The sequence below is a fragment of the Lathyrus oleraceus genome, chromosome 3 (assembly GCF_024323335.1).
Source record: "Lathyrus oleraceus cultivar Zhongwan6 chromosome 3, CAAS_Psat_ZW6_1.0, whole genome shotgun sequence".
Classification (NCBI taxonomy): domain Eukaryota; kingdom Viridiplantae; phylum Streptophyta; class Magnoliopsida; order Fabales; family Fabaceae; genus Lathyrus; species Lathyrus oleraceus.
The window spans coordinates 141,364,680-141,436,768 of NC_066581.1; the positions used below are offsets into that span (position 1 = coordinate 141,364,680).

The 72,089-nt window shown below is 35.5% G+C and overlaps 3 protein-coding genes and 1 long non-coding RNA gene across 4 annotated transcripts; 3 read left to right on the plus strand and 1 right to left on the minus strand.

The window, feature by feature from the left end:
* The first annotated feature begins 20,654 nt into the window (after positions 1–20,654).
* Positions 20,655–40,643, plus strand: LOC127125840 (uncharacterized). Its single transcript, XR_007804821.1, has 2 exons — positions 20,655–21,730; positions 40,398–40,643. It is a non-coding gene; the product is annotated as an uncharacterized LOC127125840 (long non-coding RNA).
* Positions 40,644–47,592: 6,949 nt separating this feature from the next.
* LOC127130082 (uncharacterized) lies at positions 47,593–48,165 on the plus strand. Its single transcript, XM_051059155.1, has 2 exons — positions 47,593–47,826; positions 47,989–48,165. The coding sequence occupies exons 1-2, from the start codon at positions 47,593–47,595 to the stop codon at positions 48,163–48,165; spliced, it is 411 nt and encodes a 136-aa protein (XP_050915112.1).
* Positions 48,166–55,553: 7,388 nt separating this feature from the next.
* LOC127125841 (protein IQ-DOMAIN 2) lies at positions 55,554–58,909 on the plus strand. The gene is made up of 6 exons (XM_051054678.1): positions 55,554–55,718; positions 56,299–56,386; positions 56,473–56,775; positions 56,875–57,096; positions 57,215–57,334; positions 57,952–58,909. Exons 2-6 carry the CDS (start codon positions 56,327–56,329, stop codon positions 58,648–58,650), a joined length of 1,404 nt encoding a protein of 467 aa, XP_050910635.1. The 5' UTR covers positions 55,554–55,718; positions 56,299–56,326; the 3' UTR covers positions 58,651–58,909.
* Positions 58,910–63,836: 4,927 nt separating this feature from the next.
* LOC127125843 (uncharacterized) lies at positions 63,837–66,924 on the minus strand. The gene is made up of 6 exons (XM_051054679.1): positions 66,408–66,924; positions 65,700–65,888; positions 65,352–65,591; positions 64,857–65,074; positions 64,494–64,748; positions 63,837–64,368 (listed from the first exon to the last, which is right to left on the minus strand). Exons 1-6 carry the CDS (start codon positions 66,817–66,819, stop codon positions 64,120–64,122), a joined length of 1,563 nt encoding a protein of 520 aa, XP_050910636.1. The 5' UTR covers positions 66,820–66,924; the 3' UTR covers positions 63,837–64,119.
* Between the last annotated feature and the right edge of the window lie 5,165 nt (positions 66,925–72,089).

A 72,089-nucleotide genomic window follows, 5' to 3' on the forward strand; every position in this document is an offset into this window, starting at 1 on the left:
AGCTGGAGCGGTTCCCCAAGGATTCGGTTGATGGCATCCCGATCAAATGCAATTGGACGCCCGGCCACTTTAGATACCCAAGTAAAGGGCTCGTCGTCATCGGGCAGTGCGTTAGCATAAAATTCACGCACTGTAGCTATGTCGTAATGCTCTAAGGGATTAATCAACCGATCCCATTTCTTCGCGTCAATCAACCCGACAAAATTTCTGTTCGTGCCCTGAGGGTTGATGACGAAACGCTTCTCTGGAAGAATTTTCCTCTTCTCCAGAGCGATGTACCTTGCAGCCTGTTTTGGACCGACAAACTTGTCGGTATCGAATTGGATAGGCACAGTCCGGGACGTAGTTGCTCCCTTTCTTTTCTTAGCCGCTCCAGACCTTGACTCCATCTGCAAAATATGAGAGGAAACAACACACACCAAACAAACAGATTAGACATCAAAGCAATATTCAAAAGACTGACATGCTCGCTGCTGCTTCACCTAGCGAAGTGGCAGCGAACGCTCGCCCCAGGTTCGCCTAGCGAGTGCTAGCGAACCTTACGGGTTTTGGGATTTTTCAGCATGTTCAGAGATTCTCCCCCAAAACCCATACTCAAATGGTTCCAACATCAGAACCTAATGATATATCAAGTAAATAATCGTTCTATACTATTGGGGATTACATATTTGCATTCAAAACCTAAAATCCCCAATTCTAAAACCTAAAATCCCAATTTGCAAAACCTAAATTACACATGCAAACCTAATGTTTCCCATACTCCACTCATCCTAATTGCGATTCAAATTGGAAATATAGAGTTCAAACAAAAGAGAATGTAGTAGGGCAAACCTTAGTTACAGTGGTAGGTTGAAAATGTGAAGTGAGTAGGATTTGCAATCGACCGAGTAGGAAGAGAGTGTTAGTGAGAGAGATGCAAATGAGAGATTGTGGAGAGCTCTGTAAAAATTGTTCTCAGCAGGGTTGCAAGACAGCAAAGTTGTGTTAGGGCAAAAATGAGTGCCCTGCTGAGTTTTTAAATAAGTGCTGTCATGCAGCGCTCGCTGCTGCTTCGCCTAGCGAGCAGCTAGCGAATCAGCTCGCTACTGCCTCGCCTAGCGAACAGCTAGCGAGCATGACAGCAAGTGCTTTTTCAAAAGCAGCAATTCATGTTCATACAGCATGGTTTTAGCACAAAGAAACCCAACACAACACAACACAAAAATAGTAAATACTTACAATGTTGGGGTGCCTCCCAACTAGCGCTTGTTTAACGGCGGCTAAGCTCGACGGTGTGATGCTCACTGAGGAGCATCAAGCGGAACTTCACAACTCTCGCGATCCACATGACCGCCGAGATACACTTTCAATCGTTGGCCATTCACTGTCCAACTATCTTTCTTGTCTATGTCTTCAATGACAATAGCCCCGTACTCCTTCACCTCTTTCACCCGAAATGGCCCGGACCATTTTGATTTCAACTTCCCGGGAAACAATTTCAACCGGGAGTTGAACAATAGGACCAATTGTCCGGGCACAAATTCTTTGTTACGGAGCTTCTTGTCGTGATACTTTTTTGCCTTTTCCTTGTACAACCAACTTGAGTGGTATGCGGCATTGCGCATCTCCTCCAACTCAAGTAGTTACACTTTCCTTTTGTCACCGGCCAACTCATTCTCAAAATTTAAAAATTTTAGGGCCCACAAGGCTTTGTGCTCCAATTCAATCGGCAAATGGCAAGTTTTACCAAATACCAATTGAAAGGGAGTTAGGCCAATTGGAGCTTTAAAGGCCGTACGGTAGGCCCATAATGCTTCGTCCACTTTTTGGGACCACTCCTTTTTTGAATTAGACACGGTTTTTTCGAGGATTCTCTTAATCTCTCGATTCGAGACCTCAGCTTGCCCGTTCGCTTGAGGGTGATACGGAGTTGTCACCCTATGCGATACACCGTAATGTTTTAAAATAGTTTCCAAAGGTGCATTACAAAAGTGTGACCCTCCGTCACTTATCAACACTCGGGGGGTTCCGAAACGGGAAAATATGTTTTTCTTCAAAAAATTTATCACCGTTTTGGCATCCGCTCGAGGTGAGGCAATCGCCTCAACCCACTTAGAGACATAATCGACAGCGACAAGCATGTACTCATTCCCATAAGAGGGTGGGAAAGGTCCTACGAAATCTATGCCCCAACAATCAAATACTTCCACTTCTTGGACATTTTGGAGAGGCATTTAATCTCTCTTACCTATCCCACCGCTTCTTTGGCAACTGTCACAACTTTGCGCATGGGTATGTGCGTCTTTGAAAATAGTGGGCCAATAAAATCCCGATTGAAGAATTTTAGTGGCCGTTCTAACCCCATTATAATGTCCTCCGTAAGGCGAGTTGTGACAATGCCAAAGGATGCTCTGGGCTTCATCTCCAGTTACGCATCTCCTTAATAGGTTATCACTACCCAACTTAAACAAGTATGGGTCATCCCAAACATAATACTTCGCATCCGAAAGGAACTTCCTTTTTTGGTTCGAAGTTAGGTCGGCAGGCACAAAACCACTATCCTTGTGGTTCGCAAAGTCTGCAAATCACGGCCTAACTTGAACTTTAAACAGTTTTTCATCAGGAAATTCTTCCCGGATTTCCTTTTCAGATGCGGTAACCTCCACATTCACTAAGCGGGATAAATGATCCGCTACCAAGTTTTCCGATCCCTTCTTGTCTTTGATTTCCACATCGAATTCTTGTAACAAGAGGATCCAACGGATGAGCCTTTGCTTCGAATCCGGTTTGGTTAGCAGATATTTAATCGCCGCGTGGTCGGTATACACAACGACTTTAGACCCTATAAGATAAGACCTAAACTTTTCTAGCGCATACACTATTGCAAGTAATTCTTTTTCCGTTGTGGCATAATTTATTTGAGCCTCGTTAAGAACCTTACTCGCATAATGTATCGCATGAAAAGTTTTGTCTTTTCTTTGGCCAAGTACCGCTCCAACAGCATAGTCACTCGCGTCACACATTAGTTCAAAATTTTCATTCCAATCGGGAGCGACTATTATTGGAGCGGTAACCAATTTTTCTTTTAAAACCTCAAAAGCTTGCAAACAATCTTCGGTGAAGAGAAATACCTGGTCCTTGGCGAGCAAATTGCTCAAAGGCTTAGCCACCTTTGAGAAGTCCTTGATAAAGCGCCGGTAGAACCCGGCGTGCCCCAAAAAGCTACGGATGCCCTTCACATTCACCGGAGGGGGTAATTTTTCAATCACTTCAACCTTAGCTCTATCCACTTCAAGCCCCCTTCTAGAGACTTTGTGGCCTAGCACGATCCCCTCGGTCACCATGAAGTGACACTTCTCCCAATTAAGCACCAAATTGGTCTTCACACATCTTTCCAACACCGTCTTCAAATTTGCCAAGCATAGACTAAACGTCCCACCAAATACCGAGAAGTCATCCATGAAGACTTCCATTGTTTTCTCTATTAGATCGGCAAAAATGGCTTGCACACATCGTTGGAAGGTCGCCGGTGCATTGCACAGCCCAAAGGGCATTTTTTGGTATGCGAACACTCCAAACGGACACGTGAAAGCCGTCTTCTCATGATCAACCGGGTCAACCGCAATTTGGTTGTACCCGGAGTAGCCGTCCAAAAAACAATAGTATTGTTGGCCCGATAGTCTTTCGAGCATTTGATCCATAAATGGGAGTGGAAAATGGTCCTTTCGAGTCGCGGTATTCAACCGTCTATAATCTATACACATTCTCCACCCCGTTGCAACTTTAGTAGGGATCAATTCGTCCTTGTCATTTCGGATTACGATCATTCCACCCTTCTTCGGAACCACGTGCACGGGACTAACCCATGGACTATCCGAGATCGGGTAAATCATTCCCGCATCCAATAGCTTCACCACTTCCTTTCTTACAACCTCCTTCATCGAAGGATTTAAGCGGCGTTATGGTTGAGCCACCGGCTTAAAATCTTCCTCCATCAAAATCTTGTGCATACAATAGGATGGACTAATTCCTTTTAGATCGGAAAGAGTCCAACCCATGGCGTCTTGATTTGTTTTTAGCACAACGATTAGACGGGCTTCTTCTTCGTTTGTCAAAAGGTTGCTTATGATGACCGACTTTGCCTCGGTCTCATCTAGGAACACATATTTCAAAGTAGAGGGTAGCACTTTCAATTCAATTGGCGCTTTTTCGTCAATAACCTCCTTTTTCAAGTTTTCCTCCTCTACTTCCCATGGTTGTAGGTCGTCTAAACTATCAAGTTCCTTTAAGCATTCCTCAAGAGCTAGCTCTTCTTCAACAGTGAAAACCTCCAATGAGTCGTCAAGAGCTAACTCCATAGGAGATATCTCATGAATATGCTTTGAAACCTCCATAATAGCGTCTTCGATCACATCGATGCGGAAGCTATCATTTCTATCTTTTGAATGCTTCATTGCCTCGAATAGATCGAATGTCACTTCCTCATTTTGAACTCTCACCTTCATTAAACCGTCATCAACATCTATCATCATACGCGCGGTCTTCATGAACGGTCGGCCCAAGATGAGCGGAGCATCATCATCTTCCTCCATATCAATAACAATAAAATCAACCGGGAAAAAGAATTTGTCGACCTTCACCAAAACATCTTGGGCTACGCCATGAGGATGGGTCGTCGACTTATCCGCCAATTGCAACGTCATTCGGATGGACTTAATCTCAATGTTGCCAAGTCTCTTGATAATTGACAAAGGTATAAGATTAATACTTGACCCCAAGTCAATAAGTCCCTTCCCGACATACACGTCACCAATTTTAACCGGCAATGTAACTCTTCCCGGATCAACCTCTTTCTTAGGAAGCGTCCTTTGAATAATGGCACTACAGCTCGCATCAAGGACGATGGTCTCCGGTTCCGTATACCTCCGCTTTTTGGTTAGTATGTCCTTCATGAATTTGGCATACTTGGGCATTTGTTCCAAGGCTTCGGCAAACGGAATGTTGATTTGCAACTGTTTAAAAATATCCATGAACCGGGCGTAATGCCGTTCATTCTCCCTTTTGGAAGGAGTATGAGGATAAGGAAGGTTTTGGATAGGAGTAGCGCTCACTACCTCCTTTCCCTTTTCAATTCTAGCACTCTTCCATCTAGGCTTTTTCACTACCTCCCTTATTACCTCATCACTTGTATTTTTCCCCATCTCCACACCTTTTTCTTTTTCAACTTCACCATTATTTTTATTCTTTTCAACTTCTTCTCCCTCACTCCACTCTCCTACTTCACCATCAACATTTTCCTCCAATATTCCCTCCTCAATTTCTTTCTCTTTCTCTCTTTGTTCACTCTCAACTCTTTTTTCATTCTCATTACCCAACTCCCTCCCACTTCTCGTCATGATCGCCTTACAATGTGCATTAGGATTTGTTTGCGTGTTTGCCGAAAAGGAAGGACCGGTTTGTTGTTCCGCGAGTTGCTTAGCAAGTTGCCCAACTTGAGTCTCGAGATTTTTTATGGCCGCGTCATTGCTCTTTTGGTTAGCCATTGACATTTGCATGAATTGCGTCAATGTCTCTTCCAATTTAGAAGTTACGACCGGCGATTGTTGAGGTTGAGGTTGATAAGGATTTTGGGGAGGGTTTTGACGGCTAGAAGAACCACCTCCATAACCTTGGTTATGATAATAGTTGCTTCTAGGTTGGAACCCTTGGTTCCCTTGGAATTGTTGTTGTTGATTTTGAGGGTGTGGTTGATAAGGTTGTTGTTGTTGTTGTTGTTGTCTCGGTTGATAGTCCCGTTGATTGGCCATGTAGTTTACTTCGTCAAAACCGGGAGGTGGACAAAATCCGGTGTCATGTTCACCTTTACAAAGTTCACAACAAGCTATTTGTTTAGCTTTTGACGGTTCTCTTAACTCTTTGATTTGTTGCGTTAAGAGTTCCACTTGTTGTGAGATGAGCTTGTTTTGGGCAAGGATGGCATCGTTCGTCCCTAGCTCAAGCACTCCCGCCTTCTTCAAAGAATTTCCTCGACTTTAACTTTGAAGATCATTCAAAGCCATTCGATTTATAATGTTCGTGGCTTCTTCGGCACTTTTTGACAATAAAGAGCCACCCGAGGTAGCATCCAACAACGTTTTGCAGTTTGGTTGAAGTCCATTTCTGAAGATATGGATTTGAGTCATTTCATCAAATCCATGCCCTTTACATTTCCGAAGCATGGACTTGAATCTTTCCCACGCTTCATTCAAAGATTCACTGGTTCCTTGTGAAAACACCGAGATGGCCGTCTTGGATTCCATGAACCGGTTATGGGAGAAGAATCTTTCGATGAATTTCTCTTCTAACACGTTCCAGTCTGTCATTACGGCTGGTGTTTGATCTAGGTACCAATCCTTTGCTTTACCGAGCAAAGCGTGGGGAAATAATCGTCTGAACAACGGAAGCTCCTGAGCCTGATCCACTCCGGCAGCCAATGCTATCTCATAAAATTTTGTGAGAAAAGCAAATGGGTCTTCATGGTCCATTCCGGTGAATGGACTTCCATATAATAGATTTAGAGTTCCCGTTTTCATCTCAGCTTGCCTTCCGGTGTGGTTGGCAAACTGAGCGGTGTTCCTTGGACTATTGATGCATGGAGTAGAAATAGGTGGTGGTGGTTGTGGCTCCATGTTTGGTATGAATGGTGGTGGATTTGTGGTTGAAGAACTTTCTCCTTGCTCTTGGCGTTGTCTAGCCTGTTGCCTCCTACGTCTCGTTTTGCTATTGAGCCTCCTTGCGGTTCTCTCGATCTCAGGATCAAAAAGAAGTTCGTCCACAGGGATTTGCCCTCGCATAAAACGTAAGCTGCACACTAAACCAAACAAATTACAAGCACAAGTCAAAAATTCACAAGCTAAAACTTAAACAACCATTGCGATGCTCGCAATATCAATTTACAATCCCCGGCAACGGCGCCATTTTGTTAGTTGTAAATTTATGTGTCGGGTTTTTGTTATCGTATCCACAGGGATTGTAAGATATCACCGCCGTTTGATGGTTGTATTAATTCTAGCTCAAGTAACAATAGGGTTTTGATTGGTTGTCACGTTATCTCGCATAAAAAGGTATTAAATTGCGGTAAAAGTTATGTTTTGAATAAATGAGAAATATTGTCAAAGTTAGGGTTCAATGATTACTTTGCATGTATTTGTTCGGTCAACAATCTTATAAACTCCTTTAGATGATAAATCATTTCACAAAGTCCTCCCAATATGTTTCTCTCGAACACACATTGTGAGTTTTCCCATTTTGATCCATTGTTTCTCTCGAACACAATCTATCAAAATGACAACTTTTTGGTTCAACCTTATGGTGAACAAAATCATTCATTACTATCTCTAGCTAACAAACAAGTTTGGATGAAAACCTAGGTCAAGAGTTGGTAAACATCTCTCGATCATAAACCAACACAAAGAGTTTTAAATAGAAACAAAGTTTTCATCATATATTCACCATTAAAGAGTTTACATATGAAGATCCTTACATTTACACCCAAAGCTAGTAATCACCTACATCTAACCTTGACAAATGGATGACTTAGCTACTCATTTTCATGGTAGCTTGGTCGGCAAGTTTCGGAAGAAGGTTGATCAACATCCAAGTCGGATAATCGAGATTGGATGGGAATTCACCTTCTTTTTGTAGAAGATGGTTACAAGATGAAGAGAAATGAAATCTAGGTCAAAAATATCTCTAGAGCAAAAGCTGGAAAAATAAAGTAAAACTAAGGTATGGTGCTCAAAAGTGGCACTTGCTACTTATAGAGTAGTATTGGGCTGTCATGCTCGCTAGGCGAGCAGAAAGGCTCGCCTAGCGAGGGTCTAATTGTGGCACCAAAGGCACCTGCGCCCAGAGAAAACAGGGTCTGTTGAACTGTCATGTTCGCCTAGCGAACAAACCTTCGCCTAGCAAAGGACACGCTCCAACCTTCGCCCCAGCGAGGTTGAGAGGTTTTGCTACTGGAATGCTCGCTGGGGACTCGCTAGAGCTTCGCCTAGCGAGTGAGTGCTGGCTGCGCTTTTCACCAAAACAGAACGAACTCGCTACCACCTTCGCTAGGAGCTCGCCTAGCGAATTTATTGACATTTTACTGGAGCTTTTCGCTAGCAGCTCGCCTAGCGAGCAGGTTGATGAATGCTTGTATTCATTGGTTCCTTTGCCAATTTTCTTGTGTCTTCATTTTCAATTAGTTCATGCCTTTTTCCTGCACAATAACATAAATCAAAGACACCAAGCTTGTTTATCAATGTAATGCATTTCATGTAAAACAATTGTGGTTTTGACAATTTTAGCAAGGAAATAGAGTGAAAGATACCCATAATTGATGGCTCAAATAAGCATTTTTGGGTATCTAACAGTGGTGTGACATAGCCTTAAATGCATTGTTGTTGCTTATTATGTTGTATGTTGATGTTGTTGAGTTGTATAACATGTGTTTGATGCATGATGGCTAGTATTGGAGATATACAGTGACTATGGAGGCGGGTCATTGTGCATGATGTCGTTGTTGCATGTATTATATGTTGCATGCATTCATGTTGTTGGGCAAATGGTCAGTTGTTGGCGAGCCTCAAATCCCATTGTGTGGATTGGGCCGGTAGCTGATTTTGGAGGTGATGGAATCAGGTAAGACGTTATCGGAGATGATGATAACAAATTGGTGTCTTTGATCCTAGGAGGTGAGGATCTAAGCGGTGAACCTGAGAGTTCACGTATTGGTACCACATGCATTGAGTCGAGTTGTTGAGTGTCATTGCATTGTACACTGGTTGCATTTGTTATAATGTTGGATGGTTGATTATATTGTTATTATGTTCGATGGTTGTTATGTTACTATTGTGTATGAATAGTCGTTGTGTGAAGTATGTGGAATTGTGTTATGGAATGGGGGATGTGCATGTGATAATCTGATGCTCACTTATTATCATGCTTTCCTTTATATAATTATGATACATTATCCCTTATGTTTGAATGTTGCCTACACGTGGATAACATGAAGATAATCCGCAGTAGGAGCTCAAATGTGAGTGAAAGATGAAGTCTTCCGTTTTATTTTTGTGTCGGCGTCTGCTCTGATGTGTAACACTAGGGAATTAGAACGATGTGTATTTATTTATGTTTTAACATTTCTTATATGACATATTATGTTGATGTTGGATGTGTTGAGTTAATTGTTTGTTATTGTTGTTCCACTGTGATTTAATAAAAGTTAACCTTCAGACATGTGGTATTACTACTATTTTTATAATTGCAAAGTGTTACATGTCTTTTCGATTGAGCATATTGATTGTAGGTTGTAGTGTAACATCCTAAATTGCATGTTGATTTGTCTTACTCTGATAAACGTTTTAAATTTACGCGGGGGGAAATTTAGGGTGTTACATAATGGTATCAGAGCATGTCGATTTGTCCGGCCAAGTTGTTGAGTCAGTGTGGTGTGATAGTTGAATATTGTCGATGTTGTATCTTTAACCATTATTATTGGTGGTGGTGTGAAATATAAAATGGTTGGAAGAAACGATGTTGCTATTGTTGCTGCTTTGTAGGTTGTTGCTTAGGCTGTGCAAAATCAGCCTAATGTTGGTGGGAACGACAAGTTCTGACATTTTGGGAAGTTCCAAAGGAACAATCCGCCTACTTTCAAGGGTATGTACGATCCTGATGGAGCGATGACTTGGATCACGGAGATTGAGAGGATTTTCATAGTGATGGATGCTCTGAAGCATAGAAGATGTGGTTCAGTACACATATGTTAGCCGAGGAAGAAAATGACTGGTGGATCAACACTCGCCAGGTGTTGGATGTTGTAGCTGAAGTTGTAACTTGGGTTGTGTTCCGCGTGGAATTTATGAGAAAGTACTTTCCTGAGGATGTTCGTGGGAAGAAGGAGATTGAGTTTCTAGATCTGAAGCAGGGTAACTTGTTGGTTACTGAGTATGCTGCGAGATTTGTGGAACTTGCTAAGTTCTACCCTCATTATAGTGAGGTGAATGTTGAGTTCTCGAAGTGTATCAAATTCGATAATGGTTTACATCTTGAGATTAAGCAGGTGATTGGATACCAACAGATTAGGAGGTTTTTATAGTTGGTGAAAAAATGTAGAATTTATGAGGATGATCATAAGGCTCGGTTGACTCACTACAAAGGGCTGAGTGATAGAAGCGGAAAGCATAATCTGAACCATGGAAATCCATATAGTGCTCTAACTGATAAAGGTAAACAGAGAGTTGTTGATGGTAAGAGGTCGAGTGGGGGAGGTGCTTCTACTCCTCTTAAGTGCTATAGGTGCAGTGAGTTGGGTCATCATGTCAGTGAATGCAAGAGTGATGTGAAGAAGCGTTACAAGTGTGGGAAGTCAGGATATCTGGTTGTTGATTACAACGAGAATGTGGTGACTTACTACAACTGTGGTGAACTATGACATATTAACACTCATTCCCCAAAGCCTAAGCGAGCTTTAACTGGAGGGAAGGTGTTATCTCTTATGGGAACTCAGACTTCCAATGATGACATGTTAATCAGAGGTATATGTTATATTAATAATACGCCTTTGATTGTTATTATCGATACTAGCGCTACTCATTCTTTTATTGATGTTGACTGTGTGAAAAGGCTAGGCCTTGTTGTGTCTTATATGAGTGGAGAAATGGTTATCAAAACTCCTGTTAAAGGTTCAGTGACTACAACTTTAATTTGTTTGAATTGTCCTCTGTTTATCTTTGATAAGATTTTAACATTGATCTTATTTGCTTGCCATTGGAGAATCTTGATGTTATCTTAGGGATGAACTGGTTGGAGTTCCATCATGTTTATATAAATTGTTATAACAAGTTGGTGTCGTTCCTTACTCCCGGTGAGGAGGAATAAGTTGGTTTCTTGTCTAGTTAAGAGTTGAAGGAGCTTTTGGAAGAGGAAGCTCAGGTGTTTGCATTGTTCACGATGTTATTTGCTAAAAGTCAGACAGTGATTGATGAATTGCGGGTAGTGCATGATTTTCGAGGGGTGTTTCTAGATGACATTTCAGATGTACCACAAGAGAGAGAGAGAGAGAGAGAGAGAGAGAGAGAGAGAGGTGGAGTTTTCTATTAATCTTGTCTGTGGTACCAGACTTGTTTCTATGGAACTATACAGGATATTGCATCGGAGTTAGAAGAGTTGAAGAAACAATTAGAAGATTTGCTAGAGAAGAGATTATGAGACCAAGTGTGTCACCTTGGGGATCTCCAGAGTTGTTGGTAAAGAAGAAAGACGGTAGCATGAGGTTATGTGTGGATTACCGACAATTGAATAAAGTGATGATTAAGAACAAGTATCCACTTTCGAGAATAGATGACTTGATGGATCAGTTGGTGGGTGCACGCGTGTTTAGAAAAATTGATTTGAGGTCAGGTTACCACCAGATCATAGTAAAGGATGAAGATATGCAGAAGACGGCATTTAGAACTCAATATGGACACTATGAGTAGTTGGTGATGTCGTTCGGTATTTCTAATGCACCTGAAGTATTTATGGAGCACATGAATCATATCTTTCATACTTACTTGGATCGTTTTATTGTGGTATTTATTAATGACATTTTGATCTATTCTAAATCAGAAGAAGAACATGCTGATCATTTGCGAGTTGTATTGCAAGTGTTGAAGGAGAATAAGCTTTATGCTAAGTTGACGAAGTGTGAATTCTGGTTGAAAGAGGTTAGCTTTCTTGGTCATGTTATTTCAGGCGGTGGTATAGTTGTGGATCCATCCAAGGTGGATGCAGTTCTACAAAGGGAGGCTAAGTCGGTGACAAAATTAGAAGCTTTTTGGGCTTAGCTGGTTATTACTGCAGGTTTATTGAAGGCTTTTCCAAGTTGGCACTTCCGTTAACTCAGTTGACCTGCAAAGGTAAACCGTTTATGTGAAATGTTCATTGTGAGAATAGTTTCATAGAGCTAGAGAAAAGGTTGACTACAACTCCGATTTTGCTTTTACATGAACCAAATGAAATATTTATGGTGTATTGTAATGCGTCGTTGATGGGTTTATGTGGTGTTCTAATGAAAGATGGCAAGGTTGTGGATTATGCTTCACGACAATTGAGGATTCATGAGATAAACTATCCTACTCGTGGTTTGGAGTTGGTTGAGGTTGTGTTCGTGTTGAAAATTTGGAGGCATTATCTCTATGGTTCCAGGTTTGAAGTGTTTAGTGATCATAAGAGTTTTAAATACTTGTTTAAACAGAAGGAGTTGAATATGAGACAATGCATATGGTTGGAATTCTTAAATATAATGACTTTGGCTTGAATTATCATTTCGATAAGGCAAATGTCGTGGTTGATGCTTTAAGTTGAAAGTCTTTGCATATGTCTGATATGATGGTTAAAGAGTTGGAAATGATTGAACAGTTCAGAGACATGAGTTTGGTCTGTGAGATGACATCGTAGAGTGTGATGTTAGGTATGCTGAAGATCAACAATGAGTTTCTTAATAATGTGAAGACATGACTTCTCAAATGTTTTGATGATGACAAACTTCTCTACAAGTCTAAGATTGATTAACAAAAAGGATTGATCAAGATTCAAGCTCATGAAGGAAGTTTTCAACTATATGATCAAGTCTCGATGAAACTCATGAAGAATCGTCTTTCAAATGGATAGGTATAACACTTGACCTCTAGATATTTATACAAGTCTTAAAAACATGTCTCATTCATGCCATAATCATTGAAAGTATTTTTATGCATCAAAGAAATCATAACACTTCATTCTTTTAACTATTTTTCAAATCTGTGACAAAGTAATCGATTGTCCGTTTTATGGTAACCGATTACTCTGTGTAAAATTTAAATATTTTTTGCACGTTGGTTGCAAGTAACCGATTATCCATTTTAAGGTAATCGATTACTCTGGGAAAATTTCAAATATTTTTGCACGTTGGAAGCAAGTAACCGATTACCCATATTAAGGTAATCGATTACCACTGAACCAGAGGCAAAAATCAGTGCATCTCTTCATGGAAACTTTTCTATTTTCTTTACCATGAACCATGGCATCCTCTGGGTAATTGCATCCATTTGAGGAGGTGTTTAGACAATATATATACATCATTTTTTCAAATTTCAAATTCACCTCCTTGCAAAAATTTCAAATCAATTACACACTCTTTCAAACATTTTTAAGTGTTCTTCCAAATTTTCATAAGAGTGAAACCTTGCATAAACTTTATTTTTAAGCATCATAGTTTCATCTCATACAAAGAACACTTGTATAATTATTGTGAGAATTAAGTGTTACAAAGGAGAAGATCAATTGATAAATTGATATACTTCACAATCCCAACTATTTCATCTTCTACATAAAATTCAGAATTGTATTTCTTGATTACAACTTATTTTTAGGATTGTTAAGAATAAGTTTGTAAGGTTTTATCTTTGTTATCCGGTGTGTGGATGAAAGAGGTCCTTTTTTGAGAAATTGAGTCTCGATTGGACTTTAAACATTATAAATCCAAGAGGATTGTTCTTGGTGTGTTAGAATTAGATAGAAAGGCCTTAAGGTGTCTTGTCTAGGAATCTAACATTATAGTGAATTCTCTTTCGTGTTGAAAGGGGAGTGGAGTACTCTCGATCTATGAGGGGAACCACTATACATCATGGTGTTGTTTACTTTCCGCACTTTACCGCTTTTCATCACATAAGCATCTCAAGAAAGTAAAAGTCATAAACCGTAAAAAAATCTGGAAAATCGTCTAAGTGCCTCATTCACCCCCCCCCCCCCCTCTAAGGTACTCCTTAAAATTACAATTGGCATCAGAGCAGGTTATAGGTAACCTGTTCCTAAAAGATCCGCATGGCTTCCGCAAGCACGAATCCGGTTTTTAAAGACGGTGGAAGTAGTAACAAATCACCACTGTTCTCTGGAGAATATTTTGATTTTTGGAAGATCCGTATGAAGGAATATCTAGAAGCCCAAGGAGAAGGCATATGGGAAGCCGTTGAAGATGGTCCACATAATCCTATGAGTGTGGTCAATGGCATTGGTACTCCAAAGATAAAGAGTTCATATGATGAAGATGATAAGAAAAAAATCTTAAATGAAAAGAAAGCAATAAACATTCTTCACAATGCTTTAAGCATGGACGAGTTCTTCCGCATATCTCAATGCAAGTCGGCGAAACAAATATGGGACACCTTAGTGGAGACACATGAAGGCACCGCCGAAGTAAAAATATCAAGGTTGAATACATTAAGTCAAGAATATGAGATGTTTAGAATGTTGCCCGGAGAATCAATCGTGGCGCTACAAAAGAGATTTGTTCACTTGACTAACCACTTGATTGCTCTCGGAAAAACATTTACAAATGACGATCTCAATCTTAAAATACTAAGATCATTGACTCGAGAATGGCAACCGAAGGTGACAGCTATCTCCGAAAAGAAAAGTCTTTCAACAATGACGTCCGCATCACTCTTTGGCAAACTTCAAGAACATGAGTTAGAACTTGGTAGGCTTGAGAAACATGAAAGTCAGGAAAAGAAATCTAAAGGGATTGCCTTGAAGGTAGACTCAAAAGAAGATAAAGATGATGACGCATTGAAGGAAGATGAGAATTTCATGCTCCTTGTTAAAAGGCTTGGTAAGTTCTTTAACAAAAATGATAAATCCTTTAACGCTAAAAAGAATAAACATTTCAGGAAAAAGAAGGCCACCACATCTATGCAAGATGTAACATGCTACGATTGTGGAAAGCAAGGCCACATAAAGCCGGAATGTCCTAAACTTTCAAAGAAAGGCGAATTCAAGAGCAAGAAGGATTTCAAGAACAAAAAGGCATATCTTGCATGGGAGGATAATGAAATTAGTTCTTCATCCGGATTGGATAGCGAGGAATGTGTAAACTTGGCGCTACTGGCTTCTCATCATTCCGATGATGAAGAAGAGGTTAGTAATAATTTTTCTCTTTTTGATGATGATGCACAAGATGCAATTAATGAATTGTTAAATGAATGCAAAATTCTTTATAAAACTATATCATCTCAAAAGAAACAAATTTCTTCCTTGGAAGAAAAGATTGAAAGTTTTGAAAATGAAAAACAAAAGATGATTAGTGAAAAGAAGAATTTTGTATGTCTAGAGTGTGAGTCTCTCTCTTTCCAAATTGTCCAACTTAAAAGAGTCCTTGAAAGGTATGAAAAAGGACAAATTGGTTTGGAAGGGGTTCTTAGCCAACAAAGGTACTCAAATGACAAAAGTGGACTTGGTTACTCCAAATTTTCTAAACCAAGTTCAAATAAAACTATCTTTGTTAGGCCTAAGGATCAATCTCCAAAAGAAAGAGTCAACACACCAAAAGTTGTGCATCAACATCCTAAAAAGAAAAGGTTTACAAAGAAAAAGTCCTATGTTCCTAGATATAAAAGCAATTTTGAACCAACTTGTTTTTATTGTGGTATTATTGGCCATACACCTAATGCTTGCTATATTAGAAACTTTAGTGTAGCAACGGGGCATTATGTATGGGTTGAGAAAGGTATTAATTATAAAGGACCCAGAGCAATTTGGGTACCTAACAAAACTTAACTTTGTTTTGTAGGTATCTTGCCACATCAAATCTTTGGTATTTGGATAGTGGGTGCTCCAAGCATATGACCGGTGATGTGCACAAATTTTCAGATCTAAAGCTTAAGGCCAAGGGTTATGTTACTTATGGAGATAACAACAAAGGAAGAATTCTTGGCATAGGCAAAGTAGGTGCACCAAATTTCATATCCATCGAAGATGTGCTATATGTCGAAGGACTAAAGCACAACCTCTTAAGCATAAGCCAACTTTGTGACAAAGGATTCAAAATAAGGTTCACAAAAGATGAATGTTTAATTGAAAACGAAGTCACACAAGAGGTAATGCTTATAGGTAAGCGAATTAATAATATTTTCATGATTTCCCTTGATGATGTTTCTTTGAAGGTTAAGTGTCTTGTGGCAAATAACAACGACTCATGGTTATGGCATAAGAGATTTGCTCACATTCACATGGAGCACTTGAATAAGTTAGTAAAACATGACCTTGTCATTGGATTGCCAAAGATAAAATTCATCAAAGATAGACTTTGCGATGCTTGTCAAAAGGGGAAGCAAACCAAATCAACTTTCACATCCAAGAATGTGGTGTCCACTTCTAGGCCACTACAATTGTTACATATGGACTTATTTGGTCCATCAAGAACAAGAAGCTTCGGAGGTAAACTTATATGCTTTAGTTATTGTTGATGATTATTCTAGATATACTTGGACATTATTTTTAGTGCATAAAAGTGATGCATTCAAAGCGTTCAAGAAGTATGCAAAGCAAATTCAAAATGAGAAATCATTAACAATTGCCTCCATAAGAAGCGATCATGATGGAGAATTCCAGAATACCTCTTTTGAAGACTTTTGTGAAGATCAAGGAATATTTCACAACTTCTCGGCTCCAAGGACTCCTCAACAAAATGGAGTAGTTGAAAGAAAGAATAGGTCATTGGTGGAACTTGCAAGAACAATGCTTAGCGACTCAAATCTTCCTAAGTATTTTTGGGCGGATGCGGTTAGCACGACATGTTTTGTAAGTAATAGAGTTAACATAAAACCTATCCTAAAGAAGACTCCATATGAACTCTTCAAAGGAAGGAAACCCAACATTGCTTTCTGTCGCATCTCGAAAAATACGATTCCTCGCGATGGTTGCGGAAAAAATATGTTCGAACAGAGTCGCCACCGAACTTTATTTATCCCAATGAAGGGATACGAAAATATCGATAAAACCTTTAGGAAATGGAATAATGGTCGTCGCAACCATATTCGGGTTCGGGAGTGGATTACGTAAGGGGAAGGTATTAGCACCCCTTACGTCCGTTGTACTCAACGGGAACCTTTTAGTTCTAATTTGTGTTTCGAGTGTTAATTTATGTTTGTTTGTTATCTTTGGGTTATAAAATATTAGAAATTGAAATGGATGAGAACCTCAGAAAGGAAAACTGGAGGTTTTTTATTAGTGTGCTCGCGAAGATACAACAATCTCCTGCCTACGTATCCTTATGGTATAATAAGGAAATCAGAGCATTCGTAGTTCGGGGAACTACGGCTGGTTGGTGTTTTTTAATGAACAACTGTTTAGATCGCATCCTAAAGGCTAAACGTTGGCTTGTCTACTCTCGGCGGAGGCTTAAGCATTGGTTTGTTATGCGCATTAGAAAGGATTAAATGGTGTTCTTTTTTAAAAGAGTTTTGGATCACGCGAGGGTGACAAGTTGAATTAATATGTTGGATGTTTTGATTGGTTGAGATGTTTTTGGTTGGATGACGATTACTCGGATAGTCGAGTAAGACAACTCGTATCCTAATAGTCGGGAAAGGGAATAGAAGACTCTAGACCGCTTTCTGTTTCATCTAAGTAATAATGAAAAGGATTGGATAATAATTAAGGTGTTTTGAATGGATGACTATTATTCGGATATTCGAGTAAGACAACTCGTATCCTAATAATTGGGAAAGGGAATAGAAGACTCTAGACCACTTTCTGTTTCATCTGAATATTTATGAAAATAAGGTTGTATATAGTTGATGTATTTTTAGAATAAACGACAAGTACTTGAATGACTGAGTAAAACGACTCATATCCAAGCATTTGAGAAGAGGAGTTGAAAGCTCAAAACCATCTCCCTTTTCGTACAGTTTATTATGAAAGTGATTTGATTAAATTGTATGTTTGCGGAGAAATGACAATTGTTCGACTGACCGAGTAAGAAAACTCGTATTCATCCAATTGAGGAGTGAAGTTGAAAACTCAAAGTCGACTCCCTTTTCATTTAGCTTATTTTGAAAGTGTTTAGATTTAATCGGAGTTTGGAAATTTGTAGAGGAACGACAATTATTTGACTAACCAAGTAAGAGAACTTGCATTCAAATAGTCGAGGAGAAAAATTGAAGACTCAAAGTTATCTCCCTTTTGGTTTCTTATTATAAAAGGATTTGATTTGTTTGTGCTTAAATGGATTAGAAATGACGACCATTTAACTAACCGAGTAAGAAAACTCGTTTTCAAATAATCGAGGAGAGGAGTTGAAAACTCAAAACCATCCCCCTTTTCATTTTCAAATGAAGTGTTGTTTAGATGTGATTGGGTATTTTAATTTAACTTTCGATGTCGGATCGAGGTTTTAAAATTTGCATCTTGTGAATGAATTGAATTTATTTGGTGAATAATCCATTTAATCGATTAATTAAAACCGAATAGGCCTCATTGTAAGAAAGCCCAAGAGTAAGCCATGTGAGGTTGATGGCGATGTTTTTTCAAGCGATCGACTTACAAAGGCATTTAAAATGGGCTCGACTTTGAATCGAGAAATTCTATTTGTTTTAAAAATTAGTTTGAATTGATGGCATGGGAATTATAATCTTTTTGTATTTTTTAAGTCTTTATCATTTTTAGGTTCATTTTAAGATGAGACGAAGAATGTACAATGATATAGCATAAAGCGAAGTAAAATAAATAAATAAATGTTAGAAGCGGAATTTAAAAGAGTTAGATGTTAATTGCGGAAATTAAAAATTAGAGCTACTCGTTAAATGTTAGGTGTTAATTGAAATCAACATGAAATAACAAGAGAATTGCAATAAAATATTAAATCTAAAACAAATAACTAAAGTTTAAACAATTAACAAAAGTATCATTAAATTAAAACTCAAAACAATATTAAACAATCGAAAATCTCAATTCTAAACTATTATCCAAAATATTAATTTTAAAATATTAACAAAGATTAAATTCTAAAATCATCCTAAATTAAATTAAAATTCTAAAACAATTCTAAATCACCTTATAATTCTAATTAATCTACAATCATTTCTAAAAAAGGAAATCTAATTAAATACTAAAATGTTAACAAAGATTAAATTTTAAAATCATTCTAAATTAAATTAAAATTCTAAAACAATTCTAAATCACCTTATAATTCTAATTAATTTACAATCATTTCTAAAAAAGGAAAACTAATTAAATTTAAAAATATTAACAAAGATTAAATTTTAAAATCATTCTAAATTAAGTTAAAATTCTAAAACAATTCTAAATCACCTTATAATTCTAATTAATTTACAATCATTTCTAAAAAAAGAAAACTAATTAAATTCTAAAATATTAAAAAAGATTAAATTCTAAAAGCATTCTAAATTAAATTAAAATTCTAAAACAATTCTAAATCACTTTATAATTCTAATTAATCTACAATCATTTCTAAAAAAGGAAATCTAATTAAATTCTAAAATATTAACAAAGATTAAATTTTAAAATCATTCTAAATTAAATTAAAATTCTAAAACAATTCTAAATCCCTTTATAATTCTAATTAATCTACAATCATTCCTAAAAAAGAAATCTAATTAAATTCTAAAATATTAACAAAGATTAAATTCTAAAATCATTCTAAATTAAATTCAAAAATTCTAAAATAATTCCAAACCACCTTATAATTATAATTAATCTACAATTATTTCTAAAAATAGAAATCTAATTAAATTCTAAAACATTTTCAAAGATTAAATTCTAAAATCATTCTAAATCAAATTAAAATTCTAAAATAATTCTAAATCAACTTATAATTCTAATTAATCTACAATTATTTCTATAAAAAAATCTAATTAAATTCTAAAATATTTTCAAAGATTAAAATCTAAAATCATTCTAAATTAAATTAAAATTTTAAAAACAATTCTAAACTTAACAACAATTATCCAAGAATTAAATTCTAAACAAACTTATAATTCTAATTAATCTACAATTATTTGTAAAAAAAATCTAATTAAATTCTAAAATATTTTCAAAGATTAAAATCTAAAATCATTCTAAATTAAATTAAAATTTTAAAAACAATTCTAAACTTAACAACAATTATCCAAGAATTAAATTCTAAACAAACTTATAATTCTAATTAATCTACAATTATTTCTAAAAAAAACAAATCTAATTAAATTCTAAAATATTTTCAAAGATTAAAATCTAAAATCATTCTAAATTAAATTAAAATTTTAAAAACAATTCTAAACTTAACAACAATTATCCAAGAATTAAATTCTAAACAAACTTATAGTTCTAATTAATCTACAATTATTTCTATAAAAAAATCTAATTAAATTCTAAAATATTTTCAAAGATTAAAATCTAAAATCATTCTAAATTAAATTAAAATTTTAAAAACAATTCTAAACTTAACAACAATTATCCAAGAATTAAATTCTAAACAAAATGTCAAAAAATTAAGTTCTAAACCATTACCCTAATCAAATTCTAAAAGAACTAATACTAATCACCAAATTATTATCACTAAAATGAACTGTAAGTAACATCCTAATCACGATTCTAAAACCAATGTTAATTAACTACTTAAACTCCTAATTACTGTTAATAAATTTCAAATCTATTAATAACATTGCAGTTCTAAGATTTGGACCGGGCCTAGGGATTGTTCCTGGTTCAAATGCCATGGGTTCGTGGGTATAGGGGGAGTATGAAAGAAGAGTTCCGTTTGGGCCTTGGGCCCAAACCGGATCCACAACAAAACTGAAACAGAGACACGCATAAGTTGGAAAGGAAGCGGTTACAGTACAAACGCATAGGGAACAAAAACTCATTTCCACAAAAGTTTCTCTCTCTTCCTCTAAATCCTCATAAATCTCTGCAAACACACTCTCCTCTCACTCTAACCTACCTGCCTGAGAAGAAGGTGGAAGGCGACCGTTCATGGCGGTGCCGCCCCTCTACTCCGACGAACAAAACCAAATTCCACCTTACCCATAAAAACACTCTCCTAAGTACGAATCCGAACCCAGATTCCTCATTACTCATCTCAAATGCACAAATCGGGGTCCCAAACCGAACCCTAGAATCGAATAATAATATCAACCAAGCTAGCTCAGAGCGATTAGACCAAGGATTCAGCATAAATCGACAAGGCGTGAGCGGACTAAGAGGCGTATCAATCAAAAACCCTTAAGTAAAAACCCTAAATTAGGTGGTGATGGAACGTCAATTCAAACCAAGACGTTAGGGGTTTCAATCAGCGTAAACAGGAGAATACAAAAGTGCACTGGATGGGTCAAGGCGTGAAGAAATCTACCTGACCGGAATTCGTTCGGTGACGTGTTTCCCGGCAACTAAAGATAAGTTTGCCTTCCCTCTCGTTTCTGCTTTGTTTCTCTTCGTTACTAGCTCCGCCTCATCCGCTTCTTTGATCGCAGTGGCTATAAGGAAGTGTTTGTGTTTTTTTTTAAAAAGATCCTGCTATTGTTCTAGGTTTTAAAAAAAACAGATTGCTTTTCTATCTTCTGTGTGGTTTCTTTAGGGTTTTTTATGAAATATTGCTATGTTGTTCTTGATGTGTGTTCTAGGGTTTTTTAGAAGAAATCTCTTGATGTGCATATGCTGTTGTTCTTGCAAGTATCCGTCTACTGTTAATTTTTTTATTTGTTTATGAAGAAGTTGTTGAGTCTTGAAAAAATTCCCCTTTTTCGAATTTCTCATCCCAGATTATATGGGATTTGGTTTGTTCTTATTTAAGCCATTGTTGCAATGCTTTTTCAGATGTTCCAATTAATCCTCTGGATAAAGCTTTGAACTTAGTAATTTAATTAGTTATTTTTCAGTTTTTTAAGTGCTTTTAAAAAGTGCTTTTTAAATAAGCTATTTTTCTCTGCAGGTTATAGCTCTGAGATGACCTGATGGAATGGAAGGTGGCTGCTCCAAGCTTCAAGACAACCTGTTTTCGTGACTAAGTCCAAAGTGATTTCATCCTAATTGCTTGGTTTTGGTCATTAGGAACCTATTTCCATCTATAGCAATTTTTTCACTGTAATTACTTAGTTTAGTTTTTTTAAGATAAAATATGTGTTTGGATTATTTGGGACTTATTGAATTAAATTTTAATTATGTAATTACCTTTTAATCTTTCAAAATTTAACTCAATATTTATTTATGCTAATCATTCAACTTTTAAAAACAATACACTTCTAACTTAAGTATAATGACTTAATCTAAAGAACAACATAATTCTAATCTTAAACACAAAAACTAAGTATAGTAATTTAATTTTAAAAAAACACAATTCTAATTTAAACACAAAAATCTAAATGTGGGACTTTTAATTTAAAAAGAAACAACACAATTCTATTTTAAATAAAAAAATCTGAATATGGAACTTTTTAATTTAAAAACAACACAATTCTATTTTAAATACAAAAATCTAAACATGGGACTTTTAATTTAAAAAAACACAATTCTATTTAAAATACAAAAATCTAAACATGGGACTTTTAATTTTTTAAAAAAACACAATTCTATTTTAAATACAAAAATCTAAATATGAGACTTTTAATTTTAAAAAAAACACATACATGTTTCTAAAAAATGCAAATTTAATTTGGGAACCCATGAAGAACTTAGAACTTGGTATAAATATTTGGGATGGGTAAATGGACTAGTAAATAGTGATCATAGAAATAATAACATGGCTCTTAATACTTACTAATAAAAAAAAGTTTTCGATTAGTAATGTAAAAAGATTTAAACCATATTTTTAGATTATGAACACACTTATGCAAATGGGCCTTTGAAATAAAAAGATCTCATGGGTAAACCACAAACGGCCAGACAAAATTGGGGTATGACAGCTGCCCCTATTTAATTACCTAAAACTGGTAAGTATTAATGACAACAGTCTTTACGCATTCACGGTGGGAGATAATTAAATACAAGAAGACCCAGATTTTGTCCTAGGCAATGAAAGGAAGAAAATGCGGTGAGAAGTGGCAAAAGACATTATCCCACAGTAAAATGGAACAATCAAGACTTTCTAGGAGTCGTCAGAACAGTATCTTATATGATAGAATTAAAATATTCCAGCAAGGAAAAAATACTTTAATTGAATCTAAGACTCTCCGAGGATATTAGAGCAGTATCTCTAAAAGAAATCTGAAATGAGACTCTTCATACTGATGAAGCAGCATCTCAAACAGTAAAAATGAGATTCTCTGTATCGGGTCGAAACAACATCTTATATGATAGAATTAAGATATTCCGAACAAGGGAATGATACCTTAATTGAATCTAAGACTTTCCGAGGATATTAGAGCAGTATCTCTAAAAGAAATATGAAATGAGACTCTTCATACTGATGAAGCAGCATCTCAAACAGTAAGAATGAGATTCTCTGTATCGGGTCAAAACAACATGTTATATGATAGAATCAAGATATTCTGAACAAGGGAATGATACCTTAATTGAATCTAAGACTTTCCGAGGATACTTAGAGCAGTATCTCTAAAAAAATATGAAATGAGACTCTTCATATTGATGAAGCAGCATCTCAAATAGTAAGAATGAGATTCTCTGTATCGGGTCGAAACAACATCTTATATGATAGAATTAAGATATTCCGAACAAGGGAATGATACCTTAATTGAATCTAAGACTTTCCGAGGATACTTAGAGTAGTATCTCTAAAAAAATCTGAAATGAGACTCTTCATATTGATGAAGCAGCATCTCGAACAGTAAGAATGAGATTCTCTGTATCGAGTCGAAACAACATCTTATATGATAGAATTAAGATGTTCCAGTAAGGGAAAGATATCTAATCTAAGACTCTTCGAGGATATTTAGAGCAGTATCTCTAAAAAAATCTGAAATGAGACTCTTCATATTAATGAAGCAGTATCTCAAATAGTAAAAATGAGATTCTTCAGATAAATGAAGCAGTATCTCGAATATTTGTTTGTTGGGGAATTATTTAAGAAAGGACTCCTTTCGAGGGAGGTTTACTAGAAATGCTCTGCAGGGGGAAGCTCATAAGAGACTTTTTAGGGTAACCTCTGCTTGGGGAGCAATGACTTGTAAAGAAAAATGCTGGGAATATCATTATTTAAAAAGTTGAAAACTGATTTGCTGAGAAATAACCCTACGAGCCTATGAAGGGTAATAACTTTATTTGGAAATGAGGAATGTCCGAGACATATACGAATGACCTTAGATCTTGTTATTTTATATTTGATTTTTGTATACTATCCCACTTTAGGTGGGAATTCCATGCATGGGATAATGCATGGGATGTATGCAAGTATGCAATTTTGCTGGGGATATTTGGCTGTAGGAATGTGAATGATTTTTATTTTACTGAAATTCCCATTTTGTGGGAGTGTTATGCATGAGTATGTTGATGATTGATATGACTGATTTTTTTTTAATTTCCTTGTTTGGCAAGAAATTATGCATGAAATGATGTATGTGATGCATGTAGGAATGTAACTGGGTAATTGGATATACCCTGGTTAAGACATTTCGCTTTGAGGTATGATGCCAATGGTATGGATTTTTTTATCATTGGGGCGATCGATGGAGATCAAATTTTAATGCCCCTGCTAGGTGGTTTTGGGAATATATTTGGGTTGTTCCGAGTCATTGAAAGGTTCAGACTTTTCAACACGCGATACTCCGTCTATGATTTATCAATGTTTCTGTTGGAAATGTGGTGGAGCCTTGCCCCGGTCTGGCTATACCATGAGTACATTTATGAGAGGTATGAATCAGTAGTTGAAAGGAGCATAATTGTCTGCAATCAGTCCTGCACCTTTATGAAAGACAAGAGTGAATCTTGGGGACTAAAGGATTCGTCCGCTTACTGTTTCAAAAGCAATTTTACCACCTTATTGAAACATGCGTTTTATTTTCTCCAATAGTTTTTAAAAAGTGATGTTTATCAAACACAAAAGGTTCTTTGCAAACAAACAGATAAAATAAAAAATGATTTGGGCACACTTTGTTGAGAAAAATTCTCTTTTATTAATCTGACCCTTATGTCTTTGATAGCCCGAGCACTTTGCTTTTGAAAAGTGAGGTAGAAAACAAAATGGCCATGAGAATTGAGTTCTTATTGAGTTTCCACACTGCTATGATCCTTATGTCTTCGATAGCCCGAGCACTTTGCTTTTGAAAAGTGAGGTAGATCGATTCTTTGCCTTAGAGGGTATGTCAGATGTCTGCAAGTACAACTCTTTGCCTTGGAATTAATCCCTAACTTTTGCCTGGACCGCCCTTTCGGGTTTTCGATCCACCGGGATACCCATTTTTGCCTGAGTTGCCCTTTCGGGTTTTCAACTCAGCGGGTCAGATTCTTTTATTTGTATCCCTAATTTTTGCCTGGATCGCCCTTTCGGGTTTTCGATCCACCGGGATAGCCATTTTTTGCCTAAATCGCCCTTTCAGGTTTTCGATTTAGCGGCTTTTATTTTTCAACTTTTTTAGGCGAAGTACTTTTTAACAGCATCAGTATTGGTGGGAAGCGGCAACTCATCACCGTCCATAGTTGCTAGAATTAGAGCACCTCCAGAAAAGGCTCTAACCACCACAAATGGGCCTTCATAATTTGGTGTCCATTTCCCTCTAGAGTCTTTGTGAATGGGCAAGATTTTCTTCAGTATCAAATCTCCCTCTTGAAACACCCTGGGATGAACTTTCTTGTCGAATTCCCTTTTAAGACGCCTCTGATAGAGTTGACCGTGACCTAACGCTTTCAAGCGTTTCTCCTCAATAAGGTTGAGCTCGTCATACCTTAATTGAACCCATTCCGCCTCGTCTAGCTTAGCCTCCATTAGGACTCTCATCGAGGGGATCTATACTTCTATAGGGAGAACTGCTTCCATACCGTATACCAAGGAATAAGGAGTTTCCCCTGTTGAAGTTCGTATCGACGTGCGATAGCCATGTAATGCAAAAGGTAACATCTCGTGCCAATCCTTGTACGTAACAACCATCTTTTGGATGATCTTCTTGATATTTTTATTTGCAGCTTCAACAGCCCCATTCATCTTAGGTCGATAGGGTGATGAGTTGTGGTGTTCGATCTTGAATGTTGCGCATAACTCATCCATGGTCTTGTTGTTGAGATTGGACCCATTATCAGTGATGATTTTGTTGGGAATACCATATCTACATATGATGTTATTTTTCAAGAAACGGGCGACTACGTGTTTTGTGACATTCGCATAGGACGCAACTTCCACCCATTTGGTAAAATAATCTATGGCCACCAAGATAAATTTGTGTCCATTTGATGCTTTGGGTTCTATCATTCCAATCATGTCGATGCCCCACATAGAGAAAGGCCAAGGTGATGCTATGACATTCAGCGGGGTAGGCGGTACATGTATTTTATCAGCATAAATTTGGCACTTGTGGCATGTTCTGGTGTATTGATAACAGTCGGTTTCCATTGTCAACCACTAGTAACCTACCCTTAGAATTTTCTTGGACATGGCATGCCCATTGGCGTGCGTACCGAAAGAACCTTCGTGTATGTCCCTCATAAGTTGATCTACTTCATGTTTGTCCACACACCTCAACAAAACCATGTCGTAGTTTTGTTTGTACAATACCTCCCCATTGAAGAGGAATTTTGATGTCAATCTCCGGAGGGTCCTTTTGTCAAGGCTAGAAGCCTCTGCCGGATACTCCCTCTTCTCCAGATACAGTTTGATATCAAAGAACCAGGGTTTACCATCTGACTCTTCTGCTGTCGTCAGGCAATGAGCAGGTTCGTCAAAACGCCTAATCTCAATATGAGGCTGATGGTTGGGCCATATCAATTTGTACATGGAGGCCAGAGTTGCTAAGGCATCTGCCATCTGATTCTCTTCTCGAGGAATATGAGAGAAAGTGATTTCGTCAAACTTTGGGAGTAGCTTCAGCATATAATCCCGGTATGGAATTAGGTTAGCATGCCTTGTTTCCCAATCGCCTCTGATCTGATGTATGACTAAAGCGGAGTCCCCGAATACTTCTAGTATCTTGATCTTCAACTCAATAGCTTCTTCCAACCCCAGTATGCAAGCTTCATACTCGGCCATGTTATTTGTGCAGGTAAAACAAAACTTTGCGGTGAATGGTAGATGGGAATTTTTGGGAGACATCAGTACTGCCCCAATTCCATGGCCTATTGCATTTGAGGCACCATCAAACATGAGCGTCCAGCCTGCTCTTGGCTCGTGGCTTTTCTCTAGTTTGAAGTCTTCAACATCCTTAACAACCATGATGTCCTTATCTGGAAAGTCAAATTTCAAAGATTGTTAATCCTCTAGTGGTTGGTGAGCAAGATGGTCTGCTAGTACGCTTCCCTTTATCGCTTTTTGTGCAATATATTGGATATCATATTCTGACAACAACATCTGCCATCGAGCAATCCTACCAGTGAGAGTTGGTTTCTCGAATATGTATTTGATAGGATCCATTTTAGATACCAGCCAAGTTGTGTGAGTTAGCATGTACTGCCTGAGATGCTTAGCACCCCATGTGAGTGCACAGTAAGTCTTCTCGAGTAATGAATATCTGGTCTCACAATCATTAAATTTCTTACTCAGATAATAGATGGCATGCTCTTTTCTACCAGTCTCATCTTGTTGTCCCAATACACAACCCATGGATTCATCGAGCACGGTTAGATACATGATGAGAGGTCTTCCTTCGGCAGGTGGCATTAGAATCGGTGGCTCTTGCAAGTATTCTTTGATTTTGTCAAAGGCTATCTGACAGTCCTCATTCCACTCCACACCTTGATTCTTCCTCAGAAGCTTGAATATTGGTTTGCATGTCGCAGTAAGGTGAGAAATAAACCTGGCGATGTAATTTAGTCTCCCTAAGAAACCACGAACCTCCTTCTCAGTCTTTGGTGCGGGAATATTCTGAATGGCTCGAACCTTGTCAGGATCTACTTCAATCCCCTTTTGGCTTACAATAAAGCCTAAAAGCTTTCCAGATCGAACCCCAAATGTGCATTTATTAGGATTAAGTCTCAACCTAAACTTCCTCAAACGTGTGAATAGTTTCTCCAGGTTGGTGATGTGCTCTTCTTTTGTCTGGGATTTGGCAATCATGTCATCGACATACACCTCAATCTCTTCATGAATCATGTCGTGAAAGAGAGTCACCATGGCACGTTGATATGTTGCCCCAATGTTTTTTAAACCAAACGGCATTACTTTGTAACAAAAGGTGCCCCAAGGAGTAATGAACGTGGTCTTCTCCATGTCTTCAGGATCCATTTTAATTTGGTTGTATCCTGAGAAACCATCCATGAAGGAAAACACGGAGAATTGAGTTGTGTTATCTACCAGTACATCAATGTGAGGTAATGGGAAATCGTCTTTAGGACTAGCTCTGTTTAAGTCTCGGTAGTCTATGCACATGCGGACTTTTCCATCTTTCTTCGGCACCGATACAATGTTAGCAACCCATTGTGGATATTTAGCGACTTCCAGGAAACCAGCATCAAACTGCTTTCTTACTTCTTCTCTGATCTTGAGGGTCATATCTGGTCGAGTTCTTCTTAGCTTTTGTTTGACAGCAGAGCATTCTTCTTTAAGGGGAAGCTTGTGGGTTATGATGTCAGTGTCTAATCCGGGCATGTCTTGGTATGACCAAGCAAACACGTCATCATATTCGTGGAGAAGCTCTATCAGTCTTGTCTTCACTGTATCTTGAAGCGCTGCGCCTACCCTTACTTCCCTCTTATCTTCTTCTGTTCCCAGATTGATAACTTCAACGTCTTCCTGGTATGGTTGAATGACCTTTTCTTCTTGTCTGAGTAATCTGGCCAACTCTTCAGGGAGTTTGCAATCTTCCCCCACTTCGTCTTCAGCTTGGTAGATTGGACAATCAAAGTCACATTGGACCATAGCAGTGTCGTTATCAATGGTCTCGGTGGTGTTTCTGCATGTTATGATTTATGCAGTTTATTTAGAAAGTGCGTGCATAAAAAATTGATTGCCATTTTCGTAAATAGATCAAAATGAAAGAAAAGGAACAAAAATTTGAATGCAAAACGTCATTTCATTAATGATAAAAAACTCTTGAAAAAGATAAAGGAGGCCCTACAACATGCCATTGTGCCTTGGGCAGAGCACAGGGTTTTATCTAAAAATGATAAAATTACTTTTGAAATATTTGGGGAACTTCCACAGCCTTCCAGTTGGTTAATTCTTCATTAGGTGCGGCTTGACGCATCCAGCTGGACACCCCCTCCTTGCGGTCTTCTTCACTGATCATTGCCACTTGCTTGCCAAAGATGTGGCCAGCACTGGTGAATGTTTTCTCCACAGAAGGAATCTTCTCTTTGTCAGATTGGTTACCAACTTTGTGTGATGATGGGTCATACCCCAAACCAAACTTGTCTCGTTTCTCTTTCAATTCCACCACTTTGCCCCAATCTTGTGCATCTTCACTTTCCATAATAGCTTTAGCTCCTTGCCATGAGGCCATGGATGGTCCGGATTTCGGGACCTCCAAGATCTGCTGAACGGCCATCATGTTTACCACTTCCAGGGATTGGAATGGTGTCTCAGTGATTTCGCCATCCACCTCAATATATCGAAAAGATGTTAAGTGACTGACCAAGATATCTTCTTCTCCTTCAACCATAATCACTTTGTCATTTGTAATGAATTTTAGTTTTTGATGCAGAGTGGAGGTGACAACACCTGCAGAGTGAATCCAGGGTCTCCCGAGTAAGCAACTGTAACCAGGATGTATATCCATGACCTGGAATGTAATATTAAAAGTTGTTGGACCTATCTTGGTTGGTAAGTCAATCTCTCCTATCACTGCTCGCCTTGAGCCATCAAATGCTTTTACGATTAGGGTGTTGGGCTTCATACTTATCCCTTCCACTGGCAGTTTTATCAAAGTTGTCTTTGGCATGACATTCAATGAGGAACCTGTGTCTACCAACACCCTTGATAGTATAGTATCCATGCATTTCAAAGAGATGTGGAGAGCCTTGTTATGGTTCTTTCCTTCAATCGGTAGTTCGTCATCATTAAAACCCAAGAAATTTCCAGTAGTCACACAAGTTATCACGTCATCAAATTGTTCTATGGTTATGTCCTTGGTGATATGAGCGGCGCTCAGTACCTTCAACAGCGAATTCCTGTGTGCTTCTGAGTTAAGTAGGAGAGATAACAGAGAAATTTTGGAAGGTGTTTGGTTTAGCTGGTCCACCACCTTGTAATCGCTTTTCTTGATTATTCTCAAAAACTCCTCAGCCTCCTCACGAGTGACACGAGCTTTAGGAGACAGGTGCATGTCCTGCATCCCCTGATTAGGGATGAGGATCGGGACAGCAACCTCCTTCCCTTTAGCTCTTTCAGAAGTATCAGTAGTTCTTGGTGCGAACACCCAGCCACTATGCGTTATTCCTGCTGGCCCCACAATTGAGGTGACATTTGGTTCGTTAATCATTAAAGGTTTATCTTCCTGCCCCTGCTTAAAAGCTCTGGGCTGATATACCCATGGGACTGCCTTCTCATCTTTATATTCGAATGGTGCTGGGAACTCTATCACCAACAGGCTTATAGGTATTTCTACTTTGACCTCATCATAGGGGATATCTACCACAGTTATCTCTTCCTGTCGCTTGTTCTTGACACGGTAAGTTATCTGTAACTCGCCTCGATCCAGCATTTGTTGTATAAAACTCCTCAACTCTTCATTGTTCTCTTCCTCAACCAGCTCTTCCAGGATCAGACCACTCTTCAGCAATTGTGCTCCTATCATGGTGATAGGGGTTTGAATCTCTTCAACCTTACGAATCAGTTTGCCTTGATCACTCTCCTCAATGGCACTTACGGAAGCATCCTTATGCATCGGCATAGGGTTGGTATTCACGTTCGGGCGTCTTGGAGTGAAAGAAACGACCTTGGCTTCGATCAAGTCTTGTACTCGGTTCTGAAATACGAAACAGTTTTCCAAAGTATGACCAGGTGCTCCCTTGTGAAATTCACAATGGGCATTAGCGTCGTATTCAGGTGGATACGAAAAAACAGCTGGTTTTAACTCCCTCAATGTTAGAAGGCCCTCCTTCTGCAGATATGGGAATATCTGACTATAAGGTACTGGTAGAGGATCAAGTTGTCTTCGTGGAGGTCTTGGCTTGAACTGTCTTGGTGGTGCGATATTTTGCTGTTGATGATGTTGTGGTTGATACATTTGTGGTTGCTGCATTGGCTGTTGATAGGGTATAGGTACCACGGCGGCGACTTGACCATATGAAGCTTGTTGCTTCCCTTTATAGTTCCTGGATATGGCGTTTGTTTCACCTTCTCTTTTCTTTGGGAAGCCTCCAGAATATTTCTTTGGTGCGCTAGATGCTGTCACTACTCCAGGAATCTTTCCATCCCTCAACCCCTTCTCTATGCGGTCTCCAATCGTGACGAGATGTGCGAAGTCAGATGCTGGACTACTCACTAATCGATCAAAGAATGGGTCCTTCAAGGTGTCCACAAATATACCAGTCATTTCCTTTTCAGACAATGGTGGCTCTACCTGAGCAACCAACTATCTCCATCGCTGGGCATATTCTTTGAATGACTCACTCTCCTTCATAGCCATCCCTTGAAACTGCATTCGGTCGGGTGCCATATCTAAGTTGTATTTGTACTAACGGAGAAATGCGTCAGCCAAATCCTCCCAACTTTAAATTCGTCCCTGTTCTAAACTCGTATACCATCTCAGAGATGCCCCACTCAAACTGTCTTGGAAACAGTGTACAAGTAGTTTGTCATTTTCGGTATGAGCATCCATTTTCCTGAAGTACATCACCAGGTGACTTCTTGGACAAGTTTGTCCTTTGTATTTCTCGAAATCAGGGGTTTTAAATTTAGCCGGGATGACTAAATTCGATACCAAACGCATGTTCATGGCAGAAGCACCGAACATGTTGTTTCCTTCTATGGCTTTGATTTTCTTTTCTAGGGCACGAAGCCTATCTACAGCAGGATCTGAAAGTATCTTAGGCTTTGGTTGATCAGGCATATAAAATGCATCATACTGGTCATCTCCAATTTCAGATCCATGATGAGTAGACGTATCAGAAGGTTCTGCACAGTCTCCATCTCCCTTGCCTCCTACTGGTATCTGAACCAATCTCTTCTTGGTGGGGACGTAACTTTCGTCTTGGGGATTCGGACCTGGCGTGCCATCATTCCTTTTTGCCCTAGCTTCTTCCTCCTCGCTCCTCTCTCTCTCTCTCTCTCTCTAAGCAATTGCGAGCATTGTCTCCAATAGCTTATCCATCTTCTTCTGGATCGTATTGATGTCTGTCCTCATGGTAACCTGGTTGGCCTCAACTTGTTCTAATGTCATCTTGTATTTGCTTCGCGTCTCGTACCGGTGTTGATTAGTCAGTGTGGCTGGATAAAGGGTAAAAAGGTTGGGTAAGTTTTTTTATTTTCATGAAGTGTGATGCATAATGAAGATGCAAATGTTATGCATATTTTATTTCCAGGGAGTCATTCGAGTTTCATTAGTTGTTAGTAATTCGAAGAAACAAGAAATACTTAGAATAGCAATAATGGAGTAATTTTTAAATGTCATTCATTCCCATACATAACATAGAGGTCCGAAAAGTCATAGTTCAAAAGTACATTTGTTTAAAGGAACAAAAATACAAGACATAAGCAAATTAAACAACTGGCTTTCTAGCCTGAAGCTCTTCTAGTTCCTCATTGAATCTCTTCAACAACCCTTTGCAGAGCAGGATGAAATTGATTATGGCTGGAGGAGTGCTATCTTCTTTCAACTCTTCGACTGCGTCTCTCAACCTCCACGGCAATTCTTTAGCTGCCCAATTACAGAATCCTACTAGCCCATCGAGTTTTGCACGAAACTTATCCCTATCTCCTTGTAAGAAGCTTATGGTTTTCTTAAAGGATTCATAATCTTCAATCACATAGTCTCGCTCTTTCAACCATATGGAGTTGTCTTGGCGTAATGGCTCTAGCTGGTTCTTCCAATAGCTTACAGACTCTCTGGCATCTCTTACTTCTCGACACTTCTCCTCCCATACCATGGGTGACACCCTAGAAGCTTCAGTGGCTATTTTCTTGAGTCAGCGCTCCTGATCTACTTCAGCTTTTGTCTGACGAACAAAATTGGTAAGTTCTTTTATCTGAGCCCCAAGTGTATCCCTTATCGTCTTGTTCTCCTTTGTAGCTAGATGCCACCAACGCTCATTGTCTTGACATTCTTTCTGAGCTTGTCGTAGTTGACCTTTAAGAGTATCCAAACAATTATCAACCTGTTCTAATCCTACTTTGATCTTCTTTCTCTTATGTTCCTCCTTGTTGAACTTTTCCACATGTGCTTGAAGTTGTGCTTCTTTTTTCTCAAGATCCCACTTCATATTGTTTTTCTCATTGATGGTTTGCTGGAGTTTTATCTGCAACTCTTCATTCTCTTTTTCTAACTTTGCCATGGCGGTCTTGAGTTCCTCCATTTCTTCAATAGGGACATGGGTGATCTTAGGTTCAGGAAGAGGTATAGGTGTCTGAATGACAAATGGCATTTTAATTATTTGCACCCTTTCCTTTACCCACTGAAAATATGGTTCTTTTGTAATCCCATTTTCTCTCCCTAACTCAGCTTTCCCTTTTCGATTGATATTCTTCCAAGCTTCTTTGATTCGCTGGAATAAGTTAGGATTCTCAACCCCAAAGTAAAGTAACAAGAAAGCTTCCAAAGAATTTGCCTTTGGAGGGCCTTCCATTGGGTAGCCAAGTTGTCTGAGTGACAAAACTGGATTAGCATTTACACATCCTTGAGTTCCAATGAGCGGTAGATTTGGGAAATCTCCACAACTGAATATGATGTCTACGTTGATATATTCTTTGGAGTGCCAAGAGAGATCTTCAGATCGGAGTGATCCCAATCTCTGAGGCCAACTAACATCTGACTGTTCAACCCAAGCACCTGTCTTCGGAAGATGTTCCAGAAACCACTGATACAATAAAGGAGCAAAACAAGCAATCAATCCCTTCTTCTTAGTATACCTATGACTTATGTGATAATAGACATCGGCTAACAAAGTGGGCACTGGGTTCCCAGTAAGGAAAACACAAATGGCAGTCATGTCTACGAAATCATCCATATTCGGGAACAGGACTATGCCATAGATAGACAATGCAATAGCAGAGTAACAAGCATCCCAACTTTCTGCCTTCAACAGGGTATGAGCTCTTTCCAAAAGAAAACTTAGTGAAAACCCTTTGGTATTTCCTTTGGTCTCTAAATTGTCTTTTGCTTCCTTTTCATCCATGTGAAGCGCACTGGCAATGACCTCGAGGGGCAAAGATTCACCTCTCCCTTCAAATAGTGACTTTTCCTTCATAGGAATCCTAACAAGATGCTCGAATTCTTCCAACGTTGGTGCTAGCTGGAAGTCTTGGAATGTGAAGCATCTTAAAGGTAAGTCATAAAATTGGGCTAAAGTGATCAAGGCTGTATGGTCCACTTGTTGGTTAAGGATGCTGAGCAAATTGCCCTAATTCTTTCCAAAGTTGATTTTGTATACAGGGTGCATCTGAGAGACCAGGCTACATAAGCTCCTTAGATCGGGATCTTTGAACTTGAAGGAGTAAATGTTTCTTTTGCTTGATTCCATGTTTCTTGAATTCCTGCAACTCATGATACTCAGATTCCTTGGAAATAAAATAATATGAATGCTATGCTATGAATGATATTATGCGTGTCACGTGTAGGTTGATATATAGGTCATGCGAGTGGGTATTCTTGGTTACTAAACAAAACCCCTTTTGGTAGAATGCTAAAGGTAAGAAGTTCCCAAAGTCATCAATCAATATCTAGGAAGGTTATTGTCATGATGAAAACTCATCTGCAAATAACATCCCCAAATAAAGTTTCATCTGGGTGAGGCCTTCGTATGGTCCCAAAGAGGAAAACTCCTAGTGGGCTCATACTACACAACTCTCGAGTCCAAGGTTCTAATAAGGTTCTCAGAGTCATAGATCGAGGTTGGGAATGCCACTGTAAGGTAGTAATACGCCCAAGGGATCTCATTTGATTGGGGCTTTCGTATTAACCTAATAAGTCTGAGACTTTTCAGGTAAATACTACATAACCACCGGATATAATGGGTTAAAAGGTCCCTAGAGTCATTGATCCAACTTGAGAATACTATCGTCGTGACAAAAACTCGTCGGGCAATAATATTTCAAGAGAATCTCCTCTAGGCAGGGTCTTCGTTTCTTCCCAACAAGGAAGACTCCTTGTGGGCGCCCACTGCGCAACCACCAACTTAATCTTATGGTTTTCCTCAGACTCGGGTGAAGAGCCTATCTCACAAAGTATCATCAACCAGAGCATCCCCAATAAGACACAGTCAACAAATAATTATGACAGAATAATAATAGCAAAATAAAAAATAACAGATAAACAAACAAGATTAACACACAATACATCAATTGAACTAAATTAGGCTTCACTCTCTTTTGCTTGGAGCTATTCCCCAGCAGAGTCGCCATCTGCCGCATCTCGAAAAATACGATTCCTCACGATGGCCGCGGAAAAAATGTGTTCGAACAGAGTCGCCACCAAACTTTATTTATCCCAATGAAGGGATAGAAAAATATCGGTAAAACCTTTAGGAAATGGAATAATGGTCGTCGCAACCATCTTCGGGTTCGGGAGTGGATTACGTAAGGGGAAGGTATTAGCACCCCTTACGTCTGTTGTACTCAACGGGAACCTTTTAGTTCTAATTTGTGTTTCGAGTGTTAATTTATGTTTGTTTGTTATCTTTGGGTTATAAAATATTAGAAATTGAAATGGATGAGAACCTCAGAAAGGAAAACTGGAGGTTTTTTATTAGTGTGCTCGCGAAGATACAACAATCTCCTGCCTACGTATCCTTATGGTATAATAAGGAAATCAGAGCATTCGTAGTTCGGGGAACTACGACTGGTTGGTGTTTTTTAATGAACAACTGTTTAGATCGCATCCTAAAGGCTAAACGTTGGCTTGTCTACTCTCGGCGGAGGCTTAAGCATTGGTTTGTTATGCGCATTAGAAAGGATTAAATGGTGTTCTTTTTAAAAGAGTTTTGGATCACGCGAGGGTGACAAGTTGAATTAATATGTTGGATGTTTTGATTGGTTGAGATGTTTTTGGTTGGATGACGATTACTCGGATAGTCGAGTAAGACAACTCGTATCCTAATAGTCGGGAAAGGGAATAGAAGACTCTAGACCGCTTTCTGTTTCATCTAAGTAATAATGAAAAGGATTGGATAATAATTAAGGTGTTTTGAATGGATGACTATTATTCGGATATTCGAGTAAGACAACTCGTATCCTAATAATTGGGAAAGGGAATAGAAGACTCTAGACCACTTTCTGTTTCATCTGAATATTTATGAAAATAAGGTTGTATATAGTTGATGTATTTTTAGAATAAACGACAAGTACTTGAATGACTGAGTAAAACGACTCATATCCAAGCATTTGAGAAGAGGAGTTGAAAGCTCAAAACCATCTCCCTTTTCGTACAGTTTATTATGAAAGTGATTTGATTAAATTGTATGTTTGCGGAGAAATGACAATTGTTCGACTGACCGAGTAAGAAAACTCGTATTCATCCAATTGAGGAGTGAAGTTGAAAACTCAAAGTCGACTCCCTTTTCATTTAGCTTATTTTGAAAGTGTTTAGATTTAATCGGAGTTTGGAAATTTGTAGAGGAACGACAATTATTTGACTAACCAAGTAAGAGAACTTGCATTCAAATAGTCGAGGAGAAAAATTGAAGACTCAAAGTTATCTCCCTTTTGGTTTCTTATTATAAAAGGATTTGATTTGTTTGTGCTTAAATGGATTAGAAATGACGACCATTTAACTAACCGAGTAAGAAAACTCGTTTTCAAATAATCGAGGAGAGGAGTTGAAAACTCAAAACCATCCCCCTTTTCATTTTCAAATGAAGTGTTGTTTAGATGTGATTGGGTATTTTAATTTAACTTTCGATGTCGGATCGAGGTTTTAAAATTTGCATCTTGTGAATGAATTGAATTTATTTGGTGAATAATCCATTTAATCGATTAATTAAAACCGAATAGGCCTCATTGTAAGAAAGCCCAAGAGTAAGCCATGTGAGGTTGATGGCGATGTTTTTTCAAGCGATCGACTTACAAAGGCATTTAAAATGGGCTCGACTTTGAATCGAGAAATTCTATTTGTTTTAAAAATTGGTTTGAATTGATGGCATGGGAATTATAATCTTTTTGTATTTTTTAAGTCTTTATCATTTTTAGGTTCATTTTAAGATGAGACGAAGAATGTACAATGATATAGCATAAAGCGAAGTAAAAATAAAATAAATAAATGTTAGAAGCGGAATTTAAAAGAGTTAGATGTTAATTGCGGAAATTAAAAATTAGAGCTAATCATTAAATGTTAGGTGTTAATTGAAATCAACATGAAATAACAAGAGAATTGCAATAAAATATTAAATCTAAAATAAATAACTAAAGTTTAAACAATTAACAAAAGTATCATTAAATTAAAACTAAAACAATATTAAACAATCGAAAATCTCAATTCTAAACTATTATCCAAAATATTAATTTTAAAATATTAACAAAGATTAAATTCTAAAATCATTCTAAATTAAATTAAAATTCTAAAACAATTCTAAATCACCTTATAATTCTAATCAATCTACAATCATTTCTAAAAAAGGAATTTTAATTAAATTCTAAAATGTTAACAAAGATTAAATTTTAAAATCATTCTAAATTAAATTAAAATTCTAAAACAATTCTAAATCACCTTATAATTCTAATTAATTTACAATCATTTCTAAAAAAGGAAAACTAAATAAATTCTAAAATATTAACAAAAGATTAAATTTTAAAATCATTCTAAATTAAATTAAAATTCTAAAACAATTCTAAATCACCTTATAATTCTAATTAACTTACAATCATTTCTAAAAAAAAGAAAACTAATTAAATTCTAAAATATTAACAAAGATTAAATTCTAAAATCATTCTAAATTAAATTAAAATTCTAAAACAATTCTAAATCACTTTATAATTCTAATTAATCTACAATCGTTTCTAAAAAAGGAAATCTAATTAAATTCTAAAATATTGACAAAGATTAAATTTTAAAATCATTCTAAATTAAATTAAAATTCTAAAACAATTCTAAATCCCTTTATAATTCTAATTAATCTACAATCATTCCTAAAAAAGAAATCTAATTAAATTCTAAAATATTAACAAAGATTAAATTCTAAAATCATTCTAAATTAAATTAAATAATTCTAAAATAATTCCAAACCACCTTATAATTATAATTAATCTACAATTATTTCTAAAAAAAGAAATCTAATTAAATTCTAAAATATTTTCAAAGATTAAATTCTAAAATCATTCTAAATTAAATTAAAATTCTAAAATAATTCTAAATCAACTTATAATTCTAATTAATCTACAATTATTTCTATAAAAAAATCTAATTAAATTCTAAAATATTTTCAAAGATTAAAATCTAAAATCATTCTAAATTAAATTAAAATTTTAAAAATAATTCTAAACTTAACAACAATTATCCAAGAATTAAATTCTAAACAAACTTATAATTCTAATTAATCTACAATTATTTCTAAAAGAAATATAATTAAATTCTAAAATATTTTCAAAGATTAAAATCTAAAATCATTCTAAATTAAATTAAAATTTTAAAAACAATTCTAAACTTAACAACAATTATCCAAGAATTAAATTCTAAACAAACTTATAATTCTGATTAATCTACAATTATTTCTAAAAAAAATCTAATTAAATTCTAAAATATTTTCAAAGATTAAAATCTAAATTAAATTAAAATTTTAAAAACAATTCTAAACTTAACAACAATTATCCAAGAATTAAATTCTAAACAAACTTATAATTCTAATTAATCTACAATTATTTCTAAAAAAAATCTAATTAAATTCTGAAATATTTTCAAAGATTAAAATCTAAAATCATTCTAAATTAAATTAAAATTTTAAAAACAATTCTAAACTTAACAACAATTATCCAAGAATTAAATTCTAAACAAAATGTCAAAAAATTAAGTTCTAAACTATTACCCTAATCAAATTCTAAAAGAACTAATACTAATCACCAAATTATTATCACAATGAACTCTAAGTAATATCCTAATCATGATTCTAAAACCAATGTTAATTAACTACTTAAACTCCTAATTAGTGTTAATAAATTCCAAATCTATTAATAACATTGCAGTTCTAAGATTTGGACCGGGCCTAGGGATTGTTCCTGGTTCAAATACCAGGGGTTCATGGGTATAGGGGGAGTATGAAAGAAGAGTTCCGTTTGGGCCCAAGATCCACAACAAAACTGAAACAGAGACACGCATAAGTTGGAAAGGAAGCGGTTACAGTACAAACGCATAGGGAACAAAAACTCATTTCCACAAAAGTTTCTCTCTCTTCCTCTAAATCCTCATAAATCTCTGCAAACACACTTTCCTCTCACTTTAACCTACCTGCATGAGAAGAAGGTGGAAGGCGGCCGTTCATGGCAGCGCCGCCCCTCTACTCCGGTGAACAAAACCAAATTCCACCTTACCCATAAAAACACTCTCCTAAGTACGAATATGAACCCAGATTCCCCATTACTCATCTCAAATGCACGAATCGGAGTCCCAAACCAAACCCTAGAATCGAATAATAATATCAACCAAGCTAGCTCAGAGCGATTAGACCAAGGATTCAGCATAAATCGACAAGGCGTGAGCAGACTAAGAGGCGTATCAATCAAAAACCCTAAAGTAAAAACCCTAAATTAGGTAATGATGGAACGTCATTTCAAACCAAGACGTTAGGGGTTTCAATCAGCGTAAACAGGAGAATACAAAAATGCACTGGATGGGTTAAGGCGTGAAGAAATCTACCTGACCGGAATTTGTTCGGTGACGTGCTTCCCGGCGACTAAAGATAAGTTTCCCTTCCCTCTCGTTTCTGCTTTGTTTCTCTTCGTTACTAGCCCGCCTCATCCGCTTCTTTGATCGCAGTGGCTATAAGGAAGTGTTTGTGTTTTTTTTTTAAAAGATCCTGCTGTTGTTCTAGATTTAAAAAAAAAAACAGATTGCTTTTCTATCTTCTGTGTGGTTTCTTTAGGGTTTTTTATGAAATATTGCTATGTTGTTCTTGATGTGTGTTCTAGGATTTTTTAGAAGAAATCTCTTGATGTGCATATGCTGTTGTTCTTGCAAGTATCCGTCTACTGTTAACTTTTTTATCTGTTTATGAAGAAGTTGTTAAGTCTTGAAAAATTTCCCCTTTTTCGAATTTCTCATCCCAGATTATATGGGATTTGGTTTGTTCTTATTTAAGCCATTGTTGCAATGTCTTTTCAGATGTTCCAATTAATCCTCTAGATAAAGCTTTGAACTTAGTAATTTAATTAGTTGTTTTTCAGTTTTTTAAGTGCTTTTTAAATAAGCTATTTTTCTCTGCAGGTTATAGCTCTGAGATGACCTGATGGAATGGAAGGTGACTGCTCCAAGCTTCAAGACAACCTGTTTTCGTGACTAAGTCCAAACTGATTTCGTTCTAATTGCTTGGTTTTGGTCATTAGGAACCTATTTCCATCTATAGCAATTTTTTCACTGTAATTACTTAGTTTAGTTTTTTTTAGACAAAATGTGTGTTTGGATTATTTGGGACTTATTGAATTAAATTTTAATTATGTAATTACCTTTTAATCTTTCAAAATTTAACTCAATATTTATTTATGCTAATCATTCAACTTTTAAAAACAATACACTTTTAACTTAAGTATAATGACTTAATCTAAAGAACAACATAATTCTAGTCTTAAACACAAAAACTAAGTATAGTAATTTAATTTAAAAAAACACAATTCTAATTTAAACACAAAAATCTAAATGTGGGACTTTTAATTTTAAAAAAAACAACACAATTCTATTTTAAATACAAAAATCTAAATATGGAACTTTTTAATTTAAAAACAACACAATTCTATTTTAAATACAAAAATCTAAACATGGGACTTTTAATTTAAAAAAACACAATTCTATTTTAAATACAAAAATCTAAACATGGAACTTTTAATTTTAAAAAAAACACAATTCTATTTTAAATACAAAAATCTAAATATGGGACTTTTAATTTGAAAAAAAACACATACATGTTTCTAAAAAATGCAAATTTAATTTGGGAACCCATGAAAAACTTAGAACTTGGTATAAATATTTGGGATGTGTAAATGGACTAATAAATAGTGATCATAGAAATAATAACATGGCTCTTAATACTTACTAATAACAAAAATTTGGATTAGTAATGTAAAAAGATTCAAACCACATTTTTAGATTATGAACACACTTATGCAAATGGGCCTTTGAAATAAAAAGATCTCATGGGTAAACCACAAATGGCCGGACAAAATTGGGGTATGACACTTTCTTTCATATCTTTGGATGCAAGTGTTTTGTCCTTAACAATGACAAAGACAACCTTGGTAAGTTCGACGAAAAATCGGATGAAGGTATTTTTCTTGGTTATTCTCTTATAAGTAAAGCATATAGAATTTATAATAAAAGAACTTTAAATATAGAAGAATCCATGCATGTTAAGTTTGACGAATCTAACCCCTCGAAAGAGGAAATTGTTGTTTGTGATGATGATGATGATTTTGTAGAAATTCCTAAAGAAGATACTTCAAACAAGAATCAAGAAGAACCGATTCAACAAGAGTCAAATGAAAATGATCTACCTAAGGAATGGAGGACTCATAAAGATCATCCTATTGACAAAGTAATTGGTGACATTAGTCAAGGTGTTGCTACAAGATTAAATCTCAAGGATGCATGCTTAAACATGGTGTTCGTTTCGCAAATAGAACCCTCTAAAATTGATGAAGCTCTAGGAGATGATCAATGGATTGTTGCTATGCAAGAAGAATTAAACCAATTCGAGAGAAATCAATTTTGGGAACTTGTTTCTAGGCCAAGTGGTAAGCACATCATTGGAACAAGATGGGTGTTTAAGAACAAGCTTGATGAGAATGGAATAATTGTTTGAAACAAAGCAAGATTGGTCACTCAAGGGTATAATCAAGAAGAAGGAATCCACTTTGAAGAAACTTTCGCTTCGGTTGCAAGGTTAGAAGCTATTCGTTTATTACTTGCTTACGCATGTTCAATGAATTTTCAGTTATTTCAAATGGACGTCAAAAGCGCCTTCTTGAACGACTACATCAACAAAGAAGTCTATGTCAAACAACCCCCGGGCTTTGAAGACTTCAAGCATCCTTCACATGTATACAAATTGAAGAAAACGCTCTATGGATTAAAACAAGCACCAAGGGCGTGGTTTGATCGTCTAAGTAATTTTCTATGTGAAAAAGGTTTTGAAAAAGGAAAAGTAGACAAGACTTTATTTATCAAGAAGATAAAAGGGAACACCTTACTTGTTCAAGTCTACGTAGACGACATAATCTTCAGTTCAACCAACAAAGAACTATGTGAAGAATTTGCGTTGATAATGCAAGGTGAATTTGAAATGTCTATGATGGGAAAAATGAACTACTTCCTTAGATTGTAAATCAAGCAACTAAAAGACGAAATCTTTATCAACCAATCAAAGTATTGCAAAGAGTTGTTAAAGAGATTTGAAATGGATGGTTGTAAACCAATGTCAACACCAATGGGCTCCGGAACCTATGTTGATCAAGACGAATCGGGTGTGTCAATTGATATTACAAAGTATCGAGGTATGATTGGTTCTTTATTATATTTGACGGCAAGTCGTCCTGACATAATGTTTAGCGTGTGTTTATGTGCTCGCTTCCAAGCAAATCCAAAGGAGTCACATCTCACGGCGGTCAAAAGAATCATGAAGTATCTCAAAGGAACAACCAACGTTGGCTTATGGTATCCTAAAGGTAGTGTTTGTAAGTTAATTGGTTATTCTGACGCGGATTATGCAGGTTATAAAACAGATAGAAAAAATACTAGTGGAACGTGTCACATCCTTGGTAATGCATTAGTCTCATGGTCATGTAAGAAACAAGTGTGTGTTGCTCTTAGTACGGCTGAAGTAGAATACATAGCAGCGGGAAGTTGTTGTGCACAAAATCTTTGGCTAAAGCAACAATTAAGTGACTATGGAATCGATCTTGAATGCATACCACTCCGATGTGACAACACAAGTGCGATTAACATCACAAAGAATCCGGTCATGCACTCAAGGACCAAACACATAGACATTCGACACCATTTCCTTCGTGATCATGTGCTTAAAGGCGATGTTGAAGTTACCTTTGTCGATACTCATAATCAACTGGCGGACATTTTCACAAAACCACTCGCAAAAGAACCATTTTATAAGATTCGAAGAGAACTTTGCATTTTGGATAAAGGTGATATATAAATCTTCCATAATTTTATAATGAGGCCAAGGTACACAAGTTTTTATTTTTAATTTTTTTATTTTATGAAATTTCTCTTTAAAATATATATATGAAATTTTTTGCTTTTGCGTTCCTCACGCATTTTTAATCTGTGTAACCGATTACTCCATATTGGATAATCGATTACCCTGCATGTTTTTGCCTTCCTCACGCATTTTTAATCTGTGTAACCGATTACTCCATATTGGGTAATCGATTACCCTGCATGTTTTTGCCTTCCTCACGCGTTTTTTAAACTTTGTAACCGATTACCCTCTTTAGAGTAATCGATTACCACTGTTTCCTCCAGAAATTTAAAAAAGAAATTTTACCACACGTGAGTTATTGTTACTTTTGGTGTTAAGTGCTTTTTCTTGTTCTTTTTGCTTAAGTCAATCACTTCAGCATTGGTACTCTCTTTCCAACCTTCACATTCATCTCACTCTTCCATCTTCCTTCTCCTCCATTAACTCTACTAACTCCATTCAAAGCAAAAATAAAACCCCACTCTCATTATCACTCTCCATCAACTCACCATATTCACTCCCCAGCTAGAATCCAGGAAACCCTTCCAAAACCCTAACTCTCAAAGCTTCCATGGCACCTCCAAGACAAGACAAAGGAAAGAAGAAAATGGATGAAGAAACCTCTCATCATACAGAAGAACAACATGCTGCCACTATGAAATCCAGAAGGTTGAGTTATGCTGTCCGGACTCGAACTCTCATGCGGGTAAAATATGTTAACTTCCAAGCTTTTCCTTCTCATAGCTTTACCTTTCAAACTTTGCTGAAAAATTCAGGGGTAGATAGGTTAGTTTCGGATATTGGTGATTATTATCCTGATATGATAAGGGATTTCTTTACCACTATAAAGTTTGGAATCGATGATTTTGGTGATTTGGTGTTTATTGCTAAGGTTAAGAATGTTGACATTTGTATGGATCTGAATCAATTGGGAAACTGTCTGGAAATCCCTTCTGAAGGTGAAGCATTCCGTCACGGAACTGAATCCGACAATGATGCCTAGAGCAATTATAATAGTTTGGAATATTTTGTTTCAATTTCTAGAGGCACTCAGGCTAGCCTCATGAGCCGACAGAAATCAGAATCCTCAAGGGTGGTGAAATTTGCTAACCTCTTATCTGTGAATTATAGGATGCTCCGTTATGTTCTTGCTTATGTTTTAGTTCCAAAACATTTTAATCATGCCCAAGTTAGTGAACTTGAACTGCAACTTAATAGAGCTTTGAAACTGAACATGAAGATCAATTGGGCTTATGTCATTTACCATCACATGAAGCATCAATTATCCCTAAGTGGTGGACTTCCTTATGGTAGAATTGTTTCAAGAATTTTGGAATTCCATGGTGTTCCGCTTCAAAGAGAACCAAAGACTCCTATGACGGTTAGAAATTGTGAAATCAATGAGATTACCGCAACTAAGAACACCAGGATTAATATCGGACCAAATGGAGTGTTTCGGTACAAGGATTCGGTCGCTTCTTCCGCTCCTCCACCAATTCCGGAAGGTGATATCACAAATGCTATGCTTTATAACAAGATGTGTTCCATTGAGACCACCATGCATCATAATCACAGGGTCACCCAATGTGGAATCAAATCACTTCGGAAACTCTTCCTTTCTATGAACCGTTAACATGTCCCAAGTGAATAAGGTGATGAGGAAAGTGAAGAAGAAGGTGAAGAGGATGATGAAGTCGATATGTCGGAAAGTGATTGAGTTGGCCATTTCTTTTTTTCCCTAGTTTATGGTTTTAAGCTAATACATTTTTAGTTTATTTTAAGACTATGCTAAAACCGTTGGTTTATGTTATGTTTGCATTATCTTTTGTGTTATGTGGTGCTTGGTGTATGTTGTTTGCATGTTGTTACTTATTTCCTTATTTCACCCTTTTTGTTAATGACAAAGGGGGAGAAGAGATTGTTATTGTGTTATTTCCTTGTTTTCTGTTTCTCTCTAACAAAATGGAGATTCCAAAAGACTCCTTAAAACATAAATTAAGGGGGAGCATCAATTAAGGGGGAGCATTTGCTAGAGAAACATGTTTGGATCAAACTTTCATTTTTTGGGTTGTCATCATCAAAAAGGGGGAGATTGTGAAGACATGACTTCTCAAATGTTTTGATGACGACAAACTTCTCTACAAGTGTAAGATTGATTAACAAAAAGGATTGATCAAGATTCAAGCTCATGAAGGAAGTTTTCAACTATATGATCAAGTCTCGATGAAACTCATGAAGAATCGTCTTTCAAATGGATAGGTATAACACTTGACCTCTAGATATTTATACAAGTGTTCAAAACATGTCTCACTCATGCCATAATCATTGAAAGCATTTTTATGCATCAAAGAAATCATAACACTTCATTCTTTTAACTATTTTTCAAATATGTGACAAGTAATCGATTATCCATTTTATGGTAACCGATTACTCTGTGTAAAATTTAAATATTTTTTGCACGTTGGTTGCAAGTAACCGATTATCCATTTTAAGGTAATCGATTACTCTGGGAAAATTTCAAATATTTTTGCACGTTGGAAGCAAGTAACCGATTATCCATATCAAGGTAATCGATTACCACTGAACCAGAGGCAAAAATCAGTGCATCTCTTCATGGAAACTTTTCTATTTTCTTTACCATGAACCATGGCATCCTTTGGGTAATTGCATCCATTTGAGGAGGTGTTTAGACAATATATATATACATCATTTTTTCAGATTTCTAATTCACCTCCTTGCAAAAATTTCAAATCAATTACACACATTCTTTCAAACATTTTTAAGTGTTCTTCCAAATTTTCATAAGAGTGAAACCTTGCATAAACTTTATTTTTAAGCATCATAGTTTCATCTCATACAAAGAACACTTGTATAACTATTGTGAGAATTAAGTGTTACAAAGGAGAAGATCAATTGATAAATTGATATACTTCATAATTCCAACTATTTCATCTTCTACAAAAAATTCAGAATTGTATTTCTTGATTACAACTTATTTTTAGGATTGTTAAGAATAAGTTTGTAAGGTTTTATCCTTGTTATCCGGTGTGTGGATGCAAGAGGTCCTTTTGTGAGAAATTGAGTCTCGATTGGACTTTAAACATTGTAAATCCAAGAGAATTGTTCTTGGTGTGTTAGAATTAGATAGAAAGGCCTTAAGGTGTCTTGTCTAGGAATCTAACATTATAGTGAGTTCTCTTTCATGTTGAAAGGGGAGTGGAGTACTCTCAATCTGTGAGGGGAACCACTATACATCGTGGTGTTCTTTACTTTCCGCACTTTACCGCTTTTCATCACATAAGCATCTCAAGAAAGTAAAAGTCATAAACCGTAAGAAATCCGTAAAATCGTCTAAGTGCCTCATTCACCCCCCCCCCCCCCCCCCCCTCTAAGGCACTCCTTAAACTTACAAATAACATTAAAGAGAGTCAGAAGTTGGATGTGAATTTGGTGGACTTGGTGGTTGGAAGTAATCAGACTGAAAGTAATGATTTCAAAGCTGATGAACAAGGTGTGTTGAAGTTCAGAGACAAAATTTATATTCCTGACGAAGCTGAGTTGAAGAAGATGATTTTAGAAGAAAGTAATTGAAGTAGCTTGAATATTCATCCAGGAGCTACTAAGATGTATCAGGATCTGAAGAAGATCTTTTGGTGGTCTGGAATGAAGCGAGATGTGGCTCAGCTTGTTTATGCTTGTTTGACTTGTCAGTAATCAAAAGTTGAACATCAGAAACTTGCAGGATTGATGCAACTATTGGATATTCCAGAATGTAAATGGGATAGCATTTCTATGGATTTTGTGACGGGGTTGCCGAATACTCCGAGAGGGCATAATGCCATTTGGGTAATTGTTGATAGACTGATGAAGTCGGCCCATTTTATTTTGATTAACATTAGTTTTTCTATGCAAAAGTTGGCAGAGATATAGATCCGTGTGATTATGAAATTGCATGGAGTTCTGTTGAGTATTGTATCGGATAGAGGTCTGAGGTTCACTTCCAGATTTTGGGATAGTTTGCAAGACGCTCTGGGTTCAAAGCTGAGGTTGAGTTCAACTTATCATCCGTAGACCGATGGTCAGACAGAGAGGACCATTCATTCATTAGATGAATTATTAAGAGCTTGTGTTCTCGAGCAAAGAGGTGATTGGGATGATCATTTGTCATTGATTGAGTTCACGTATAATAACAGTTTTCATTCTAGTATTGGAATGGCACCTTTTGAAGCCTTGTATGGTCGAAGGTGCATAACACCTTTATGTTGGCACGAATTTGGTGAAAGTGTAGTGCTTGGACCTGAGATTGTCCAACAGACTACTGAGAAGGTGAAGCTGATTCGGGAGATGATGAAAGCTTCACAGAGTAGGCAGAAAAGCTACCATGATAAGAGGAAAAAGGATCTTGAGTTTCAAGAGGGAGACCATGTATTCTTGAGAGTCATTATGGTAACCGGTGTAGGACGTGCTTTGAAGTCGAGGAAGCTTACTCCTTAATTTATTGGTCCATATCAGGTATTTGGACGAGTTAGACCTATTGCTTAAAGAGTGGCCTTGCCACCAAATTTGTCAAATCTACATGATGTGTTCCATGTTTCACAACTTCTGAAGTATGTTCCAGATCCGTCTCATGTGATTCTGATGGATGATATTCAGGTGAGGGATAACCTTACAATTGAGGCTCAGCCTATAAGGATTGATGATCGAGAACTGAAACAGTTGAGAGGCAAAAAGATAGCTCTCGTGAAGGTAGTGTGGGGAGGCACTGCCGAAGGAAATATGGCTTAGGAGTTCTAAGGCAAGATGCAAGATCCGTATCTAGAGTTGTTCGCGTCAGGTAATTTTTTAGGGCGAAAATGTTCTAAGTTGGGGAGAGTTGTAACGCCCCAATTTTATTTAAATTATTTTTCAGAATTTAATTATGTGATAGTTGTGGTTGTGTTATGTTGATTGGTGTTTTGATGTGTTGTGTACCCTTGGTCCGAGGTAGTTGTCTTAGAAATTAAGGTGTTGGGGAGTGTGTAAGCAAAATTGTAGAAATGGTGGTATGGTGAATAAACTAATTAACTAATTTAGTTATTATTTAATTTGAGTGGATTATTATTATTATTATTATTATTATTACTATTATTATTATTATTATTATTATTATTAAAAATAGTGATAATATAATAAGTTAATAAAATAATTAGAGTGATAATAGAAAAATAGAAAAGGCATTTGGGATAGAAACACATAAACACATAGAAGGTAACATTTGGGAAAAGGAGAGAAGAAGATGAGAAAGGGGGAAAAATAGAATAGGGCTCAAGGGGAGAATCATCATTATTGAAGGCCAAAGAATTTATTGCTTGGAACTCTAAGGTAAGGGTGGTTTTGATTATCTAAGGGTTAACATGATGATGGTGGGTAGATTATGGGATGTAGGTTTTGTGTTTTCTTCTCTATGTTCATGATCATGGTGATATTGTTAATTGTTGAATTATGTGAATGATGAATTGTTGTTGTTAGAATCATGAAATTTGATTGGATTGTTTGTTGTCAATGTTTTACGAATTGATGTTGTTTCGAGTCAGAGTTGGAATTGAGTTATGAATGTTTTCAGGATAAATAAGTCGGGGTTTTGAACTTTGAAAAAATGATTTTCGTGTTAAAATGTGGTATAAACGATTTGTGAGAAAATGGGGTTTTGGGATGAATTTTAGATGATTTTCATTTTGGAAAATTTGTAGCAAAATGCTTATGCAACAATGTAATTGGTTACCAGAATTGAAGTAACCGGTTACACTGCTTAAAAAATATGCTTCTGGGTAAAATTTGAAGGGTGTAATCGGTTACAGGTTTTTCGATAACCTGTTACCCTGTGTAACAGAGGCCACGCAGGGGATGGAATTGAGAGTGTAATCGGTTACCAGTTTTTGAGTAACCGATTACCAGGTATGTGTTGGCAGTGTAGTTGTGCTACTAGATATAGTGTAACTGGTTATTGTTTTTGGTGTAATCGGTTATACTGGGAGCATTTTTTAAAAAAACTTTAAAAGTTCATAATTTTTGTTCCGAGTGTTCGATTCGAATGTCATTCAAAGCGTCGGAAAGCTGAGAGCGTGTAATGTCATTTAAAATTGGTTTCAGTACCTGAGAATGAATATTTTCATATGTGATGGTGTTGATATGCATTGAAATGTTAATGTGGAGGTGTGACATAACCTAAAATGCATTGTTGTTGCTTATTATGTTGTATGTTGATGTTGTTGAGCTGTATGACATGTGTTTGATGCATGATGGTCAGTATTGACGGTGTACATTAACCATGGAGGTGGGTCATTGTGCATGATGATGTTGTTGCATGTATTATATATTGCATGCATTCATGTTGTTGGACAAATGGTCAGTTGTTGGTGAGCCTCAAATCCCATTATGTGGATTGGACCAGTAGCTGATTTCGGATGTGATGAAATCAGTGAGACATTATCAAAGATGATGATAATGAATTGGTTGCTTTGATCCTAGGAGGTGATGATCTAATCGGTGAACCTGAGAGTTCACGTATTGGTACCACATGCATTGAGTCGAGTTATTGAGTCACATTGCATTGTACATTGGTTGCCTTTTTTATTATGTTGGATGGTTGATTATGTTGTGATTATGTTGGATGGTTGTTATGTTGCTATTATGTGTTAATAGCCGTTGTGAGGAGTATGTGGAATTGTGTTGTGGAATGATTGATGTGCATGTGGTAATCTGATGCTCACTTATTATCATGAATTCCTTTATATAATTATGATACCTCACCCATTCTATTTGAATGTTTCCTCCACGTGGGTAACATGCAGATAATCCGCAATATGAGCTCGAATGTGAGTGGAAGATGAAGTCTTCCATTTTATTTTTGTGTCGGCTTCTGCTCTGATGTGTAACACTGAGGAATTGGAACGTTGTGTCTTTCTTTATGTTTTAACATTTCTTATATGACATGTTATGTTGATGTTGGATATGTTGAGTTAATTGTTTGTTATTGTTATTCCGCTACGATTTGATAAAAGTTAACCTTCAGACATGTGGTTATTACTACTATTTTTATAACTGTAAAGTGTTACATGTCTTTTTAATTGAGCAAGTTGATTGTATGTTGTAGTGTAGCATCTTAAATTGAATGTTGATTTGTTTTACTCTGATAAATGTTTTAAATTTACGCGGGAAAAGTTTAAGGTGTTACACGGTAGCCATTATCTAATAAGCAAATCTTAAGTAGATAATAAAACAGAGCTCGTGATACCACTTGTTAGACGATAGACCAAGATCTAGAGGGGGTGAATAAGTTACAAGTTAAAATTTGAACTAAGATTGGTTTTGAAAAATTTTATAGCGCGGAAGCAAGTTTCAAAAATTTCCTTGATCAAAAATCGTCTAACCGAATCTACTATCAAAAAGCTTGAATATGCATAGAGGTGTCAATGCAATAATAAGCCATACGCAATCAACAACAACTAACCACAATTAATTGAATACAATACAATAGGAAAAGTATATCTCCAATGATCAAAACACATAAAAAATTAAGTCAAGCAATTTGTCAAACACTTAGTGTGCAATCAATAATGTTTGGAACGTTATGTAGGGTTTGTTGTTCTTAGAAATACAATCACAATTAAATGGTTTATGATCTACACAACAACACAAATTTCAAAACACATTCAAAATTACGATCCAAACAATATTGATCAAATGATTGAAGCAATCGACAATTTGTAAACCATACAATAAAGAGAGAGAGAGAGAGAGGGAGAGAGAGAGAGAGAGAGAGAGAGAGAGAGAGAGAGTACACGAGGATTTGTTTAGGTAGTTCCACAATCGACCTCACTATGGGTACATCTGCCCTTAATTTAAATTTGAATTGAGATATTTTAATAAATCTTACTTTGCAAAACGTGTGTATACAAGAGATGAAGAAATCGAACTTCTACAAACCCTAAGTTTGATGTTGACTCTACCACATCCAAAACCCTTGATCAAAGATTCATAAAGTAACCAATAATGTCACTTCAATTCACATGTTTTTGCTACTTCCTTGAAAGGCACTCATTGTCCTAAGGCTTTCACCTGGTTGAATTAATCTTAAGCGCACACTTGTTGAAACCCAAGATTTTCCAACACGATCCACCGTCTCACGCTACTCCCTTACAATGCACCCCTTGTCCCAAGACTTTCACTCGATCAGATCCAAATTGCATGATCTTGTCCAAAACCTTCAAACCCTAAACGATCTTGAAGGAAAACCCCAACTCGGTTTTCTGATTTGAATCTCTCAAAGTTCTCAATCCAATATTTTCGGTACAACAAACCTAATTGGATGTTATCAACCCTAATCTAGATGGCAACCAATCAAAAAATGATTAAGTGTGGTTTGTTTGTATGTATTCATAGATGAAGTTGAAGATGATGAGAATGCTTTGAAATCCTGGATTCATGTAGGTTTTACTCACTCTAGAAACCTTACTAGAAAATAATGCATGTATGGAGTATTTATATGCATGGGTGATTTAGGGAAAAAAGGAATGCAAATGACTTGAGAAAAATATGATTTTTTAAAAAAATACATCAGATAGGTTGACCTATAAAAGTCATATGCGACTTGTTCGATGCATAGGTCGACCTGTCTAAAGTCATGTGTCGACCTATGACTGTTATGCGCTCCCTATGTGTCGACCTGAAGAGTCGGCACATGATACATAAGCTACATACTTTAATACTACCGCATATGTGTCAACATATAGAATGCATATGCTGACCTATAGCCAAGAATTTTTTTCCATATGTTGACCTATAATGTTATTTTTCACAAAAATTGATTTTTCATGTATGATACCTTTTCCAAGTTGTTTACAAATACTTTTATGCTTCCTAATGCTAACATGCACCTAGAGAATCAAAGGATACCGTCCAATATAACGCTAAAGCATCCTAGTTTTGACATCATACAAAACACATCTAACGGAAGTTGCATCCACAAAATATTCATGATTAGTTGCAATGATTTGGAAAATGCTTCATGAATAAGTGAAATGAAGAGACATTATGACGTTTCATATTTTTCACAAAGCTTCAGGAAGCAATCAATTGCATATATGGAGCAATCGATTGTTCCATTGCAACGTTCAAAAAATATGAAAAATTTACACTAAGAAATCGATTATGGGGGATGCTCAATCGATTGTGGGGTCAAAAACTAAGGCAAAAATGTGAGCATACAATCGATTTCTTTAAGAAGACAATCGATTGGCTCATGATTGAATAACCAACTTTGAAAGTCAGTAGCTACATGCAATCAATTGCACTTCCCGTTCAATCGATTGTACCATTAATAAAATTGACTTTTTGACATTTTAAAGATATGCCTTGAATAAAAATTCTGCATATATGATATGGAAATTTAAGAAGGGTTTATATGAAAGGTTGTGAGCCCCTAAAGCTTATACATAAATCAATTGTTTATTGTACCTTAAAATATGATCAAATAACTAGAAATTCATCACTTTGAACATGATTAATCCTTAACTTGAGGCTTATTCAATCTTGAGATATCTTTTCCTTCTTTGAATAAATTTATCTTTATCAAAACATCATTTAATCGAAAGCTTGTCTTCACATGGAATACAAAAGGTTTCCCAAATATGTCAAATCACCCAAACATGACATTCAAAGAGTTTCGATTTCCAAAATCGTAATGATGATATATATGAAAAGACGCATGAAGTATGTTACATTAAATGCATTATTTCTTAAGAACTAGAAGATTTATTTTTCATCCATTTTAAAAGTGATTAAAGGGTGATCGACATCCAGGACTGAAATATCAAACCCTCGCCTCCTTTTAACATCAGCAAGGGCTTAGGGGCAACTATTTTGGATTGACAAGATAAACCATGAATCTTTCTAGGCCGATCAGATCTACCTCAGTCAAATACCAGGAAGAAGTCTCACTTCTTCCAGAATCTTCCCAATACACGAAAATTGTCATCTTTATAATCCCAATAGATCCTAACTATACGATACATCCAACGGCTCCTCGCAAATGGCGACAAGCAAATAACTAGTTATATATATATATATATATATATATATATATATATATATATATATATATATATATATATATAGAGAGAGAGAGAGAGAGAGAGAGAGAATCATGATCTGTTGACACCAGATGTAAGTCTAAAAGTCTTACACTAAATCTCAACCGTTAATATGAATAAATCAAACAGTCGTATAAGTAGCCAATTTTTTTAGGGAAAAAATGACCATGTATTTTTTTTCATTCAATATGACTGTTTCATTTAATCCTATTAACAATTGAGATTTGATGTAAGTCTTTTAGACTAGATGTCAACGGATCCTGACTCATATATATATATATATATATATATATATATATATATATATATATATATATATATATATATATATATATATATATATTAGCAACAAATTGAGATAACAAGTTTTAAATTCAATTTTATTTCACTATTCTTCCTCGTATCCTGACTTGAGCGTTGGAGTGCTAACATTGTAGATCTCCCATATTCCACCGCGTCAGAAGCTACGATTCGTCATCACCACCATTCATCCTTTCATTTATGATTCCCGAACATATATTATTTCAATGTTATAATTTTTTATTAGTATGTTATATATTATTTGTAAATCATCAAAATCATGTGATATAAAGGTACCGCTCAAACTAAAGGGAAAATTTTATTGGATTGCAGTAAGACCTACGATATTGGACAGGACATAATGTTGGACGCTTTAGAATCAACACGAGAATAAAATAAGTGTAGTAGAAATGATGATGTTGTGTTGGATGTGTGGTAAGACTAGAAAGGACATGCTTATAAATGAATATATTAGAGAGGTTTTTACTTGTTAGGGTAACACCTATAGTAGAGAAGATGATGAAAAATAAAATTAGGTAATTTGAGCATGTAGAGAGAAGACATGTAGATCTTGTGGTAAGAAGAGTAAATTAGATGAAGAGAAGTCATACAATTAGAGGAAGAGGAAGAACTCGAAAGACTATAAAAGAAATCATTAAGAAATATCTAACTCGATTAATTATTGTTGTTGTATAAACCAATCTAACTCATTTAGTTAAATAAGGTTTAATTGTTGTTGTATAACCAATCTAATTCGATTCAATTCGGATCAAACCTTTAAATTTTAACCTCATACGTACATTTGATTCAATCTCCTATCCGATTTTAATTATCTTAATTTTTAGAGCATAGTTGTCAATACACATTTCAAAATCCATTGAGCTTGGGTTTTAATAAAAAATGGAATCAACATATAACATTTATTATTTAAAATATTATGCTGACAAATAGAATATTATTAATAAATTCTTTTTTTTTGAAAATAGAACTCAATACTTGTCAAAGTAATTAATATAAAATTCTTATTCAGAAATTGACTCTTTTAATTTCTAAAAAAACACCTTAAAACACGTGTTTGTGATTTCCCTAAATGCGTTTGCTTTATTGTCTTTTCTTCATAAAAATGCTTTTACTGCAGGCTATAGCTTAATTTGACTATAATGTATTGTAAAAAAAACTTATGAGGTGTTGTTTACTACTTTTTCTAAGTTTCGAAAATATATTATTTACTCTTAAAAAAACATTATCTATACAAGGCTTAATTTATTAAACGTGTCATGAAACAAAATAAAAAGTTGAAATATATTAAATTCACGTAATTTCATATTAATTAAACTGGAACAAATCACACTGTCTTCAATTAAATAGATTAGACTTTCAATCGATAGGAAAAAGGTATAGACCAAAATAATATCAAGTAAATAATTGTATTAAAAGAAGTAAAAGGATAAATAAAATTACCAAAAAAAACTGAATGACATGACTTTTTCTTTAAAATGGCTCCCTCTATAATTAATAGATTAAATAAAACAATTCTTTTTGTGAATTGCATTATAAAATATTAGACTATATTACTTGATCTAGTTTCTAATATTAGAGAAAAATTGATCAAACATCAACCACACCATAATCATGATTAGTGACACCGTTAATCTAGGATTAATAACTTTGAACAAGTAAAACAACTAGTGGGGTCCAGTGGGACCCACTGAAGTGGTAATATCACAATATTAGCAGAAACAGCTGTTCTTATTATTCAAACAAAAACGAACTCTCTTCTCTTTGTCATTTGGCAAGATCTGAATTTTTTCCCCATCTTTACAGAGAGAGAGAAAGGTGTTGTTTGGTTGGTTCAATTCTACTCTGATCTTCAACTTTCACTCTTTTTCTTCAGATCTTTCACTTCAGGTATTATTATTATTCCTTTTCGATTGGATTGAACCCTCAATTTTCTAATGTATGTATAATTTGTTGCTATTATTTGAATTTTCCCACTCTTTTGTGAAATTTAACCGGTTGAATTGCATTTTTTTGTGTGAAAATGTGAAACTGAAGATGAATTTATTATTTTCTTATTTGGAAAGCCCTTGTTTACTTCTTCTTTTATTTTCCAAATGTGCTTTTTTTTTCCTCCAGTTTATGGGGTATTTATTATATAGAATTAATTAATTAATTATTTAATTAATAGTGATTTGATTGAAACTGGGGAAGGATTAGGAGTTTCAACCAGTTTCAATGGCTTATTACTTGTTAGCATAAAACTGTGTAAATTTGTTTTACTGTATTTCCTGATTATTGTTCATTTCTGCAACAAAGAATGATTTATTTTGGATGTTTCTGTTTCAGTACAGATTATTTCCTTTTCGGTGTCGATTTCGCTAGTATATTAATTATATATAAGCTAATTTTATTTTTTTTAATTTTTTAAAAAGATTTAGATAGTTAGATTTCAGATCTTCAATTTTTTCTTTCTTTTTATGAAATAAAGGATCAAATTAAGGAATGCCAAGAAGAGAATGGGGAAAAAGGGAAATTGGTTTTCTACAGTGAAGAAAGCTCTCAGCCCTGATTCAAAGGTAACAAAAGACCAAAAATTATATAAAATTTAGCTCAATTTTTTCTGTGATTTTTCTTATAATTTTACAATTTTTTGTTGTTGTAGAAATCAAGTAAATCAAAGAAGAAATGGTTTGGGAAGCAAAAACTGCAGACTTCGGACCCTTCCGTAGAAGATACGGCACCGCCGCTTCCTCCACCGGAAGATGTTAAATTACCTGATATTGAAAACCAAAACAATCACTATCATGTTCCTGAAATTACAACTGCCGTGGTTAGTCAGGAACCCGGTCCTTCTGTTCCGGCACCAGTTGTTAGGAATGAAGTTTCCGTGGTTGCTCGTTATGCTGGTAAACCAAAAGATGAAGTGGCGGCAATCAAGATTCAAACAGCTTTTCGTGGATACTTGGTATGCGTTGTAATCTTTTTGTCATTTTGAAATTCCTGCAAAAGAAAATTATTTATTTGAAATACATTTCGAACTAAACTTTCTTTTAAAATCATTTAGGCACGAAGAGCGTTGCGGGCTTTAAGAGGGTTGGTCAGATTGAAAACATTGATGGAAGGGCCGATTGTAAAACGCCAAGCCATGAGTACGCTCCGCTCAATGCAGACGTTAGCTCGTGTGCAATCTCAGATTCGTTCCAGGAGGGTCAGAATGTTAGAGGAGAATCAGGCTTTGCAAAGACAGCTCTTACAAAAGCATGTAAGAGAGCTCGAGACCCTGCGGGTATGTGTTGCTTTTCCTTAATTTTATTTTTTTGAAAGGATAATAATCTCGACATTGTGCCAACGCGTATTTGACTGTGTTTGTAACGGTTTTAACTTGTTCCAAATCTTGATGATAGATTGGAGAAGAATGGGATGATAGCCTACAATCAAAAGAACAAATTGAAGCCAAATTAATGAGCAAGTACGAGGCTACTATGAGAAGAGAAAGAGCAATGGCTTATGCATTCACTCATCAGGTTTTCTAATTCTCTTGTTAACTTAGATATCTGAGGAAATAGATGAAAAAGTTTAGATGAAACGGAATATCACATAATTTCAAGAATTAAAAAATGAGAATCCAAGCTTTCATATATGCTGTATAATATACTGGACCTAATCTAAATCGAGTAATTCTCATTCGAGAGTAATGTAAGACATGTCAACCATTAATGAAAAAAAAATCAACTATTGATATTGCATACCAAATTATAGATATGTTAAAATGTCAACTGGCGATTTTCACATCAACGGTTAAGATGTCTATCATTTATACTGAAAGTTTGCTTAGTTTGAGAATATTTTAAAATTTCTTCTTTTTTCTAATAATTACAAAATTTACACTTTTTTGTTATTTGGTTTCCTATTCTTGAAGTTCTATATAGAAGAGAATGAAAACAAGGGGGAAAGTACTCTTTCCTATACTAATATTTAGAAGCAATAAATGAAAATGATGAGTTTTTGTAACTATATTTAGAAACATGAAATGAAAATAGAAAATATTCTCACTAACCGAACACGTGTAACTATATTATTGAACGAATAGAAATATCTGCCTATGATTTGATTTACAACTGCAAGTGTAATACTATGACAGCAAAACGGGAAGAGCTCGTCTAGACCTATGAATCCAATGTTCGTGGATCCAACCAATCCTACGTGGGGCTGGAGCTGGCTTGAACGATGGATGGCTGCGCGGCCTTGGGAGAGCCGTGGCCTAATGGATAAAGAACTGAATGACCATTCATCTGTTAAAAGTTCGAGTCGCAGTATTACAGGTGGAGAAATCAGCAAATCATTTGCCCGTTTCCAGCTGAATTCCGAAATACATTCTCCCGCAGCCAGCCAAATTCCAGGCTCGCCGAGCTTTCAGTCAAATTCAACAACACCTAAGCCAGCTTCTGCAGCAGTTGCGAGGAAACTGAAGAAGGCAAGTCCAAAGGGAAGCTGGGTTATGGAAGAAGACTCCAAAAGCATGGCCAGCGTACAGTCAGATCGGTTCCGTAGACACTCTATCGCCGGATCATCAGTTAGGGATGACGAGAGTCTTGCTAGCTCTCCATCAGTTCCGAGCTATATGGTGCCGACTCAATCTGCGAAAGCTAGGTCTAGGACACAAAGTCAGAGTCCATTAGCTAAAGAAAACGGCAAACAAGAGAAGGGGTCCTTTGGGACCGCAAAGAAGCGTCTTTCTTTCCCGGCTTCACCCGCCAGGCCAAGGCGTCATTCAGGTCCACCAAAGGTAGAAATCGCCGTAAATGCAGAGGTCAGTGTGGACAATGGTGTGGCCAGTTGATTAAATAATAATCAGAGTGAAAGGATTGAAATCATTAAAGTAGGATTGAAGATATATCAGTGAAGAAAATAAAAACAAAAGTTCATTTACATTGAGTGTTCTTTAAATTTATTTATTTGTCCTATTTTTATGTGTATCCTAACATTTTATGTAGGCTTTTGATTTGGGGTGAAAATTGTTTTACTTACCATATATTCATCTATTTGTATTTTTATTTACATTCTCTATCATTTACACTGAGGGGAAGAAATTTGGTTTATGATGATCTTGTGACAGAAAATGAGTCCACTTTCTTTGTTTTTTGTTCACCATAAACTGAAATTTAAAGCTCCTGATTCTTAATGTAATATAAGTACAAATTTGTTTTTTTTTACTAATAATTGATTCTGGTCCTGTTGTTTATCTTAGCATTTTGTAGGGCTTGAGAGAGAGAGAAAATGATCAATGCTAACAACACATTATTTTATCTATTTATTGTTGGTTTGTGTATAGATGTATATATTTATCAACAATAGGTGGTTGAAGTGGGGTCTTCCAGCTCACAATATTAGTACTATGCATGATCTCTCTTTATCACTATTTATATGGTCCATTTTTGTCAACTTCATTTGAAATTTTCAGTTATCTTAGAAGAATAGAATGTGTTGAATAATAATTGAATCCGTTGTCAGATTGGTAGATACATATAAAATTTAATACATAGTTTCATTTTAAAGTTAACAAACAATAATAGAACTAAACGTGGAGCAGGCCAAATCCGGCCCTAACCTTAAGTCAGGTTAATTATTTAGGGGAATTGTTCTTTCCCCTCTTGGGGTTTCTTTCTAGACCTGAAAAAGATTAAAATGTACATTTTTGGACGCATATTTTTCACATACAACTAAGACGAAATTGGTGAGATACTCTTAATTCTGTTAAAATTTTATCTAGAAATGCATCCTAAAAAATTTATTCGAGGTAGAAATAATGGCAAAATGAAAAATCAATATAAACTAACATCAAAATAAACGTTACATAAATTTAACATTACATGTAAAAAAAATGGTGGTTCAGGATGTTGCAACATTCTTATAATATCTTCGGTTGATCTTTGAATCGTCGCATCCAATTCAATCAGATCCTTTGTTGAGTAATAGTAAAAGGTATTTCACATAACCTTCAAATCATCATTGGTCTTCAGTTCAAGCATGTTGAACCATATCTTTCCTTCATTGTCTATCAAGGGTGAACAGTACTCGACAACTTTTTGATTTTCTAGATATTGCAGGAGAGTATTCAGTTCGATTTTCAGATCGACGAGAAGTATGTCCTCGTATATCCGGAGATGCATCTTTGGATGATCACATGTTTTGTTTTTTCTAATAATTAGGTGTGTCCGGAGACGCATCTACATAACCATCCAAAAATTATGCAAAACAAAACCAATTGATTACGTAGAACAAAATTTCGAAAACAAAAATTATCCAAAAAATACCATCCAATTTTATAATATTATGCATTGCGTTACTTATAAAAAAATGTGTTACATTGTTAGATTACAACTAAAATACATCCAAAAATAGGTCACTGCCTAATTCTATTGGTGGATCATTCTTCGACATTTCCTTATTTACTTCTCATTTAATGTCGCTCAATTTGGTGAACTCATCCAACCCTTCAAGAAAGTGAATGACCATGTTTCAACATCTTGTGTGAAATGTATCGTCCACTTCGGTGATGTCTTTGGTGTAGGACATCCCGGTTTCAAATAAACCTGAACAAAATATTTTTTTGATAGCCAACCAACCAATACACATGATGCGTTCAGATGGATTTTAAGGTGCCTTACTCCGATGTGGAAAGAATGTTTTCGAGAAACCATACCGTGTTAAATCAATGCACTCTCTATCATAAGTACTTGCTATAAGATGTTCATTTCCAAGAAACGCATCCATTTGTCACACGTAGTCGAACCACTAAGACGAGGTACAAAAGCATTGAGAATTGTATCGTAATTTACTTTGTTTCCGTATAGCTTTGTGTATGATTCCCTATGTGTCGCCATCTGGTGTATAAGATGATTACGGGCAACTTGGTGGTCCTCATCTCCTTTACCAAGTAAACTCGAAACAACTCGAAAACCACAGTTGTCGTCACTTTCAACATTTATAATCCGCTCGATGTATTTGTGCATAAAAATGAGATTTCTTCAATGAATTTGATTTTTGTTAATGGCAGTGGAGGAGATGGTTTGCTAATGTGAGCACCCTTGAAAATATTTTTTTATTATTATTTTGGAGTTGGAGAATCCGAAAAATGTGAGTCAACATGTTCAAAGTATGAAGGAGATTGTCTCGTAGAGTTATCACTTTGAGACAGTTTTACCTTTTTATGGACACCCTTTGTTTTGAACCGGTTCCGACAGTAGTTTCAAATCTGTTGTTTCTGAATATGCAATTCCATGATGTCAACAACTTTCATGAATCTATCTTGGATCACTTTCCACTCGGTCATGATATATATGTTTGATTTATCATCCTTCGTCTCACCATCATCATCAAAACGGAGCCTTGTCCAATGAGTGCAAACTTTGTTCATATGTATTGTCCAGTGAGTGCAAAGTTCGTCCATATGTAAGGGTTTTGGATTGGAGTTTCTTTTTTTAGCATGAAAATGCAGCTCATGCAATGTGGTGTTTTATCAAATCAGGTTGAGTATTTCCGAAAATGCATCTCCGAGAATATCATTATCTTGTTATTTAAATCAGTTGTGTGGATAACTGCAAACAATAATTAAATACAAGGATTATTTCGGAGATACATCTCCGGACACACTTAAATAAGATACGTCTTCGGACTACTTTTTTTTAAATGAGATGAATATTAGAAAAGTGCATTTTAATGTGATTTTGAATGCGTCCGGATATGCATCTTCAAATACAAGAAAATATTTTTGAATTTTAAAAAATGTGGGAGGCACCAACAATGAAATGAGGATTTCCTTATTTAAAATGGAATCCAATTTTAAATCTAATGAGACCATACTAAAACTGGATTGACTGGATTGGTTCCAAAATAAATTACCTTAATAAAAATCATTTTTATTCTTCAATTTCTCATGAACCTAAATGACAAATAAAACTCAAAATATATAGCTTTAAAAATATAATTTACTATTTAAAATGCATACATAAAATCTAGTGGTGCTCGTAGTACGATTTTGACGATAAAAATTATTCAAACAACAAGAGAATATTTATGCGATTCAATTTAGTTTGGTTGACTTTTAGAAATAAAATCAAATAAAATCAAACCAAACTAATATAATTTAGATTGATTCTGTTTTTTACAAAAAATTTATTGAGTCATACATATACTTATAGAGAGCAACATAACTTTGTGTCTAGTCATCATACATTACTAAATAACATCAAAATTCATCGTATTTAGACAAAAATTTCTCATTTAATTTACTAAAAATCAGATTAGATAAAAATAGAATAAAAAACATATATAAAATAGTAGCATCAAATAATATCAAAGATATTATAATAAAACATAAAAAACTGATGAGATAAGAGATTAGAGATGATGAAAAATAGAACAAAAGAGATGCGAGATTAGAGCGATAAAAACGTAATTAGAAGAAAAAATAGTAACATAAAAATGAGAAGATAAAAAAGAAACAACATAAGAGTGAAAATATTAGAGTATAAAAAGTGAGACATACATGACAGAAAATGAGAAGAATGCGTGATATTATTAGGAGAAATTTAAGAATTTTGAAACTAAAACCTTAAATGTGAATAAAAGAAAATCATTTGTAATTGTAAGACATAATAGATTTGAACTTTGGATTGGATATGGAATAGCTGGAGTTTAGAGTGTAATATAATGCAATTCGGTTTGATTTAATTCGATTTGCAAAATACAAACCGCAAACCAAACAAACTGCGCAGTTTTATTAAAAAATGGCTCAAAAGCATTCGAATCAAATTCGATTCTTTAGGATTTTAATTTGATTTGGTTTATAATTTTCTATTGGATTGATTCAATTTTAAACATCCCTAATAAAATCGGTCACAATAGAATAATATTAATACTAATTATATAAATAAATAGGGAAGAGAAAAAATATAAAAAAGATCGACCATTATTAACAAAGTAATTAATATTTTTTTAGTTAACAATTTCACATTATAATAGAAATTGATCTACGTAAACAATTATATTTAATGAGATAAGGCAACTTGATGTTGTTGTAATATAAGTATTTCAGTTTTTTAAAGTTGGTTTTTATAAACTATAGATTTTCATATAAAAAGTTTTTTTTATATAAAAAATGATTTAAATAGATTTTTATAAAATATTATTTCAAATATTTCATCTTCATTCTTAACTTCTTTAAATATCAAAATTAAAAAAAAAACACTTAAAAGTTATTATAAATTAGTTTTATAAAAAATATTTTGAAATGTATCGCTTTAAAAAATTATATAATTTTAATTATATTACTTTATAATAATGTAGATAAAACAAACAGGTCTATGTTGTTTTAATTTGACTCATTAAACTAGGACAAGTTACCGGAGCTGTGCACCATAGATTGTGGCAGCTTATAAAATCTGCACATCCTGTTTGTTATATAAAAATTTACAGTTTAGAGTTCAAAAATCATTAATCGCTGATGAAATTAACATTTGGATGTGGTTAATTATTACTCTCAAGTGTTCAACTACACGCAGATTTAAACCACCTTAACCAACCAGTAAACAAATTGTCACAATGGTTGTTCAAACCACCAATGTTTGTCAGGAAAATAGGTGGAAAAAATAGGGAAAACCACTAATGTTGGTTTCTACTACTTTAGTTCGTTACAACTTACAAGTATTCATGTTTACCAATTAGCTTGACGTTTAAGTAAACTTTATTCCTAAAATTGAAATGAAATGTTGACCACTACCTCTTTTTATTGTCTCTATCCACTGCTTTTTTAAAGTAGAAGGATTCAAGTTGAAGAAAAAGTTGGAATTTTGATACGCTTAATCTGTAATTATGATTAATACTATTTCCTTAAGTTAACACTTCCCAAAACCCTTTCAAAATCTGTAGAGATGATAGTTGAAGCAACAAACTCCATTTTGAACAATCCATCAACCCCCAAATGCAAAATCAAAACCAGAAAGATGCTAAAATGATAAAAAGAGATGAGGGGAAGATAAGTGGTACTAATTAACAGGCATGGTTTTGCCGCCGTCAATCGGATGAACACTCTAAGTCCGATAATGCAGTTAAGATACAGTTTGATTTGGGACAGTGGAAGGTTAGTAAAAACAATGTAGGTGGCACACTTTTACCTATATCTCCAAAAGCTTTTGTGGTTCAAAACCTTCTGAATACTGAAAACTCTATCCTTTGAAGCTTTACTGTGCATAGGAGCCGCCTGTGTTATTTACATCCAAACCGAACTCTGTTTACCAGCAGTTTCGTATCATTCCGTATCAGAAACAGATACTTGTAAAGCATCTTCCGTGTTTTTCTCGAATGCAGTTTCCTCCTGTCGCTCAATTGGACCTTGAGGAGTTCCAAAAAGTGTGGAGAATATTTTCTTATGGCATTCATCACAGAAAAAGTAATAGGAGAAGTGGCCCTCATTTGGAAGCTTGTGGATTACAGCCTCTGGTAACACCCTTTCTATGTATTCCATCATTGATGGCGGGACCACCCTATCGTCCAATCCCTGATCAAGAATTCAAAAGGGAATTGTAAGATTCCTAAATTGGATTGAGTTGAACTCCAAGTAAAAAAAATGAGAAAATACAGAATAATTATATCACCAATACTCAGAGAAGAACATGTTCAAACCTGCCATATGTGTATACGGCCGAGGTATCCTGCAAGTTCACATTCTGTCTGACCGTACATGGACTTCAACCAAAGAAGCAAGCTTCCCGTTCGGCACTTCTTATGCACACGAAGTTCTTCAATGTCGAAGTCCCATTTAGTTACCTGCAGCACAGCTTCCTCTAGAAATGGTTGCATGTTTCCCTGGCGAACTGACTCCTCTAGATCCCTCTGCCAAAACTCTTGGAATGCAGGTTCGTCGATTAGAATTTCATCCTGAACAACATATATGAATTAGATTTGTCAACAGATCATACAGCCAAATATGCTCATACACGTTTTATGCCTTTAATATAATTCAATTTCAAGGTTATCGCAGCTCACCTTCTTCCCTAGTGAAAGTGAAAATTGCTTGTCAATCCGGTCATGCTTTTCTGGCAAGAAACTTTTCCGATAGAAAAAAGAGAGAAGTCTTGGAAATCTATACGCCAAGGAATACATATATTTTCTCCTTGGAAGCCACTTCTCCCAAGTTCTTTTCATCTCATCTTTAGTCATGTGTGACTCATAAGGATTAACCATAGGGGCTAACATTGCAGCACCTGCAATTTCATGTGATATTACAAATCATCAACAGAGGTATACAAACAACTAGAAATTATTACATTGGTATAACCACAATTGACATTTTTTTCACAATAACTTACATGAATCGAGATAGTCACATATCACAATAAAAAGTTCTATTATTTTAGATTTTAAACATTTCAAAAAAAGTGTTCACATTATAAATTTATTAGTATAACTTATAAACCCTTTTCATATGCGGAACCAGTCAAAGGTATCGAGACATAAAAAATTTGAAAAGGGAAAAAAAACCTGCAATCCTCTCAGGAATATATCTGAGTGAAGCCCAAGCGTGAATGCATCCACTTGAATGGCACAGCACCCAGAACTTTTCGGTTACATTGACAGCATTGACTAGATGCAACATATCCATAGCTGATGAATTGAAATTTCGGTTGGGATGTGGATCACTCTCCCCAAAACCAGGAAGATCATAAGTGACCAAGCGAACGCCATATTCTTCGAGCAACAATGCTTTAACCCCAGGAATTCCTACCATTAGAGATATTAAAAGGCAGTAGAAAAAGTCAGAAGACAATAACTCAATTTTCGTAGTGCATATGTTTTTGAATGCTTATAAGGAAAAGCATGTAATTGTACCTGCCAGCCGAGATGAAATAAAAGAATGCGGAGCAACAAGGGAAAACCTAGCTCTGCCAGCTGAAACACCTTGATCATGATAAGCAAGGTACCTACCATCCGGAAGCAATACGCGGCTAGCAATAGGAGGATGCATACGCACCATCACCGCTTTGGTTAAGGTTTCATGATTAGAATCTACACTTATAGCTGCAAACAATTTATCAACAAAAAGTCAGCAAACCTTAAGCCAAACCCAGCAAAAATCATCGGTAAACAATTAAATAGTACTAGTATCTTTTTCCCCCAAAATTCATAGAACATAAATCAAACATGACCGAGTTTATACCGAAATAGAAAATCAACAAGTAGGAAACGAATGATCACATCACATATATAAGTACTTGCTAATATTGTAATAATCTCTTTATAAACACATACAAACACTAAAACACTTACTAATAAATAGTAATCAATTAACTAATCACCGGTGACAACAAGGTTAACTTAATAAGACTTGAACTCGGAACATAACATTAACAACATTGAACTACTTCATCTTTAAAGGAAGACCTAGTCAACAACAAATCCAAAATCCACAAAAATAGCAACTAAGCCTAGTCATCAATCACTCAGCACCAAAACTAGGTTATCGAATTGAAATTTATTGCAACTGTCGAATTAGGAAAGTAAAATAAAACTAAAACTAAACGAATGAAATTAAGAAACCTGCGAAAGCAAGAAGAAAAACGGTTAAGACAATAGACCAAGCTTGAACAGGATCACGATCTTCAGGCAAAAAGTCATTCAAAAACCTTAATCTCTTAGAAACGTTAGAACAAGGTCCACGAAGGTTCTTCACAAGATAAGAATCCTCGTTCAAGAAATTCTGCTGCAGAATAATGTCTCTACAGCCTCTACCGAACTCCATAAGTATCTCACACCAAGCCATCAAAAACCCAACCGCGTGCTCCTTCAAACTCTCTCCACCTCCAGATTCAGTCACTAGTTCTTGTTCGGATTTTCTCACCGCAAACGACGCCGTGGAAGGGGTTTGTTCCGGCAACGGATTCTCCATCAAACTGGCTAACTCCTCGCTCCACCATGTGGTTCCTCTGGGTTCCGCCATTACACACAGCATGTGCTGGAGAAAATAAATTGAAATCAACACGAATGATGGTATCTCTTTTTTATTTTATTTTTATCTTTTTGCGTAATCGTGAAGCTAAGTTTTTAAATAGAAGAAATCAAAGAAGGATGATTCATTAGAAACGTTTTTTTACAGAAAATTATTAAATAATATTATTTTTTTTATCAAATATCCTTAAATTAACACCAGATTATTACTTTTGACTCATAATGTTTTATTCAATATTTATGAATTTTATAATTGTTACGGCTATCTACTTTTTTTATTATTTGCAATGCATTAGAAAACCTTAGATATCTACTAGTATCATTTAAAAATATTGAATGTCTGCCTATAAAAATTTAATGAAAACTAAGTTAATAAGATGATACGTATAAATATACTATGAATGAAAGTATTCTAGAGAGAAAAAGTAGCGAAATCGTACTAGGAGTATTAGTAGGTGAGTGAGAGTAGTGCGGATATGGCCACGTCAGAGAGAACATGCCGTGACAAAGCAAGGAGTTGGCGCACGATTTGGTCGGCGCGTGTCTGGTTGGGCAGTTGAGTGTGGAATTGTTCGCGTGCAGTTGTCGATTGCAGTGTCAGAGGTGAGGCTGCATTGCATGTGCCTTGCGAGGGACAATAATATACTACTTGGTTTTTTATTCTCTTTTTTATCTTTTTATCTTTTCATTCTCACCGTTAAATATAAGAAAATTATTATCCTTCACTTTTATATTTTTTAAAATATTTTAATTTTATCCTTTTTTTAATTATCAAATCTTTTAACTATTTAAATGTTAACATTATTAATTTTTTTTGAAATTGAAGCATTTCACACCCAGTCACATTCTAAGCCATAATTTTGCTCAAAGTATTACGGTCAAAAATTTTCTTTATTGAAAAATTTATAATCAACTTATTTAAAAGTTATCTATACTGTAATCTTCATCGAATAAGTTATTTAATATGCATGATTTTAAATAATTCTTTTAATGTTTTACAGTTATCTGAAACACAAAAAGAAGTGATAAGATAGATTAAGAAGGTTGAAAGACATAAAGTATTTGTTATCATTATTCGTTCAGATATCGAAACAGAAAAAAGAGGAACATAGTATATATTAGAAGGTCATTTTTTTGTTAGTTTTATAAGTTCAGATGAAAGGCAATATGTTGTTGATTTGATATAACGTCATGTTCCACACAAGCACATATTATTTTCATTACAAGAGTTGGATCCAAAGAATGTTACTCGAATCACACTAATATATAAACATAAGAGTAAATTATAAAAAGAGATCAGAGGTCCTAGAATTGAGAAATAACATCTGTATAAGATGATAGGTGATGTAAATTATGTTTATTGGAGTACAAGAAGAGATGACACATATATTTTGAGAGATATTCTTTTGACACACTCATATTTAGTGAAGTTGTTGAATATTTTTCTTATTGTGTTGATTATGGACACCACAAACAAGTACATACAACCTTTGTTTGAAATTGTTGGTATGACTTCAACTAAGTTGACATTTGTTGTTGTATTTTTCTATATGGAATCAGAGCATATGGAGAACTTTTGTTGGATATTGGATAAGCTAAAAAAATTGTTTATGAAGGAAGGGACTGAACCACAAGTGATTCTGACTGATAGAGATCTTGCTTTGATGAAAGTAATTATTTCTAAGTACGATTAATCTGCTTTGTCGGTATCACATCGACAAAAATATTCAAGCAATATGTTGTGAATGATGTGTAAGAGGAAATAAATACGCTATGAATGGAACTTGTATGAGCTAGTGATAAGGCGGAGTAACATCAGCGGTTGCAACATCTTGAGCAAACATGTGTTGATTATGTTGGATTCATTGACTGCGTTAAATACACATGATTGATTCCTCACTGACATGAATTTGTGGGAGTATGGATCAATTGAGTGTTACATTTGGGTAACACCACGACTAACAGGTACATATTTTTAGTAGTTTTAGTTTGTATTTTTTAGTCTACTTATTTAAAAAAAATCATTTTAGGGTTGAGCCTGCTTATTGGAAATTGAAGCAAATGTCGGAGAATAATATAGGTGACTTGTGTAAATGTTGGAGGCTATGAACAACAACTTGAAGTTACAATTAGGTAACATTATAGCTTCTTTTCAAAAGACTTTTTATGAAGTTGAGCATGTACACACTAGTTCATTTTATGGAAATCTGTGTGGATCGGTATCAATAACTGCTTTAAGATGCATTGTTAAAGAGTTCTTTAGGGTTGATTATGTGGGAACCAACATTCAAATCTACGGGTGTGCTATTAGAATATCACGTGGATTGCAGTGTACATGCGAGATAGAAAGATACATAGTGGTTGGTGATATGATACCTATATATGATGTTCATATCCATTGGAGGAAGTTGGGCATGGAAGGTCAACAAGAGGTTGACACTGATGATGGATCAGAGGTGGACATGACAATTGCAATAGAAGCATTGTATATAAGGCTTAAGTCATTGAATGTTGTAGTAAAAAGTGCATTAAAAAGTAGGGAGTGTGAAATTGCTTACCTTACTATGACTTCGATGTGCCCACCACCTCAGAAAATAAAAACCAAATGAGGAGTCAAGAAGAAAGGGAAGAAACTAGTGGGGTATGATGTTTATCGGGGTCCTTCATACTATGAGCATATTGACTAATCATACTCTGATTCTCAAAGATCATCAAAGAGACCGTTTACACAACTATCACAATCTTTTTAGAATTAATCATCTTAAATGCAAACATCTAAGAAACAACACTCTAATGAGTAATCAACTCATAATCAATTCATTGCTCAATTTTCTGAACATATTAAACCATATATTGAGGATATAATTGATGTTAAAGCATATGGAAATTGCAGGTATAAAGTTATTGCATCATTTTATAGATATGGTGAGGATGGTTGGTCTATTGTCCGACGAGATTTGGATAGTGAATTGAGAAAGAGGCCAAGTCTTTATGAAAAGTTATTTGGAGATCAATTATTAGAAGTGAGAGAATCTTTGATGATTTCATGTTTGGGTCCTCAACCATAGAATAAATGGATGACATTACCTGATATGAATTATGTGATAGCAAATCGGTATAACACCATTCTTATTTATTTAGGGTATCCTAGTCTAGTTTTATTTTCTATGACGACATCACATTCACCTATCATATTTGTTTATTGCATTGATTTTGTAAACAAAAATCATTGGGTAGGTAGTTATATATTTATGTTAGTTAATTTTGACGTAACTTTTTTATATGTTTGTTAATTTTGACATAATTTTTCTAATCAGTTAAAAATGAAGCAAAGATTTATGTTACCAGAAGCTGCAATCGATTGGAAGAAATGGCGTTTCTAGTAAGCATTGTCTTGTTTGTTCGGATTTTCAAGGTGTTTACAACATTAACAACAACTTACACTTATAGTGTTAAATATTGTTAGCTTAAAATAGTACATTATATTATATTAGATGTTATTGACTAAAAATTATATTAAATGTTATTCACTCAAAATTATAACTAACAGAAATATCAAAATAATACATCAATCTCAAAATAGTAATATATAAATCTTAAATAATAATACATCAATCATGGTAATGAACCGCCATGAGAATAATGTAATGCTCGAAATATCTCTACAAACTTAGGTTCATCCTCAACAACCCCTAATTGTTGGATATAACGGTAAAGCTCGGGTATCCAAGGTTAACATCATTTGGGGTGTTAGCCACACATGTCGGACGGACCACGTCGAGCACACTGGAATGATATACAATCCACTAAATGTCAACATAGAGTGTGGTGCAAATGGGAGGTGGAGGCGATATATATTTCATAAATCCAAGTTGGTGTATACACTTGTCAAGAAAGTACGAAATCATTGTTCCACCCCCATTTCAAACCCCCCGTGTACAAACATATATCATCAAATGGTATAACATGTCCCTGACTCTCGAATGGATGTCATATGACATCAACAGGTGTCAAGTCATCCAACACGCTCCTAAGCTCATTAACCTTTTTGACCATTGCATATAAGTCAATCTCATTGTCCGTAGAAGTCTAATATCGTTGCTCTCCAGTTGAGACTCTCCTTTCTTGCCAATAGTAGGAAAGTACTCGTGATCCAACATGGTTACAACATGAATATTTTAAATTAAAATAAATATAAATAAATAATAATAAATATAAATAAACACCTATAGAATAATGGCATATCCATCGGGCTACATGCAAGTAAACATGGAAGCATCTCCCAAAGACATGTATAATGTGGCCAGTGTGGTTGCCCCAACTATATCTACCGCAATTAGACAGGTTCCTAAATAGTCGCATATATATTACCTCTACGAGAATGAAAGTTTTGTTGATAAAAATAGTGCAACTAACCAACATCATCATGTAGACTATAGCAACAAAGTCTAATTGATTAGCAACTCGATGACGCCAAAATAAATCATACATCGACTTCAACTTTTAATATGAACTTCTGCAAGAACGAGCCTTAAGTCTTGCCTCCTCTAAAGGTACTATAAAAATATCAACATCATAATTAATAACATCTTAGTCAGTCATACCCAATGGGGGGTCCCATAAATCACCCCTGATCAGAAGGTGTAGTGGACAAGAAACATCGTTCAAGGTAGTGGTCACTTCACCAAATGACATATGAAATGACGATGTCTCTGAATGCCATCTCTCAATGAATGTTAATAGTAGATTTTGGTCAATCCTACCCATACTAGTTATCTATAGTGAAGATAAACCAGCACCTTCAAACCAACCCTGAATCAATGTTGGGAGATATATTAGAACCCACTGTATCAGCTTATTTTCACGTGCAACCACCTTTAATTATTTCTTCGGACCTCTTTCTTGAAAATAATTTAAAATATAAAACATATAAATTATAAACAATAATTAAAATTAAATATATTCAACATAAAGCTTCTAAAATTTACTTACCTTGATGTACCATAAATGACGAGCAACATAGTGCTCGTACTATATGAGAAGATGTAGTTGCATGTCCCTAATTTATACTGGGGGAGCACCCCAATCCGGTTACTTTGTTTCTTGTAATCGCTTTCATCTTTAATTTAATTTCGATTATTGAGTCTCCTTCATAATTGCACTTCTCGAAATCAAGTTTGAAAAAAATTGTTTTTAGTATGCATAAACCATTGGTTAAGTTTGATCTTGATCATGGTGTTTTTGGTCAACTGTATGAGTAACTGGAATAAAAAC

Coding starts and splice junctions, on each gene's coding strand:
- LOC127125843 (XM_051054679.1), bottom strand. CDS start 66,819: ATGCTGTGTGTAATGGCGGAACCCAGAGGAACCACATGGTGGAGCGAG. Junction 65,075..65,351: donor TATTCCTGAGAGGATTGCAG/GTTTTTTTTCCC, acceptor ATGAAATTGCAG/GTGCTGCAATGTTAGCCCCT. Junction 64,369..64,493: donor GCCGTATACACATATGGCAG/GTTTGAACATGT, acceptor ATTCTTGATCAG/GGATTGGACGATAGGGTGGT.
- LOC127125841 (XM_051054678.1), top strand. CDS start 56,327: ATGGGGAAAAAGGGAAATTGGTTTTCTACAGTGAAGAAAGCTCTCAGC. Junction 56,776..56,874: donor CAGCTTTTCGTGGATACTTG/GTATGCGTTGTA, acceptor AAAATCATTTAG/GCACGAAGAGCGTTGCGGGC. Junction 57,097..57,214: donor GAGAGCTCGAGACCCTGCGG/GTATGTGTTGCT, acceptor TCTTGATGATAG/ATTGGAGAAGAATGGGATGA.
- LOC127130082 (XM_051059155.1), top strand. CDS start 47,593: ATGGCACCTTTTGAAGCCTTGTATGGTCGAAGGTGCATAACACCTTTA. Junction 47,827..47,988: donor TATTCTTGAGAGTCATTATG/GTAACCGGTGTA, acceptor CAACTTCTGAAG/TATGTTCCAGATCCGTCTCA.